The sequence below is a fragment of the Aegilops tauschii genome, chromosome 6, assembly GCF_002575655.3.
Source record: "Aegilops tauschii subsp. strangulata cultivar AL8/78 chromosome 6, Aet v6.0, whole genome shotgun sequence".
NCBI lineage: Eukaryota > Viridiplantae > Streptophyta > Magnoliopsida > Poales > Poaceae > Aegilops > Aegilops tauschii.
Window position 1 is genome coordinate 434,299,854 of NC_053040.3, and position 70,438 is coordinate 434,370,291.

Consider the following 70,438-nt stretch of genomic DNA (forward strand, 5'->3'; position numbering starts at 1 on the left):
TAAGCTAATTCAAAAACAAAGTGTTGAAGAAAATTCATTTAACTACTAATAGAACAAAATTCAGTTAACTTTAGTGCTCTATAATGATGAAAGGAAAAAAAATCAGTTAACTCCTAATTTCATTCATTTAGGTTATTCATTTAACTTCACCTAATTAACCTACTGTACCACTACTACTAGCAGCACTACTAACCTAATTAACCTAGCAAAACCCTACTGCCCTAACTAAAAAACGTCTAATTAACATCTACTAGTACCACTACTGCCCTAACCTAATTAACATCTACTAGTATCACTATATACTACAAGCAGCATCTACCCTAATTAAACCCTACTGCCCTAACTAACTTTTGCTGTAAACCAAATTTTTTGCTTCTAAACTAATTTTTGCTCTAACATCTACTACTTAATATCTTTTGCTCTAAACTAAATTTTTTGCTATAAACTAAATTTTGCTCTACTAATATTTGCTCTAAAATGCAGAGAGAGAGGAGTGGGGGGAGGGGTGGGGGACTTACAGAGAGGGGAGAGACGGTGGCGGGGAGGTGCTCAGCGACGGAGGCAGGGCGGAGAGGGCGGGCTCGGGCACGGGCAGCAGCGGTCCTGGGCGGGCTCGGGCGGCCGTGAGGTCGAGGGCGGCGACGGTGAGGTCGAGGGCGGCCTCGGGCGGCGGCGGTGAGGATGACGGCGGCCTCGGGGGGAGACGGTGAGGTTGCGGGCGCCCACGCCGGCAGGAGACGGCGGCGAAGTGGGGTGACTGCGAATCGGGGAGACGGCGGCGAGGGCGAGGGATTTGGGGGAGAAGTGGTGGCCAGGGGGAGGGAAACCGCTGTTTAAGTGAAACGTAACGGTAGTGCGTTCCCGAAAACGCGCTATAGCTAAGTTAGCTACAGCGTGTTTCCTGAAACGCTCTACTGCTATTCCTTTCTCCTTTTTTCCCTTTTTTCATTTATTTTTCTTTACATTTTAGTTTTTTCCTTTCTCCTTTTTCTATTTCTTTCGTTTTCATTTACTTTTCTACTTGTTTTTCATTTTATTTTATCGTTAGCAGTAGCGCCTTACACATAAACGCGCTGCTACAACAAAATTAGTGGCAGCGTTGTTTCTAAAAGAGCGCTACTACTATGTGTAGCCGATCGGCTTAGTGGTGGGAATTTTTGTAGTAGCGCTTTTACAACGGGACGCGCTGCTGCTATATATGTATCTGCAGCACGGTTATTTCGCGCGTGCTACTGCTGTCTAGCAGTAGCGCCCTTTTTTAACATGCGCCACTGCTAAAGTTATGTGTATAGGCTTTTCCCTAGTAGTGTATATCCATGGCTCACGCTCATGTATTGCCTGAAAGTTGAAAAGGTTTGAGAACATGAAAAGTACGAAACAATTGCTTGGCTTGTCATCGGGGTTGTGCATGATTTGGATATTTTGTGTGATGAAGATGGAGCATAGCCAGACTACATGATTTTGTAGGGATAACTTTCTTTGGCCATGTTATTTTGGGAAGACATGATAGCTTTATTAGTATGCTTGAAGTATTATTGTTTTTATGTCAATATTAAACTTTTGTTTTGAATCTTATGGATCTGAATATTCTTTCCACAATAGAGAAGATTACATTGATAAATATGTTAGGTGGCATTCCACATCAAAAATTCTGCTTTTATCATTTACCTACTCGAGGACGAGCAGGAATTAAGCTTGGGGATGCTTGATACGTCTACAATGTATCTATAATTTTTTATTGTTCCATGTTATTATATTATCCATCTTGGATGTTTTATATGCATTAATATGCTATTTTATATTATTTTTGGGACTAACCTGTTAACCTAGAGCCCAGTGCCAGTTTTGGTTTTTTCCTTGTTTTTGAGTTTTACAGAAAAGTCCAAACGAGCTGAAAATTTACGGTGATTTTTTATGGACCAGAAGAAGCCCCCGAAGCAAAAGAGTTGGGCCAGAGGAGCCACGAGGCCTCCACAAGGGTGAAGGGCGCCCCCCCTAGGGCGCGCCCCCTGTCTTGTCGTCGCCTCGTGGACCCCCCTAACTTGTTCTCGACGCCAAAAATTCCTATAAATATAGAATCCCCCAGAAATAAACCTAGATTGGGAGTTCCGCCGCCACAATCCTCTATAGCCATGAATAACCAATCGGGAGCCCGTTACGGCACCCTGCCGGAGGGGGAAACCATCACCGGTGGCCATCTTCATCATCCCGGCGGTCTCCATGACGAGGAGGGAGTAGTTCACCCTCGGGGCTGAGGGTACGTACTAGTAGCTATGTGTTTGATCTCTCTTTCTCGTGTTCTTGATTTGGCACGATCTTGATGTACCGCGAGCTTTGCTATTATAGTTGGATCATATGATGTTTCTCCCCCTCTATCTCCTTGTGATGAATTGAGTCTTTTCCTTTGAGGTATTGTTATGTCGGATTGAATCTTTGGATGTGAGAGCACCTGATGTATGTCTTGTGATGGGATATCCGTGGTGACAATGGGATGTTCTGTTGATCCACTTGATGTATATTTTGGTTATCAACTTGCAGATTCCCGTGGTGACATTGGGGTAATCTATGCATAGGGGTTGGTACGCGTTTTCATATTCCTTTCTCCGATAGAAATCTTGGGATACTCTTGAAGTTCTTTGTGTTGGATTGAATATTATGAATCTGTGATTGTTTGATGCATATCGTATAATTGACCCACGGATACTTGTGGTGACATTGGAGTACCTAGGTGACATTAGGGTTGATTGATGTGTGTCATATGGTGTTATTTTACTACAAACTCTAGGGCTGTTTGTGACACTTATAGGAATAGATCAATGGATTGATCGGAAAGAATAACTTTGAGGTGGTTTCGTACCCTACAAGCTATTTCATCTTATGCTCTCCGCGATAGGAACTTTGGAGTGATTCTTCGTTGCATGTTGAGGGATTTTTGTATGATCTAATTATGTTATCATTGTTGAGAGAACTTGCACTAGTGAAAGTATGAACCCTAGGCCTTGTTTTCAAGCATTGCAATACCATTTTTGCTCACTTTTACTATTTGCTACCTTGCTGTTTTTATATTTCAGATTACAAAAAACCTATATCTATTATCCATATTACACTTGTATCACCATCTCTTCGCTGAACTAGTGCACCCATACAATTTGCCATTGTATTGGGTGTTTTGGGGACACAAGAGACTCTTTGTTATTTGGTTGCAGGGTTGTTTGAGAGAGACCATCTTCCTCCTACGCCTCCCACAGATTGATAAACCTTAGGTCATCCACTTGAGGGAAATTTGCTACTATCCTACAAAACTCTGCGCTTGGAGGCCCAACATGAGTCTAGAAGAAGAAGGTTGCACAGTAGACATCAGTGGCACACCACAAGTGTGTGTCCCAGTAAGTCTGCCATAGAAATGGCCCTATGGGGGACACTCAACTTAATTTTCCAGCGAAGCAACTGATACATCTCCAACGTATCTATAATTTTTTATTGTTCCATGTTATTATATTATCTGTTTTGGATGTTTTATATGCATTAATATGCTATTCTATATTATTTTCGGGTCTAACCTATTAACCTAGAGCCCAGTGCCAGTTTCTGCTTTTTCCATGTTTTCGAGTTTTACAGAAAAGGAATATCAAACGGAGTCCAAACGAAATAAAACTTTCGCGATGATTTTTCTTGGACCAGAAAACACCCATGGAGCTTGGAGAATGGGCCAGAAGAGTCCCGAGGGCTCCACAAGCCCTCGGGGCGCGCCCCCTGGCTTGTGGGTCGCACGGGAGTCCTACAACCCTAATTCTTGGCTTATAAATTCCCAAATATTCCCAGACTAACAGAAACGTCCACCAAAATACTTTTCGGCCACCACAAGCCTCTGTTCCCGTGAGATCCCATCTTGGGGCCTTTTCCGACACCCTGCCGGAGGGGGATTCAATCACGGAGGGCTTCTCCATCAAACTTATTGCCCTTCCGATGAAGCGTGAGTAGTTTACCATAGACCTACGGGTCCAAAGCTAGTAGCTAGATGGCTTCTTCTCTCTTTTTGATCTTCAATACAATGTTCTCCTTGATGTTCTTGGAGTTCTATCCAATGTAATATTCTTTTGCGGTGTGTTTGTCGAGATCCGATGAATTGTGGATTTATGACCAGATTGTCTATGAATATTATTTGAGTGTTTTATGAACTCTTTTATGCATGATTAAATATCTTTGTATTTCTCTTTGAATTATCAGTTTGGTTTGGCCAACTAGATTGGTTCTTCTTGCAATGGGAGAGGTGCTTAGTTTTGGGTTCTTCTTGCGGTGTCCTCACCCAGTGACAAAGTAGGGGCAGCGAGCACGTATTGTATTGTTGCCATCAAGGGTTAAAAGATGGGGTTTTCATCATATTGCTTGAGTTTATCCCTCTACATCATGTCATCTTACTTAAAGCGTTGCTCTGTTCTTATGAACTTAATACTCTAGATGCGGGCAGGAGTCGGTCGATGTCTGGAGTAATAGTAGTAGATGCAGAATCATTTCGGTCTACTTGACATGGACGTGATGCCTATATTCATAATCATTGTCTTGGATATCGTCATAACTTTGCACTTTTCTATCAATTGCTCGACAGTAATTTGTTCACCCACCTTATGTTTTCTTTCAAGAGAGAAGCCTCTAGTGAAACCTATGGCCATGATGCCTATATTCATAATCATTGTCTTGGATATCGTCATAACTTTGCGCTTTTCTATCAATTGCTCGACAGTAATTTGTTCACCCACCTTATGTTTTCTTTCAAGAGAGAAGCCTCTAGTGAAACCTATGGCCCCCGGGTCTATTTTCCAACATATATTTTCAGATCTATAAAGCAAAAAAAAACAAAAATACCTTGCTGCATTTTATTTGTTTTTACTTTGTTTTAAGTTTTAGTAATCTTTTATATCTATCTCTATCAGATCTCATCCTTGCAAGTGACCATGAAGGGATTGACAACCCCTTTATCACGTTGGGTGCAAGTGTTTGATTGTTTGTGCAGGTGCATAGATTGGAGACTTGCTTGTACCTCCTACTGGATTGATACCTTGGTTCTCAAACTAAGGGAAATACTTATCCCTACTTTGCCGCATCACCCTTTCCTCTTCAAGGGAAAAACCAACGCAAGCTCAAGAAGTAGCAGGAAGAATTTCTGGCGCTGTTGCCGGGGAGGTTCTACATCAAGCCTACCAAGTACCCACCATAAACTTTCATCTCTTGCGTTACATTATTTGCCATTTGCCTCTCGTTTTCCTCTCTCCCACCTCTAAAACATTTTCAGAAAAACACAAAAATATTTGCCTTTTTATTCGCCCTTCTTTTCGTTTGCCTTTATGTCTTATTTGGTTTGTTTGCTCGTTCGCTTGGTATGATTGTGTGTTTAATGAAAATGAGGAAGAAAAAAGTTTATGGATCCTCATCCACTTGCTAATCTTGTTAAAGGATCCAATTATGATGAACCAATTGCTAGTGAGTTGAGTGCACTAGATTATCTTTATGGGGTTTTGCTTGAAATTCGTGAGTCTGAAAATTGTGATGAAATTTATCATCGACGACATCGGCAACATACAACTCCAGTTTCATCTTCTCTTCTTCAATTCTTTTCAGTTTTTATTTCAAATACTCGTTTTCTTTTTCAACTAAATTTAACCTCTCGACAAGAGGGTCGGTTGGAATTTCTCGCTCACATACCTCCTACATAAAAATATCTATGTCAACTTGATGGGCATAATTTTTCATAAACAGGAAATGCAACAAATAGTTATAAAAGACAATGTACCACATCTGAATAATAAACCGGGCGAGGGCCGACGGGGACGGATATCAAAACCATGCAATTATGTATAACAAACAACGTATGGGTAAGAAAATTATACAAGTAACTATATATCTAAATCACACAAACATGATTTTTTTTAATAAAAAGGATAAGAACAAGAGGCTCACCAAGGTGGTGCTGGCGACGGGACAGTGCGGGCGATCGACGGTGGTTAGAACGGGGACGGGAAGGCACTAAGTAAACCACACCTATATATGCAAACTAAGAGTTAATATGAGCTCTAATTGCATATAAATCAAATAAACTAGCACATATAATTACTCCCAAACTAAAACCCACAAATCACTATACTTATAGAGCATTGCAAGAGCTAATCTAGCAATGAGAGATACAAGGACAAAGTTGCTAACCTTTGTGATCACTTGGATGGATGGGGGGCCTTCAAATCTTGACAAATTTTGGGCAAAATGAAGGATGAGCTCGAGCTTTGGGGAAGAACAGAGAGGAGAGGAGAGGAAATAGGAAGAACAAAGAGCTCGATCGCGGGCTGGACGAAGGGTTTATATAGGAAAACCTTTAGTCCTGGTTCATGACACAAACCGGGACTAAAGGTGAGCCTCTAGAACCGGTTCGTGGCACGAACCGGGACTAAATGAGTTGGTGGGGCCCCAGCCTGTCACCACCTCTTTAGTCCCAGTTCGTGGCACGAACTGGTACTGGAGGTTCAACATGAACCGGGACTAATGATGCCCGCCCGCCTAGCCGTTGGAACCGGCACTAATGGTCACATTATTGCCGGTTGTTTACAAACCGGGACTAATGTGTCTCACGTAAAGTAGTTTTTCTACTAGTGATAGCTCCTTGAATGAAAAGCATGATTGCAATGATGTTATTATAAATTCTATTAATGTCAATTGTGCTAATAATATGCAAAACCCTAAGCTTGGGGATGCTAATTTTGATATGACCACTTCTTATTGCAATGATCATGATTGGGGTGATGATGTTTCTTATGATCTTGAAAATTTGTTTAAGCCTCATGATGATTATGATATTGATAATAATGTTTCAATAATATTGAAAGTGGATTTGGAGTGTCAACTTTAGGAAATAATGATCCCACTACTTTGGAGATTGATCAATCTTATGAAATTTTTGATAAAAGTGGGCTTGGTGAGGTCATGATTTTATTTGATGATAATCCCACTAATTTGGAAGAGTATCAACTTTGCATGCATGTGGATCATGTAGAGAATATGTTATGTGATAGCTATATTTTTGAATTTGAATATGATCCTACAATTATTATGAGAGAGAGAGAAATATGGTTGTAGAAATTTTCATGTTAATAAATTACCTCTCATTATGTTGAGATTACTATTGTTTCTTTCTTCTTCCTTGCATATGCTAGTTTTTGCTTGTCTTGATAATTTGTTTGTTTATAAAATGCCTATGCATAGGAAGTATGTTAGACTTAAACTTGTTTTCCACATGCTACATGATGATTTCTTCGTGTTTCAATTGCTATCTTTCATGTGAGCATCATTAAAACTATCAACGCCTAGCTAAAAGGCTTTAAAGAAAAGCGCTTGTTGGGAGACAACCCAATATTTTTTCCTTTCTGTTTTTATGAGAATACACATTATTACCTCTGTAGTAATTTTGTTTTGGTGTTTTCAATTAGTGTTTGAGCCAAGTAAAGCCTTTGGGATACTTTGGTATATCGTTCATTTGATCTTGCTGAAAAACAGAAACTTGTGTGCTCATTGTCAGAATTCTAAAAAATCACATAAACGTGCTTTTGATCTGAATTTTTTACACAATATTTATATATGAAATTCCTCTGTTGTCCTAATTTTTCAGAATTTTTGGAGTTACAGAAGTACACGAAATTTCCAGATTACTACAGACTGTTCTGTTTTTGACAGATTCTGTTTTCTATGTGTTGTTTGCTTATTTTGATGAATCTATGGGTAGTATCGAGGGGTATGAACCATGGAGAAGTTGTAATACAGTATATATTACACCAATATAAGTAAATAATGAATTAACAACAATACCAAAAGTGGTGATTTATTTGTTTATACTAACGGATCTGATGAGTTTTCTGGTGAGTTTTGTGTTGTGAAGTTTTCAAGTTTTGGGTAAGGATTTGATGGACTATGGAATAAGGAGTGGCAAGAGCTTAATCTTGGGGATGCCCAAGGCACCCCAAGGTAATATTCAAGGAAAACCAAGCATCTAATCTTGGGGATGCCCCGGATGGCATCCCCTCTTTCGTCTTCGATCCATTGGTAAATTTACTTGAGGCTATATTTTTATTCACCACATGATATGTGTTTTGCTTGGAACGTCCTGTATGATATGATTCTTTTCTTTTTACTTTGCCACAATCATCCTTGCTGTACACACCTTTCGAGAGGGACACGCATTAATCGTGAATTTGTTAGAATACTCTATGTGCTTCACTTATATCTTTTGAGCTAGGCAATTTGCTCTAGTGCTTCACTTATATATTTTTAGAGCATGGCGGTAGCTTTATTTTATAGAAATTGTTGAACTCTCATGCTTCACTTATATTATTTTCAGAGCCTCTAAACAACATGGTAATTTTCTTAGGTTATGAATTAAGTCCTAATATGATGGGCATCCCAGAGGGATATAATAAAAACTTTCATATAAAGAGCATTGAATACTATGAGAAGTTTGATTCCTTGCATTTGTTTTGAGATATAAAGATGGTGGTATTAGAGTCATGCTAGTGACTAACTGTGGATTGGTAGAAATACTTGTGTTAAAATTTTGTGATTCCCGTAGAGCATGCACGTATGGTGAACCGTTATGTGATGAAGTCGGAGCATGATTTATTTTTTGATTGTCTTCCTTATTAGTGGCGGTCGGGGACGAGCAATGGTCTTTTCCTACCAATCTATCCTCCTAGGAGCGTGCGTGTAGTACATTGTTTCGATATCTAATAAATGTTTGCAATAAGTATGTGAGTTCTTTATGACTAATGTTGAGTCCATGGATTGTACGCACTCTCACCCTTCCACTTTTCCTACACTCTCAAGTACCGCGCAATTCTCGTCGGTGCATTAAACCCACCATATACCTTCCTCAAAACAGCCACCATACCTACCTATTATGGCATTTCCATAGTCATTCCGAGATATATTGCCATGCAACTTCCACCGTTCCGTTTATTATGACATGCACCATCATTGTCATATTGCTTTGCAAGATCATGTAGTTGGCATAGTATTTGTGGCAAAGCCACCATTCATATCTTTTATACATGTCACTCTTGATCATTGCACATCTCGGTACACCGCCGGAGGCATTCATATAGAGTCATATTTTGTTCTAGTATCGAGTTGTAATTCTTTAGTTGTAAGTAAATAAAAGTGTGATGATCATCATTATTAGAGGATTGTACCGTGTGAGGAAAGGATGATGGAGGCTATGATTCTGTAGCGACCAGACCTCAAATGGCCTGTGCTGCTGTGCACCAATGTCATCCCTGGATCAGTAATGCTGACACGCACAGTACAAATGGAGGATTTATAACAGAGTAGCAATCACACACTTATTACATCGAATATCTCCGAAGAGATTAAGTATAAACATGGCTTAAGGCCATCTAATAATGATATCAGCGGAAGACTTGGAAGATAAGTGAGTCCATCAACTCCAGCGGCATCACTGAGTATAAGACCATGACCTAAGGCACCTTACTCGTCGTCTGAAAAGTCTGCAACATGAAACGTTGCAGCCCGAAAACGGGTCAGCACATAGAATATGCTGGCAAGGTAACACATAGAGAGCAATAAACAATAATAATGCTATACTATATGCATATATGGCTGGTGGAAAGGCTCTATGGTTACAGTTTTGCGAAAAGCCAATTTTATCCTACTGCAAAGGAATAAATTTTATTTAACTATCATGGTGGTTGAAACATTGAGAAGGTACCTCCAACTCAATCCCAATTAAGTAACATCATTAACCCAACAGTATTAATTAAAGTATCACGGTGATGAGATTCAAATGATAATCCAGATACTAGATACTCAAGTTGTCCATAACCGGGGACACGGCTAATCATGATCAGTTTGTACACTCTGCAGAGGTTTGTGCACTTTTCCCCACAAGACTCGATCGCCTCCGCTTGATTCTCGCACTGCATGATGTTTGAGAAACGGATGACCGAGACACAGTCTTTCAGAAACAATCACTCTCTACTCTGGATGGACCAGTACACCTACTTTCCCCTACATCTGCTAGTCCACCTCTTCAAGAGATCCTGTAACCTACTCAGCTATGCTAGAGCCCATAATAGCTTGTGGCTGCACACGGAAGTTTCTAGCATGAATAATCTTATGATCCCTTTGAGCCTGGGTGGCGGACCTTATACATACAGACAACACTGGGTTCTCCAGGTGCCTCAATCCACCCAGATGTGAGTTTTAGTTGCCACCTTAAGTTGAACCATTATTAAGCATCTCACATCTGTCATGAATATCTCTCAAACCCAATCCACGTCTACGAGCATAGCATGGCAATATAATAGCAACGTAGAGGTAACTCCCAAGGGTTTGATAAAATAAAACAGGTAATAGGTACTACCTCAACTACTTCCCAATACCCACAGTTTAATTAGATCCTAATCATGCAATGTGTTTGAGGAAAACAGATCTGATGCAATAAAACTGGGTATGAACGGGGTATGATCAAAGTGTTACTTGCCTTGCTGATGATCCGCAAAACCTAGCGAGTCGAAGTAACAAGCGGCACACTCCGGGTACTCTATCGCAAACAAACAAGCATACAATCAGTACTCATCTAATGCACAGGTAAAACTCGAATGAAAGATCCAACCAGAAAGTTCAACTTAAGAACTCCGGTTTGCAAAAAGAATCAACTCGAAAGAAGCAACGGAAGTCAAACGGCGAAACAAAGAAACTTCGTTTGCTAATCTGGATCTAGGTCAAATTTTACTCTAGCAAAAACTTGTTTGAGTAGGTTAAACGGAAAGAGAACTTCGAGACGAAACTCTAGGCGCTTGAATCGCCTGATTCCGATAAACGAGCGAGAAGTTAAACAGATTCGAAAATTCGATCAGAAATCGAATCTGAGAAAATAACGAGAAAATCCGACGAAAAGAAAAACGGACGAACGGTTAAATAACGGACGTTCGTTAACAGAGAAAAACCGACGAACGCGTTCGTTAAAACGAACGGTTCGGTGAACGCTCGTGAAATAAGAAAACCGAAAAAAATCGATCTACAGAAAACCGGTCAACAACGAGACGGCCGGCGGCAGTACCTCGGCGGCGGGGCTCGGCGAGGGGCTCCGGCGGGCGGGGCTCGGGCGCGAGGGGTGCGGGGCTCGGGGAGGGGCTCCGGCGGCGAGGGGGCGGCGGCTCCGGCGCTCCCGGCGGCGGCGGCGACGAGGCAATAAGGCGACGGCGGCGGCGGGCTCCTCCGGCGGCGGTGGTGAGGAAAACGGAGGGGGGGCTATTTATGGAAAGGGGGGTGCGGGCGGCTTGGGGAAGGGGCATCCGAGGCGGCGGTGGCTCCCGTGGCGAGCTCGGACTCCGGCGACGGCGGGCGTGCGGGAAGAGGAGAGGGGCGACGGGGCGGGCCGCCGGCTTGGGCTCGGCCTAGCCGGCGCGGGCGCGTTTGTTTTTTTTTTTAATAAGTTCCGCGGAAAATATTGCGTAGAAAAATAAATAAAAATCAGAAAAATATGAAATAAATTTTCCCCGTCTTGTTAGAAAATCTAGAATAGGGTGAACATTTTTAAAATCAAAAATAAATATTTTGAAAACATGCATATTTTTAAATGCAATAAAAATTGCAACTAAAATCCAATTAAATTCCAAATAATGATTTTAATATTTTTCCTCCAGTATTTCAATTGTTTTGGAGAAGTCATATTTTCTCCTCTTGTTTATTTAATATTGAAGTATTTTTTTTTTCCGGAGAGAAAAATAATTAAAATCCCAATCCTCGTTGGAAAAATCAAATAAGAAAATTCGAGAAAATCCCCAACTCTCTCCGAGGGTCCTTGAGTTGCTTAGGATTTATCGAGGATTTGTCAAAATGAAACAAAACATGATATGCAATGATGATCTATGTATAACATTCCAAATTAAAAATTTGGGATGTTACAGATTCCCCCACAAGTCGGGATGAGACTCCGGACGAAAAATAAAATAAAAAGGGGGAAAAGGAGAGGCCAAAGAGCCCAAAATAAAAAAAAAAGAGAGAAAAGAGAGAAGGGACAATGTTACTATCCAGCTCTAGTGCATCTGTTGCATGAAAATCCCTACTCACTCACATTGATATCTATTGATGGGCATCTCCATAGCCCGTTAATACGCCTAGTTGATATGAGACTTTCTCCTTCTTTTGTCTTCTCCACAACCACCATATTTTATTCCACATATAGTGCTATATCCATGGCTCACACTCATGTATTGCGTGAAAGTTGAAAAAGTTTGAGAACACCAAAAGTATGAAACAATTGCTTGGCTTGTCATCGGGGTTGTGCATGATTTGAATATTTTGTGTGATGAAGATGGAGCATAGCTAGACTATATGATTTTGTAGGGATAGCTTTCTTTGGCCATGTTATTTTGAGAAGACATGATTGCTTTATTAGTATGCTTGAAGTATTATTGTTTTGGGCCATTTGCATTTCTGTCCCTAACTCGAACCACCTACTCAGATTTACCCCTAATTTCGAAGCATGCTCAAATCTACCCCTCTGCCGTTATGTGCCATTACGGAAATTCCCTTCCGTGCCATTTCCGTCCGGTCAAAGGGCTTTGACCGTTTTCTGGACGTTAGTCGGACGATTTGCCCCTGAATCCATGTGACACTTACATGCGGGACCCGCTCTAAAAAAATAAAAGGAAAACTAGGCCAACTCAGCCCTCCCGTGGGTCAGTCACTTACCGGTGGGACCTACCCAGGAAAAAACAAAAAAACTATCTCTCATCCATCTCCTCCCGGTAGGACCCACTTTGAGGGTCAACACCCTCGTTCCACGCGTTCCCGGCCATGAGCGCCTACGCTCGTCGGCGGCTCGCCGTAGGGGAGGAGGATGACCGTGGGAGGACGGCGCTTCCTGCGTGAGGCACGCAAGCTGCGTGAGACGCGTCAAGCTCACTAGGAGCGGCAGGGTGTAGATGGGTGCGTGCACGAACCGAGGTTGGTCATGGCGGCCGGATTCTGTCAGGGGGCTCCAGGCACGGAATCGGGCGGGGGAAGATGGGAGTAGGGGCGCCTGCTTTCCTTGACGATGGAATAGGGGTCGGGTAGGTCAAGAATGGCTTAGAGCGGCCAAATTTAGGACGGGAAGAGCGACGGCCATGGCGGAGTTTGACGTCCTAGGCGTCGTCTACGGGCAGCCCCAGGCCAGATCCACTGCGCAGGGCGAAGGAGAGGCACCCGCCAAACCTCATGGACATGCTCGTGCTGCTCGATTTGGACTCCGGCCGCGGTGGCTAGCAACGGCATCGTTGGCAGAAGATCTCACGCGCTCTCAGGATGTAGTTCCAATGATAGCTCCGGCGATAGCTGCGGGCAGCGGCTCCACCCCCTCCGCCGGACAACCCCGAGCCTGCCACTATTGTCCTCACGCGCAGGCACGCTGGCCCTCACCGGCGACAGCCACCGCCCGAGCCGCCAAGCCTCGCCATGTCAGGGAGAGAGAGATTCTGAGAGAGGGAGAGAGTTTTTTTATATTGGTGGGGTCCATGTGTACGTCAGAGAGGGGATGAGAGAAAGAGAGTTTTTTTCCTGGGGTAGGTCCCACGTGTAAGTGACATGTGCATAGAGGGGCAAAAATGTCCATTAAACATGAGGAAAACGGTCAAAGCCCTTTGACCAGACGGAAACGGCACGGAAGGGCATTTCTGTAATGGCACATAACGGTAGAGGGGTAAATTTGAGCATGCTTCGAAATTAGGGGCAAATCTGAGTAGTGGGTTCGAGTTAGGGACACCAATGTAAAAGACCCTATTGTTTTTATGTCAATATTAAACTTTTTTTTGAATCTTATGGATCTGAATATTCTTGCCACAATAGAGAAGATTACATTGATAAATATGTTAGGTAGCATTCCACATAAAAATTCTGTTTTTATCATTTACCTACTCGAGGACGAGTAGGAATTAAGCTTGGGGATGCTTGATACGTCTCCAACGTATCTATAATTTTTGATTGTTCCATGCTATTATATTATATGTTTTGGATGTTTTATATGCATTAATATGCTATTTTATATTATTTTTGGGACTAACCTAGAGCACAGTGCCAGTTTATGTTTTTTCCTTGTTTTTGAGTTTTACAGAAAAGGAATATCAAACAGAGTCCAAACGAAATAAAACTTTCTTGATGATTTTTATTGGACTAGAAGACACCCACGGAGCTTGGAGAGGGGGCCAGAAGAGTCCCGAGGGCTCCACAGGCCCTCAGGATGCGCCCCCTGGCTTGTAGGTCCCACGGGAGTCCTCCAACCCTAATTCTTAGCCTATAAATTCCCAAATATTCCCAAACCAACAGAAGTGTCCACCAAAATACTTTTCGGCCACCGCAAGCCTCTGGTCCCGTGAGATCCCATCTTGGGGCCTTTTCCAGCACCCTGCTGGAGGGGGATTCGATCACGGAGGGCTTCTCCATCAACCTTATTCCCCTTCCGATGAAGCGTGAGTAGTTTACCACAGACCTACGGGGCCATAGCTAGTTACTAGATGGCTTCTTCTCTCTTTTTGATCTTCAATGCAATGTTCTCCTCAATGTGCTTGGAGTTCTATCCGATGTAATATTCTTTTTCGGTGTGTTTGTCAAGATTCGATGAATTGCGGACTTATGATCAGATTATCTATGAATATTATTTGAGTCTTTTCTAAACTCTTTTATGCATGATTAAATATCTTTGTATTTCTCTTCGAATTATCGGTTTGGTTTGGCCAACTAGATTGGTTCTTCTTGCAATGGGAGAGGTGCTTAGTTTTGGGTTCAATCTTGTGGTGTCCTCATCCAGTGACAAAGTAGGGGTAGCGAGGCACGTATTGTATTGTTGCCATCAAGGGTAAAAAGATGGGGTTTTCATCATATTGCTTGAGTTTATCCCTCTACATCATGTCATCTTACTTAAAGCGTTGCTCTGTTCTTATGAACTTAATACTCTAGATGCAGGCACGAGTCGGTCGATGTGTGGAGTAATAGTAGTAGATGTAGAATCGTTTTGGTCTACTTGACATGGACGTGATGCCTATATTCATAATCATTGCCTTGGATATCGTCATAACTTTGTGCTTTTCTATAAATTGCTTGACAGTAATTTGTTCACCCACCGTATGTTTTATTTCAAGAGAGAAGCCTCTAGTGAAACCTATGCCCCCCCCCCCCCCGGGTCTATTTTCCATCATATATTTTCAGATCTATAAACCAAAAAAACCCAAAAATACCTTGCTGCAATTTATTTGTTTTTACTTTGTTTTATGTTTTAGCAATCTTTTATATCCATCTCTATCATATATCATCCTTGCAAGTGACCGTGAAGGGATTGACAACCCCTTTATCGCGTTGGGTGCAAGTGTTTGATTTTTTGTGCAGGTGCATATATTGGAGACTTGCTTGTACCTCCTACTGGATTGATACCTTGGTTCTCAAACTGAGGGAAATACTTATCTCTACTTTGCTGCATCACCCTTTCCTCTTCAAGGGAAAAACCAACGCAAGCTCAAGAAGTAGCAGCAACCAATTCCTATCGAAACTTCTACATGCAAGAAAATAACAGGGGACATGATCAAAGGTTCCACTTGCCTCGTATTATTGAAGCTCTTTGCTCTCACAGTCTTGGCAACGTTACTCTTCGCTCTGCGAACAATGTATCGTAAGAAAAGACTTCACATAAACAAATATACCATCGAAAAACATCAAAGCAAACAACGTAACTAAGTTGGTGTATGATTTAGGTCTTGATGGGGTTGTGAGGTGTTATGGGTGAAAGAGTCAAATCAATAGAGTTAATGAGTGATGAACTATGGCTTCATAAGTTTACACTTGATCTAGCATTGAGTAGGGTCAACAGTGTTTGGGAAACGACGTACAAGTTGCTCAATGGTCTGCACAAGACATAAGGGTTCATATACAATGGAATTATTTGGGTAGGGTCACTATGGTTCATGTTATAGTGGAATGAGGTTTGTTTTGAGTTCAAACTCAAATAGGTCGGGGTTGTGAATATTGGGGTCATAGAATATGAATGACAAGTATATGATCCAAGTCTTCAATTGCAAAGGGTTCAATTTGATTGGGTGCATGGTTTCAAGGTTATGAACATTTGAAGTTCAATTTAAATTTAAATTTGATCTAGCATGGAAGGTTCACCCTTGCGAGGGGGCTCAAACAAGTCCGATGTATTTGGGTATAAGATGTCTTATGGGTAAGGTTCACCGCATGATTCAGTATGCAAAAGGAATCATTGCATTTGGGTGTGTGCTTTATGAACTAAGGTCAAACAAGTTCATATTCAAATTTAAATAAATTTAAATTTGAATGTCTTTAGTTGGACTCAAAATGTTGTGATCACCATTTTTAATAAAAAGACTCATTTTATTTGGACATGTAGTTTGAATTCTAGCTTCAAATGATGTTTGAAATCAAATTCAAATAAAATTGAATTCGGAAAGTTCAAACTTGGGTGAGAAACTTCTACTAGATTCTTGTGATCATAATGAACACAATGCAAAAATATTCAATTGGTTTGGATGAATGGTTTTGGAAGTTAAGCCAAATTAAAAGTTGAATATTGTTTGGCTCAAAAGCGTGTCACGGTAGCATTTCCGAAACCTCTACTACGGTAGCAAAAGAGTTTCCATGGCAGTAGTTTCTGATCTTCAACCAAAGTTTGATCATGTCAAACTTTAGTTATTGTATTTATGGAACTAAGGGCCCTATCTGAAATTTTACATCATAAGGATAAATCTGCAAAAATAGACCCACTCCATTTAGAATCATAATTTGCGTTTTAGGCCCTAATAGAGATTCAAAATTCAATTTTGAATGAATTCAAAATTGCAGTGTGCATACGTGAAATAATGTTTCTCGTGCATAGAGCATTCCATGAGGATCAATATACAAAAAATAATCACCTCATTTAGAGTTGTGGATAAAAAAGTTATAAGGATTTTGGTTTACATGGGATTTTCTGCAAAAGTTATAGAAACTAATTTGGTTGAAAAGAAATTGAAACAAAATATGGGACATGTCAAAGCTTCCTATTGGATGATACCAATTCGTTTAAGTGGGCTGTTGTGCATTGTTGAACCATATATCAACGAATGACATTAATAGGTACCACTTCAACCATTTTAATGACGCGACGACATGTGTTTGGAGGATATCGGTTCGGCTGCGATCTAATTGTGGGAGTTGATATCAAATAGCAGAGAGGTGAGGGGGGCTCACCGAGCGGCACCAGGTCGCCGAAGACGATGAGGGTGGCGGATATGATGCTCGGGAGTGGTTGGTCTGGTCTCTCTAGTGGTCGTCGCCGACGGTAGCATGGTCGTTAGGATTTAGCGCGACGCGGTTGGCTCGAATTTATCCTTAGCGGTGTCCTGTGAGTCCTCTGGCGATGGCGGCGAGCAATTGGAGTGGTGGTTGGCGATGTTGAGTTTCGACGTGGACCGTTTGCTTGTTTTCGTGTGGTCTTGAGTGAGACAAGGGGTGAGCGATAGAGTGAGGGTCACGACTAATCTAACTGAGGCAAAAGGGGACTGAAGGCTTACCAGTGATGTCGGAATCGCCGAGGAGGTGACTCGCGAGCTAGGATTCGAGAGAGGGGGGCCGGGGTGGGGGTTCTTACAGGGGCTCGACAGGGGCTCCATCGTGGTCAGGTGTGTGGGAATCCTAACTGGCTATTGCGGGCGACGTGGGCGTCGCGCGAGGGCAGGAGATTTACGAAGTTGAAGAGTGGGGCCCGCGGTCGGTGGGTGAGACAGAGAGTGTGTGCGGGCGGCTGTGGTCGTTGGATCTAAAGAGATCCGATGGTCGCCATTACTTCATGCGTATACCGGTTCAGTAAGGCTGTTGGGTCGTTGGTTGGGTTGTGATGCGTTAGATAGGTCTTGGCCCGGCTTGGCTTGAATAGGTTTTGTCCTCCTTTTTCTTTTATGTTTCCTTTTCCTTTTAAAGTTTAAATTTGATTTACAAACCAAATTCAATCCAAATCTTTTTTGGTAAAATTCTATAGTTGTCCAATTAATATTTGGGGCTTAGGGAACTCATTTCAAATTATTTTAACCCTAATTGTGAATATTCCCTAAAATGACTTAGGGTTCAATTTATTCCCTAAATTAATTTAGGGTTTGAAATATTGTTTGGGGCCTAGGAAAAAAAATCTAGTCAAAAATATTGAAGAAAAGGCCGCACGTATTTTGTAGGCTAAATTTTGGCATTTTAAATAATCTCTAGAAATGATTTTAGGTTTTTGAATGATTTCAAAATTATTTTGAGCTATAAATAATAAGCAATTCAATCAACTCCTAGTCAAAACTAGCTAAAAGCAAAGCAATCACGGGACAAAATGGAAAAAGTAATTAATTAACCCTAATTTAATATTTCACATTTCAAAATTTTGGGATGCAACAACTTTGGGTCAAGTCATTTTTCCCTCTAAATACAATCACAAAATCGAAGCTGCTGGAAAATCACAATCCGCACGCAAATTCTTCAGACGCAGAAGATGCACCCCAAATGATGTCAGGTATCAAGTATCAAAGTATATATGCAAAGGGGGTGATAGCAACAGACAGATTCATAGATAAGCTAATCCTCTCCGCTAATTACCAACCTGTCCTCCGAACAATCCAGATGGATAGGGCTTGCAACATGGACTCTGAAAGGAACTGTTGCCAGTTCGGCCGCCGGGCCCAGCCCCCAAAAGTTGGCGTTGTTTTCTCTCTCCATCCATCGATCGTGCGTTAACAATGCCGCTGAATCGGCCGTCCCCATCAATCATGAGCCCCGGCAAATCTCCTTTCCCTGTGAGCACTAACCTCGTCTCTCTTTCTTTAACAGCAAGCGACCACGGGTTGGTATCGATTTCTATCGGTTTCGTAGGATTTGGAGACGCAGCAGAGGGACGACGACGCACTCCAAACCAACTCCAAAGCGACTAAAATCCAACGCGCACCCGGCTCAGGTTTTTGCTGGGCCGCACGATCGCTTCCGTCGTCGTCCTCCGTGCCGCGCGTCATCACTGCGTCCTCGCTGGCCGGGCAGCGAATGTCGTGCGGGAGCGTACCATCCTGCGCTGGCTCGCCCGTTTGGCGCCTTCTCTCCCTTTCTTTTCTCAGCCTGGCGTCCCTGTCGACCAGCCCACAAGTTCGTTGCGGTACGTTACGAGCTCGCAGCTAGCGTCCGTCCGTTTAATATGTTTCTCTCTGCGTAGTTTAATCGCTGGCGAGGCCGCCGTGCTGGCGTGCGGTGCGGACACAACGGAACTACTTCACGGACGACTTTTGGCTGAACGATACATGCACGATGGTAATCCAAGCGCCTACAGCTGTTCAGAATTGCTAATCGATGGTGTGAGGAGCCATGTCGTGCTTGTATCGGCTAGCAATCGTCGTCTGTGTAGCAACGCTCCAGCCATGCGTGCGGTGGCTCCCGGCCGGAATCGAAGCCGCGCCCGGCCGTGCGTACGTATATTATGGCCGGCCGATGCCCTGCCATTGCTAGCTGCGTGTGCGTCGCCTACCTGTCATCCCTACAAGGTTTGTACGCCCGCGAAAACGAGTCTCTGCAAGATTTTGTACCGGGGCGCGAGCGGTACAGATGATTTTGCGGGCGGCCAGCGGCAAATCTGTGCAGGTCTGTAGGTATCTAGCGCTGCCATCATAGTGCCGGCTAGCCGGACAGCTGGTTGGAGCGTGGTGCGTACCAGATCGCAGGCAGCGCATCCTCCGTAGTGGATTTTGAGCCTGTTTGCCTTCTTTATAATTCGGAATATAAAATATATGTTTAACAGAATTCTAAAGGAAAAATAACTGCCTTGTGTGCATCTTCCAAATTACCATGTCTAGCTTCAAGGCACTAAAATCATCTACTCCCTCGGTGAAGAAATATAAGTGATCTAAACACTCTTCTATTTTTTTTTACACAGGGAGTACATCTGGATCCCATATCAGCGCCGCACGCCACTGCCTGGTCATTGTCCGGATGAAAAAATGCCGCCCAACCGAACGCCCCATATCCGGCCCAAACGCCCGGACTGACCAACACTCCTCGTATTCAGCCTGGGGCGGATATCGAGACGCTCAAACGCGTCCGACACATCGGATCCGACCCACTCTGATCCACCCAACACCGCATAAATTGGACCCTAACCGCACTTCGAACGAAACCCTAACCGCATTCCACTCCACTCCTCTGCCCACAAGCTCCCATCCGACGATCTCCCGCATTCTTCGGCATGGCGGGCAGCGGATCCGAATCCTACACCTCCCGATCTGTTGACCCTGAGCTCGTTTCATGCGGCCCCGAGGAGAAGATGGCCGTCCGCCTTACATTTTGCCGCGCTCGGGAGGAGTCGGACTCCATCTAGTGGAAATCCATTGCGTCCTTCCAAATGACGCATGGATCCGGCACTAGGCGTGTCTCCGCTGACTCACCGGAGGCAGTGCTACCCGTCTGGCATCTGAACGTCGTGGCGGATGCGCGACCGCTTCGTTGGTGCGCCGACGTGGAGGTGAATAATTGGTGCGCCGACGTGTAGTATTATTTATGGACTAACTCAAACTCACTGTTTCGTTTAAGTTTTGCTTGGATTTTAACTTCCTTAGGGGTGCTACCACAATCAAGTTCTGTCCAATGCTTCCTCGGTGACCTCTGGTGCCTGATGGCATATATATACCCCAAGAACACCCCTTATTTTTTGACTGATTTTTTGTGCCGGCGTCACTCCATGTTCCAAGGTGATCTTTATTTTTAGACTTTATCTGACACTCTACTTAAGGGGGGAGGTTCTCTGTCTTCGGTCTACATCAACCCTTGTTGCTCCGATGCGGGAGTAGTCCCCCTTCAAGACTGAGGGTTTGTAGTAGTACCTATGTGTCATGTATCTCGCTTTCTTGATCATATCGGTTGCCACTATGATTAGGATCTAGGACATTGCTGATTAGTTGAATTTTATGATATACCTCTTGTGATGAGTATGGACCAAATCTTGTTCATGTTATGTTTTTTACTTTGGAAGTTAATAAGATTACATGATGCATATCTAATACTAATTATGATGGCATATTGTAATAGTTCTTTCATGTATACTGCCTACTGCCTAAATCATGGTGTTGATATCATTAAAAAATAATCTAAAAAATGGTCTTACATTTTGGGACGGAGGGAGTAATAATTATGGTGTAGTGTAACATTCGTTTCGAAATTTGATGCAAGCAGGTCAGGATTCTTGATGGAACTAGTGAACTTCGAATACCTCCAGGCACCCAACCTGGTGATGTATTGGTCCTAGCGAAGCAAGGAGTTCCATCGTTGAATAGGCCATCTATACGTGGTGATCATCTATTCGCTGTGAAGGTTTCTATACCCAATCGTATAAGGTGAAAACACACTTTCCCTCTTGAGCCTTTTTCAGTATACACTAGTACTCTACAGCCACATAAGCACTCGGCCCTTATCTCTGAATTTCTACTATACAGTGGGCGTGAAAAAGAGTTACTTGAGGAACTTGCATCGTTGAAAAATGGTGGTTTTGCCAGTGCACCTGTGAAGCCAAAACGTAAGCATGAAATATACATGCATAGATTTGATCCTTGCTTTGTCTCTCCCTCTTGTTAGCGAAAAGTTCATTTCCATTTTGGATCGTTACCGGAGGAAGTGAGGAACATTGCTGTGTCCTATCGTTGCTGCTTGATAAGGGAATAAGCAACTTTTGTAGGAGAAACTAAATTCACATGTCTGTGTTGTAGCTGTACATAAAGAGAATGGAAGCCGTGCTGCTCCAGAAGTATCAGATCAACCTGATGATGGGGAGGGTGACTGGTTGAAGAAACTTTCTGATTTTGCTGGGTAAAAATGCTGAACTTGATTTCGTTATACTGCAATTGCTGATGGGTGTTTGGTCTTGTTTACATGTCATCAATGCCAGAGGGCCTTATATCCTTCGGTATATTCTCATTGATTATATGTTGTTACATGTCTGAAAAGATTTGTCGACGTAGAAATTCATGTTCAGTTCCTTTTTATTGTACTGAACCTATTAATGATTATACTGGTTTTTTATTGACTTGGTTCTGCAATCAATTGCATTTACGTTATTATGTCCTCATGTTGACCAAGTTCTCTGTCGAATTCTTTCAGATCCATTGTCAACGGGGCATCCAAGTGGCTGAAGGACAACCTGTAGCCCCTGTAAATATTCACCGCGCAATGCATTCTCTTCAACGCCAGTTATGGTGTTATCTTATCTGCAATTCTTCAATCCATCAGGATTCGACGAGCTGTTGCATGCATGTGTTCTGTTGGAGAGGCTCATCTTTTACGGCAGTGAAGTGGCAACGGAGAGGTTTAGTGTCAACTAATTTTATTGACGCCATATTTATTTTGTTTTGAGATACCCTTGTAAAGCATGAATTTTGCTGTAGACGCACTCATATTTCCTAGAGCATGTAACAGTCGTCTGATTCACGGCCGCTGATATCAAGCTCGATGAAGCTTACATTCTTTGTAAATACATATCTTTTTCCAGTAGAGCATCCCGGTACATGAGGCTACGCAAGTGAATATCCTTCTCGTCGCTCCAAATTCAGAATAAACAGGCATCCGCATCTTCAAGTGCAATTTTTTGCGATAGAACACAAGATTTCCGGACAGAATACTACTTTTTTGCATTCTGTTCTTGTTCTTGAGTTGCAAAATGAAAGTGAATTAAGACACATGATATTATCTGAACTTGAAGGTGGTACAAGCCCTAGTCCCGTGTGGAAGTGGAAGTGGAGCTGAGCTTGAGCAAGATGAGGACGGCGGCTGCCATGGGCAGGGACGCCATGAGCAGCGCCTCCACGATGTTGGGCCGCGTGATGTCTGGGAGCAGCACGCTGCCGTACTTTACAGCCGCCGCGCGGCTGACGGACCCGAGCCCCAGCGTCAGGAGGTAGCCGGAGTCATCCTGGTTGAACGACACACGTGAACCAAAATGGAAATCGATTCAGAGACCAAGCAAAATTCGGTTAGAGCTTAACGGTGAACCTATATTGATTTGCCAATTTGCTACGCAGTACAGTGTAAATATATTGCGGCAGCAAGCCAAGGAAACTGGCAAGAGATTGTGCGAATGTAGTGCTACCAGCATTCCAGGGCGGAATGGCTGCCGAACCTGATGCTTGCCTCGGCTTGTGCCATGGGAAATTTCAGAAGAGTTATATGATTTTCCAGAGTACTAAAGTTGACATTAGTTGGATCTATACCACGAAAACAAAGGTCTGGGGCTCTGGGCAACTGAACGACAGCGATCTTTGTTGTGCAAGAATTTTATTACAGACTCTTACTGTCCTGTTCGACAACTGAGACATAGTAATTGATAAAAAATAAATCAAATGCTACCATGAGTTATTAGATAAACCAACAGAAAATCCAAAGCCTAAAAATCAGACAAAGTCACACACACACACACGAGCAGATCGCTTCATGTATTGTACAAAGAACAATGCCCTAAGAAAGCGTATCTACAACCCATCGAGTTTGCTACAAAGGAAATCCCAAGGACAACCTGTATGCACTCATACGCAAGCGTCAATTCCGGTGTTTCCAATTTTAATGATAGGCTAATCAAAATGAGAGGCCAAGCAGTGCTGGATAATTACAGTGAGAAGTCTAATTAAAAAATGTTAAGTGCAAGAGAGGCAAGGTGACTAATTAAACAGTGGCCCATATCTAATATAAATAGAGAGCCCAGTTGGCATTAACTTCGATAGGAGTAGTACCCAGAGACAGACCATTAGCCACAAATCGTTAAGACGATTTGCAGAATGAAACATGTTATCTGCACACAAACCAAAGCCCTTGCTTCATATACTTTCTCATCTTCTTTTTCAGAGCCTTGATTGTCATGTCCCTATCTTCAACATTAACTGATAGAAGCTTTATCTCAGCCTGCATCTTCTTTACCATCGGGCAATCAAACTCAATCCATCTTGTCGTGAATATATTTCAAACATTCAGTAGCAGCATTCTACACAACCTCATCAATATACCCAGATGGACTGTCATGGATCTTCATGGGTTCTGACATCGGACCAGTGCATACTACTGACAACAATAGAACTGCAGCTACTACTGACAACCAAGCAGCATTTTTATACACGGCCAAAAGTCCAAAGAACAGTAAGATCCACTCACATGAACCCTAGATCGACACTACAGAAGTAAGGAATTTATAAGCGACCGATAGCTCGTGTTTACCTTGTTCATTGGTGGCACCGTGGTGGATTTTCCCTGTTCCTGTCCTAGGCGTGGCGGAGAAGAGCTCCCTCTGTGCGCTCTTGGTCCAGTGCACCAAATACAAATAATAGAGTATGCAGCCAGATGCTCAAAGTAGCGGACAGTTTGATACCGAAAGCAATGGATCAAGTAACTGAACCCATGAGCATTTGGCCAAATAAGCATTGTCTAGTACAACTGAGATATCAAGTTCAGAAAGGCAGTTCTATAGATCAGGATTAGGAATACATTCCACAGGTCAAAAGACCATTCATAATACACATTAGAGAAGAAGGACCATACATAATGATAGCAAGGCCTTTATACAAAAGACCAACGATAATCAGGTAGCAGTATACATAGGTAAGTGTGCAATGCCCCATTGCTCCTCACGGCGAACAAATACAGAAAGCTTACTGGCATGACTCATTAACAATAAAATAATATCAAATCCTCCTTGAACTTCTCATGAAGAACCAATAGCATCGCCAAACCATCATTTATCCCAGAATATATACTGGACGAATCCTACATACAAATCAATTGTTATAACCAATGAATAGGAAATGCTGGATACAGCTGAGTTGTTATTGTCGGTTAGTATTGAGAAGGTTGAGCATAGCCATCATTTTTTTAAAGCCTGGAGACATAGACCATCACCAGTAACCAAAACCAAACAGAATATTACACTTTATGCAGAGTAACTGAAAGATAAATGAGCTTCTCCAGATGCATTTTGCTACACAAGCATCTTAAAAGTTTTGGCTTAGCTACTGACATGGCACCGGGCTAGCTATGTAGGAGAGATAGACGATGGCCAGGAGAGAATTTGGAGAAGCACAGAACAAAAACTGCAACAGTGCAAGTTTAGCAATGGAATTAAATTAAGGTTATCAGTATTCTTATTTTGATACAAGTTCTGTCTAATGAGTACAGACAGATGTGAGCTACAGAAACATGGTGGTGGCATCTCACCTTTAGAATAACACTATCATCATATAGTCCCCATCCAGAAGCAGAGCATGTTGAAATACATCAAGGATTCGTATGGTTACCTGCATTAGGCCCGCGCGGGCAGTTTTGGCCTGTTTGGTTGCTCGGGTCGCATCTAAAAGTTGGCCCGCACGAAACTTAAAGCACCTCTGGGCTGCATCCAGAGGAACACTCAAATCGGCCGTTTTTGTGGAGCCAGGCGCGAGCGGTGCAACCCTAGGCACGTGGGCATGGGCGGTTGCACGCGTGGATGTGGTCTCGAGACGTTGCGTTGTTTCCTGAAGCCGCGTCATAAATTACCCACACCTCCCTTCCTCACCGCTCTCTCCCCTCTTCCCCACTCACACCGGCGGCGGCGACCACCGGAGCGGCTGCAGGACGATCCAAGACGGCGGCGACCACCGGAGCGACTGCAGAACTCCACCGGAGCGCATCAGCCATGGTGGTAAGTCCTTGCCCTGTCTCTAGATTACTGTTTTTGACTCGGGCTAGATTTGATTTGAGCACACGATTGGAGAGTTAGGGAGGGGATTGAACACATCGGAGGTGGGGGATTGGATTAGGGGAAACACTGGCGATGAACACTTGAATCCATCGATTCTGCACCGACGGCTTCTAGGGTTCATACGGTGATTTTTCGATTACATCGGGGGTGGCGATTGGGGTACAAACTCAATGTGTGTTTGTGATTTTACGTATGGTGTTGGATATACTACATCTTCGAGCACCATTAGCTACCACATCTCTGATGTGGTGCACTTGGAAGATAATTAAATGTCAAGTGAAGTGATTAAAATTACTAGCAAACAGGAAAAAAAGTAATAGTGGGGCCAATCTAGAATGGATTAAATGTTAAAAATTTGCTACTTCATCATACTAACTCTAACAAACTCAATGTTTTTGGTAGCTTATCATTTTTTAGGCAACTTTTTCATGTATAATTTTCATGAAGGTTACTATTGTATGAGAAATAAAAATGCAACCAAGGACTTCAACCTTGGTGAATATGACTCTCCTTTCTCCTTACAAATTCAGAAATGTGGCTATTCTTTTTTGTGTTAATCCTACGACTCATCTTACTTGAAGCTAGCTCACAATAATTCATTTTCATTCATAAATTCCTAAACGTAAATTATCCTTTCTTGCTGACATGCTTAGTCATGGCCGACCCTACCCATTGAGGCCAAGTCCATGTAATATCTGCCTGCAAGATCCAATTCTGAAATATTTGAGTTCAGATAGGCCCTTCTCACCACTTCAGTTCTTGCCCATCAGCATCTATGTAGGATCCAGATCAACTACTGCATCAATATTTTTTGGTCTATCCTATCCAAAATGCTCTAGTAACAAAACTCAGTCGTGTGTTGTTTCTTCAAACTGTGTTGGATTGTACAATTTAGTTCGTTAGGAAAATCTCTAATAGTTGTAGTGATATTTTTGGGTCAAACCTCGAATTCGAAAGGCTATCACAATGCAAAACAGATCCTAAAAAGGCTAGAGAGTTTTGGTGACACGCTACATCATATATCTATGCAATTGCATACACAGTAAGTAAGCCGCCTTCAAACTACGGAACACATTCAGAAGAACAGAAAAGTATTGGTGACCCAAATCGTATCATCAGAGAAATGCATCACCCAGGACAGATAGATATGATCACAGGCGAAGTGAAACTCAATGGTCGAAGTACCTGCTTTTGGAGTGGCATATGCAATTGTCACAAAATACAAAAATATATCTTTTGATTCACGAGAGCTACTCCTGGGCAGTAGATTTTTTCTTGCTCAAAAGGCCTCCTAGCTTGAGTTCATTGATCTTTGCAGCAAGGATGAAATCATTATCTGTTAAACCACCTGTTACCACAATAAACAAACATGCCTGTGAGTCCTTATTGTGCTTTTATGTTTTTTTAGCACCAGTTGACGATGAATGAACTGTTATACTTACTATTTTCACTCCGTATTGTATGGCTCGTTCTTGTTCATTTAAGTTGATTGGATTTCCCTAAACGAAAATAAGTTTTATCATGACAATGGCCAACTGCTGATAGGCATCAAGCGCCTACCTACCAATTTTGCATGATCAAAAGACCTCTAATTAGTTCACATCATATCATTGTCAGCCCGTCAGAGTTCATAAAACAGCAAATGAATAACTAGTAAACCATTGCTGTTCAGAATAGAATACAACAAAACAATTGGTTTTCCAGGTCCAAGGGATTTAATAATCTACTATAACAATGCTGCTCCGTTATTCTCGGAAATCAACGGAGGTGACTATTATTACAATTTCAAAAAATAGTGAAATAAGTACTCCAGTTTTAAAAAAGAGATTTTAACTAAAGATAATGCGTGAAATCCTAGAGTGAAATCTCAAGTCAAATAACCATATGGAACACTTACTGACTGAGTGAGTCCACACATCAATTTTCACATTATTCCAACCAACAAGATGAAGATCTGGGTGGTGACCTGGAAAAGCATATCCATTTAAAGTTTTAAACATAATTTGCCAAGATTGTTACTGAAACAAAAAAAAAGTGCCAAGAAATTTGTTGGATTCTGGGTGAAATACAAAATCTCTTGGCCAATTTCAGGGGTATTTTCGTTTAGAAATGTAGAAATACGGCCTCTCATCATGCTAAATATAACTGCAATACCAAATGCAACACATAAGGTAGCAAAGTTTGAACAAAAGTAGTTTGATTATGACACCATGGATATATGAGGGGAAATATATCTTCTGAAAGCTTGGAGTCGTCCGTTGATAACATAACAGTTTAGGAGGTGCCAGGTTTGGTGAGGGCTGGGTAGCTATGCTGTCTATTATGTGGAGTCCAGTTAACAACACAAACAATTAATATCACTGTGAAGAAGTGAAGATACTGGCATACTGAACATATATAATAGTTAGCAGCATTTACTTGTTGCGGCCTGTATGTGCCAAATGATATTGTTAAATATTACAGTGGGGATTTAGGACTGTAGGACAGGAAGTGAATAACTCCTCTTTGATAATACTCCATCCGTATCAAAATATAAGACGTTTTTTGATACTTCCTTTGTATCAAAAAGCGTCTTGTGTTTTGATAGATAGGGAGTAGTAAGCAGTGCATCGACTTGCTGTGGTCCGTATGTGCCAATGATATTGTTAAATTCCAATGCGGTGAGAACAGGGGACATTTAAAAAACTGAATTCTGAACAACGAGACAACGTGAATCCGAAGAACAGAGCAAAAGAAAGGAGACCCTTCTTCCTCCGCAACAGCAGCAACAAGCTGAAAGAACTCAAGCCCTTTCGCAAAGCTCTTCACCTTCCATGCCCTGTGCAACTTCAGAATGTCACCCTCATTTTTCACCTCCCAGCCAGTCACCTGTTTTCAAGGGAGGTCAGTCAACATAACCGGTCTTAATCAAGTTTTTTTTTTTACTATAGCAAAGCATGGGAAGAAAAGAAAACCTGCTCTAGCAACGTTTTAGCAGAATCTTCTGACATGGCCTGTAAATCCTTTGAATTGCATGAGACACAGCTCCTTTTTGATAATTCTGCAAAGAAAAAAAACGCATGCTTTTTTTACAGGACTGCATGGTGATCAGTGGCCTCAAGCTCAGAAGCACGCATCAGGGGATGGCCTAGTGATGATACGACAACAGAGAGACACGGATTCGTAAGCAGGAACGGAGAAAAACGAACGGGGGTGCAGTTCAGGAGCCAGCCAGGAGGCCTAGATCGAGAGAGATTTAGAAAACGAACGGGGCTGCGGCGGCGGCGCGCGCTCACCGACTTCAGCCGCGGCCTCGTCCCCCGTCGCCTGCGAGGCGGAGCGGCCAGTGGGGGCGGACGCGCTGGGTGCCGCCTGGTCGCGGAGTAGGGTACGCCCCTCCATCCCTAAGCTTCGGCCTTCGGGGAGACAGCGGCGCAGTGCCGTGGGGAGTCCAGGTGAAGCTTCTATGTTCAGACTCTTTTTTTGTTTGAGACACGTGTTCAGAGATGAGGGAACGGATGCGTCTACTAGGCACGGAAACGGGGAGAGGTGAAGTACTCTTTCATGCATGTTTTACGGAAACACATTCCACAGGGCCAGACACCTCTTCCCTCCCGTCCCGACTCTCCCTTCGCCCCGCACAGTTCTGGCCCTAAACCAACCCCTGAACCCTCCCAATTCCCAAATCTAGTCGCCGAGGGAAGCTCGCCGCATCCCTCCCCGGAGACCCCAATGGAGGAAGGCAACGGGGCGCAGCCGCCGCCCTTGCCTCCGCCCGACGCGCCCGAAGCCGAGGGGCATCTAGCTCTCGTCCCCATGGACCAGGACGCCGCCGCGGAGCCCATGGAGGACGGCGCGGCCGGGGGAGACGCCGCGGAGCCCATGGAGGAGGACGCGCCCACGTCCTCCCCGACCCCGTCCGCCCCCTCCGCCACCGCGGCCGTCGACGACTCCACCGTCGCGCGGAAGCGCCGCCGCCGCAAGAAGCAGTTCCCCGGCATGATCCCCACGGCCGGCGTCCGCGTCCTCCGCGCATCCTCCTCGTCGGGGGCCACCGCGGCGCACCTCGCCGGCATCCCGCGCCGCCGCGGCCGCCCGCCGACCAACTCCTCCCTCCGCCTGGCGCGGGAGCTGGATTCCGAGGCCACCATCGCGCTCGCCGCGGGGTTCCCCGCGGATACCCTCTCCGAGGACGAGGTCGCCGCCGCCGTCATCCCGCTCATAGGTGGCGCCGACCAGGCCAACTACCTCGTCGTGCGCAACCATATTCTCGCGCTGTGGCGCTCTAATCCCCTCTCCCCCGTCGCGGCCAACGCCGCGCTCGCATCCATCCGCGCCGAGCATGCGCCCCTCGTCGCCGCCGCACACTCCTTCCTATCGGACCATGCCTACATCAATTTCGGCCTCGCCCCCTCCATTGTCTCCCTACCACCAATCCCCCCTCCCTCCCATCCTCCCCCTTCTGTCCTCATCGTGGGTGCTGGCTTTGCTGGCCTCGCCGCCGCACGCCACCTTATGTCCCTTGGCTTCAAGGTTGCCATCGTCGAAGGCCGACTCCGCCCAGGTGGCCGTGTGTTTACTAAGACAATGCGGTCCTCTGCAGCAGACTATCCTGACATTGCTGCTTCTGCTGATCTGGGAGGCAGTGTGCTCACTGGTATTAATGGGAACCCCCTTGGTGTCATAGCACGGCAGCTTGGGTTCCCACTTCACAAGGTGCGGGACAAGTGCCCGCTGTATCTTCCGGATGGCCGCCCAGTTGACCCTGACATGGATGGTCGTGTTGAAGCTGCCTTTAACCAGCTTCTTGACAAGGTTTGCCAGCTGAGGCAGGTTATCGCAGATAGTGTCCCACACGGTGTGGATGTGTCACTTGGCATGGCACTCGAGGCATTCCGGGCAGCGCATGGTGTTGCCGCTGAGCCAGAGGAACGGATGCTTCTTGATTGGCATCTGGCCAACCTGGAGTATGCCAATGCCGCTCCTCTTGCTGATCTCTCCATGGCCTTCTGGGACCAGGATGATCCATACGAAATGGGTGGCGACCACTGCTTTATACCTGGTGGCAATTCCCAATTTGTCCGAGCACTTGCTGATGGCGTCCCGATATTCTATGGACAGAATGTGCGAAGGATACAGTATGGGTGTGATGGTGTGTTGGTCTACACTGATAAGCAGACATTCCGTGGTGATATGGCGCTCTGCACTGTTCCCCTTGGTGTGCTTAAGAAGGGGGACATTGATTTTGTGCCGGAGCTGCCAGTTCAGAAACGAGAGGCCATTCAGAGATTGGGTTTTGGGCTTCTTAATAAGGTTGTGATGTTATTCCCTTTTGACTTCTGGGATGGTAGGATTGATACATTTGGGCATTTGACTGAGGACTCTAGTCAACGAGGTGAATTCTTCCTGTTCTATAGCTATTCTTCAGTCTCAGGAGGTCCACTGCTCGTTGCCCTTGTTGCTGGGGAATCTGCTATCAGTTTTGAGAAGAAGTCACCAATGGAAAATGTCGAGAGGGTGTTAGACACACTTAAAAATATATTTTCACCCATGGGGATCGAGGTACCAAACCCACTGCAGGCAATATGTACTCGATGGGGCACTGACAAGTTTTCATATGGATCATATTCCCATGTGGCTATTGGGTCTTCCGGTGATGATTATGATATTTTGGCTGAGAGTGTTGGTGATAGAATCTTCTTCGCCGGGGAGGCAACAAATAGGCGGTACCCTGCAACGATGCATGGAGCTCTGCTTAGTGGGTACAGAGAGGCTGCCAATATTGTAAGAGCCGCTAGAAAGAGAGCAAAAAAGGTTGACTTATCTGAGAAAACAGTTGTCAGTTATGAAGTCAAAGATATTGTTAAAGATGATAACATTGATTTGGATGATCTCTTCCGTACCCCTGATGTTGCTTTCGGTGGCTTCTCAGTTCTGCATGACCCATCTATATCTGAACCTGATTCAGCATCATTGCTGCGTGTTGGAATTGGTGCCAGAAAGTTAGGCTCTGGTTCACTTTTCCTGTACGGCCTAATAATGCGGGAGAATGTAACTGAGCTAGCTGCAATGGAAGGCGACGAGCAGCGGTTGAGTACACTGTACCGAGATTTTGGGACAAAACTGGTGGGATTGGATGGCTTGGGTGATGCTGGGGAAAGCCTTATATCACGGATAAAGGCTTCTTCTAAGAAGTAGCATCCAGTCAAGATGTTGGAATGGTTGACTCAGCTGTAACAGTTGTCAGCTCTGAGCATTTAGTTTGCAAGTCCAACATAGCTGCTGACCCTTCAAGTAATTCATTCATTTCATTGATTGCTATATACCTCTCAATTCTCATCAAGGTGTAAGCTGTGCCATGTAATACTGGTTAAACCATGGGTAGTCATTGAAGATCATATCACCATGGGTAGTCATTGCAGATCATATCACCATGGGAAATAATGGAATTCTTATCAGTACTTTCTGTTCAGACTTGATACACCTCTCTGACACTTCTGTGATGACATTGTGATGCATTTCTTTTTTTGTGATGTAGCACTTGCTAGCATTTTCCCATTTGGGTGTGGTTATATGGTATTCCCTCTGCACCAAAATGTAAGACATTTTTTAGTTTTGCATAGGGCATAAAAACGTCTTACATTTTGTTACGGAGGGAGTTGTTATGACTCTCGATATTGTTTGGAATATTTCTCCAAGTTGCCATTTCTTGTTTTGTTGGTGCTTTGTTTTTGTTTCAGGATTCAGTCTCATTGATTAATTGTGCGGTGTTGCTTATTCTGGAAGGTGGTTTTATATGAACTGCAAAGCATGTTAGTGTTTATTATTCATTGTCTTCAGCAAGCTGTAGGGTAGAGGCTCTTGTAGGTGACAGCTCAAGAATTTGTTTGATCAGATGGTCAGTGTGATACCATTCTTTCACCTTACAACCTATTAGTTTGACTATGTGTGCAGTAAATAATTTTTGAAGGAAATGCTGGAAACCTATAACTTCTCCAAGAAGCAGGTAACCAATCTTTTACTTTTCCGAACTTGATTCTAGTGAAATGCAGTACTCCTATTGGCTTATCCAACTGAACATTATTTATTGTAATTTTGTCAAATAGATACGACATAACTTAAATTTACTGAGCTCCCTAAAATAGAGCCTTTTGATTATCTAACTGTATCTTGATAAAATTACTCCAATTCAGGACCTTTACGATGGTAGTTAAGACAAATAATTTTCTTGACGGTAGTTTTGACTTGTTTGAATAATGTCCTGATTTTAAGGTTAACGTTGTCACTCATAGCACACACATTATATAACTGTGCTGGTTGGAGGCATGCTTAAGGTTCACAAGCTTGCAGTGCCACTATTAAATTTGCATCAAATTTAAAATGGCGAGCCTGTCCTGAAGCAAATTCGCAATTGGTTGTTCAATTCGTAGCTAGCCGTTTCTGGTATAAGCCCATGCTTATGTTAGGATGTTTGAAACTCAGTACGTTCTTCGCTGTTGATTGCATGTTTCTGTTTGATTCACCAAGATGGTATATACGTTATCGGTCAGTAATTTTTAGCTCTGTTGTGTCATGCTAAAAGTTGCATGCTGGCTAACATGAGAAATGGCTTGTTCTTGATCTGTGCTCAGCGGTTTGTTGTGATAAAGTTACTCCAATTCAGGGCCTTTACAATGGTAGTTAAGACAAATAGTTTTCTTGACAGTAGTTCTGATTTCAAGGTTTTGACTTGTTTGAATAATGTCCTGATTTTAAGGTTAACGTCGTCACTTTGTCAGCATAGCACACACATTATATAACTGTGTTGGTTGGAGGCATGCTTAAGGTTGACAAGCTTGCAGTGCCACGATTAAATTCACATCAAATTAAAAATAGTGAGCCTGTCTTGATGCAAATTCACATCTGGTTGTTTATTTTGTAGCTAGTCGTTTCTAATATAAGCACATGCTTATGTTTGGATGTTTGAAACTCGGTACATTCTTTCTGTAGATTGGATGTTTCCGCTTGATTCACCAATATGGTATTACATCGTCGGTCCGTAATTTTTAGCTGTCAGGTCATGCTACAAAATTGTGTGGTATGTTGCTTTAGCTAGAAATTGTGTGGTATGTTGCTTTAGCTCCAGACTTTGTTTCGGTGCTGGTCGCCAGCGATTGCGCTGCGCGGGTTTAGTAATGGAATGAGTATTCCGGTTCAAAAAGAAAAAAGAAATTGGTCCGGTTTCAGAGTGGAAGCTTGAGCCGAAAATACTTGCCAGGTTTGGGGTTTTCCTGCTGAAAACCTCATATTTTGGTCTGTTCTTATCGTTATTATGTCTTGGAAATTAAAGAGTGGTTGTCCGTAGTAGTTGTAAGGAGACGACGCTCTCTTTCTTGGTAGCACCTGATTTTTTTTAGGTCAAGTTGGAAATGTGGGACAGGCACGTGATGCAGCCAGGAATCCGTGCATATATGCTGCTTCAATTTCCCATAATCGCTTTCTGGTAATGACAAAGGCATGTTTACGTGCAGTACTGTTTTATCCCTGCAGATGTACTACAGCATGAGTGATCATTCTAAAAAAAGGTACCAGCGCCGTGTTCTTTCATTTGAATTGACCAGCCGCTCGATGGGATGTTTTCTAGCAGTATCTGGGAGTACATGTTTGTCAGCAAGCACGGCTGCTTTTCTGTTATTCATTTGCACAGTGCCGCGCCTCGTGTTTTCCCTTGTATAATCTGCTACCCACATCTTTTCTTTTCCATTAAAAAGTTTGAGTTGGGGGCTGGCTCCGGTACGGCGCATTTTTGTAACATATTGATGTCCCAGAACTGCGTAGGAAACTGGGTACCCAGCAATGATTTCGCGATTCTTTTGACGGATGCTTAATGGCTGAGGACTGCACTGAGCCAGTTGTGCTTCTTGGCCTGTCTGTTAGCTATTCGGCAAAAAAAATTGTCGCGCTGACGTTGTACTACCCTGCGACCGTGTCCCATTCTGAAGTCTCAGTCCATGTATGCTAATAACCGAGTCACCGAGATGGCTGTTTGTGCAATCAGAAAAGAAAAGGACTGATGTAGAATGTTCGTCGTTGTTCATTGTTCACTGCCGTCGCTGATTTTGTCCACTGGCAAGCGACCAACCGAAGGTACTTTCTCGCGATCTGCCTGCAAGTGGAGAAGCCTCTCCAGTGTTAGGCCCAAAACCAACCGCGTTTAGGTTTCAGCTGCTGCCGTGCCAGGCGTGATCATCATGCAACATCGCACGCGTTGGTGCAATCTTGGCCGCATCCCACATGCATGCGCCCAACCGCAACGGATAATAAAGTGGCCATCCACCAGCCTACTGTTTGACATTGACGCCCGTGTTCGAAAAATCCTAGCTGTTCTCTTTTGTCCATCTTCCATCTACTAGTGCTTGCTCGACACTCCGCCCTCAGATAATCCGACCCGTGATCTAGTATATGGCATCCAACGCGGCGGCAGATGGATTTGGGCGCCGTGCGTTCTTGGCCGCATCTACCGTGCCGTGCTGGCTGCTGCTGCGCTCGTGTAGATTCGCGGCAAAATTCGACCCGGCATTTCCCAGAAGGGACAAGGGACGACGCGCCGTGCACTGCTCCTGATTCAACCGGTCGAGAGAGATCAAAGAAGGGAAGAAATCGTTTTGCAGCTTGGAAGAAGGGCAAATTTGACAAATTTAACCTATAGACGAAATCAAATCACAGAATGAACTATCCGTAAAACTATTTCACGCGGCTGACCCGTGGCGCCTAACTCTCAGGCGCTGCACTAGTGCAACGCCTGGGAGCTAGGCGCTACACTGTATAGTGTGGCGCCTAGCTCTCAGGCGCTGCACACTGACTTAGTAATTTTCTGATCACACGGGTGCGACGCTGGCCGTGTAGCGCCTATCTGTGAGGCGTTGCACAGTGTAGTGTGGCGCCTTCGTGTCGGGCGTCACACAAAAAGGTCAGCCGCGTGAAATAATTTCACGGATAGTTCATTCTGTGATTTGATTTCGTCTATAGGTCAAATTTGTCAAATTTGTTAAATTTGTCAAATTTGCCCTGAAGAAGCAGGGATGGGACGAGTCCGGAGGCCTGATTGCGTTCAGCTACTACTACTCTACCTGGAGTAACAAGTAGGAATACGTACGTACGAGCAGCGATGGACAGGCAGACGGATGTTTGTGTCGGTGCGGCGTGCTACGTCGTCGTCCTAGTAGTAGTACTGTCCGGCCAGCGGGAGGACCAGTGTCGGGCAGAATTATTTGGGATGTAGTAATACGAATGTAGTCTCACCGACATGGATGGCATGGATGGTCCAACCATGGTAGGGTTCGTGTCGCACGCTTTACAATTAATGCCACACGATGCATGTTCCATCTGTTTGTTGCAAACTTTTTTTTTCGATTTTTTTTTCTTGCAAAGTTTCAGTTTAAATTTCTGCATTCGTGTGAATCTGTCGCAGCGCATGCGTGTCCGATGCTAGATGGCGATGACCGTGAATTTGTGATAGAGAGATGGGCTCACACTATCATCTAATACTAGCTCCTCCCCCCTCTGCACATGTGTTCTTTCAGCTACTTGCCGCAGTCGATCCCGGTTGACCGACCCACTCGCATAGACTCCGAGCACTAAACTACAGGCTTTCCACGCTGAAAAGGCAGAGACAGAGGTCGGCCAGATCGGCCGGAGGACAGCGCCGTACGTAGCCTAGCTTTTATTTATGGAAGCATCACTGCCCCACTGACCACTGACCTTGGGCTATGCCACTCACGGCTCGTTTTCAGTTAATCAACCGCCTTCCTCGACAAAAGATGGCATACTCTCAAACGAAAATGGCAGCAACTCTTATCAAACCTAGTGTGTTAGCGACGAGCCCACTACACCCATGACCGGAGACGGGCGTGCGTCACGGTGATGGTCGGTCCGGCACACTGTCACTGAGCTGGGGAAGGTTGGTTGGGTCGGGTGCGGGCGCATAGCACGATTGAGACGGTGATCACGGCTCCTAAGCACTCGATCAGCGGGGGGTGCCCAGCCCACCACCGTGGTGGCCGGAAGGTGAAGGTTCGGCCGATCGATCGTGCCCGTACCACCACCGCAGGCGCCCACTTTTACGTATGCATGCACGGGAATGATTTTGCCGCCGCTGTAGCCTGCTCGTGTCTCCGACAGCGGGCGCCGCCGCCCACCTCTTTTCCAGCGGCGCCCCAAGCGTCCAAAGCTATGCCGGGCCAGCGAGCTAGTACGCGCTTTCTGCCCGGGTTCAAAAAGCGAGGATCGATCGAATCCTGACTTGTGCCCAACCGCAGAATATATACTGTTGGTTCGGTTCCAGATTTTCAGCATCCGGATTCGCAAGAGAATGGCTGGGTAAGAGTGTGTCGAGAAAGAAGATTCATAATGTGAAAAAACGTCTTATATTTTGAGACAGGGGAGCATATATAAAGAAACGAGATGATTTTGGCAGTGCATTTCATATTTGAGAAATTTCGCTACTGCAAGAGAAGAATGACGTCCTAGTCATCGATTACTAAACGGAAAATCCTACTAGTATGTAAATGTGGTAATGATGACATGATTATTAAAAAAGACATGATTGCAAAACAATACTTTTTTATATATGTATGTAATATTCACCACTTTCAGATAAAGGTATTTCTACCCGCAAAAGAGATAGATGTATTTCTCCTCTTCCTTCCACTCGACCTACGCTGGCGAGTCCGTGGATTCACCTTCCCTCTGCCTGCCGCTCCGATAGTCGACGGCGGGGAGGGAAATCGGATGCTTCGGCTCCGGCTAGTAGATAGGTTAGACTTCTAGTCCTCGCAGGAGCGGCGCTTGGACGAATGATGCTGCTTCTTCTTCAAGTCGGTCTTCCGGGCTCCGATCCTCATCAAGTTTGTCCATCGTGACGGAATAGAAGGAACTCTGCCGTAGATTTCTGCCACCTATTGGGGGCAGCGAGTTAGGGTTTCTCCTTGTGCGTACACGACAACAAGATTTGATGTTAGGTTCTTTAGATCGATTTAAGGGTTCAAGGGCGCTGGTCCTTAGAGGCATGTGCACGAAGACTTTCCATATGTCATCGACATGGCCAAAAAGACTGGTATGGATGCGGCGACAAGGGCGTGCCGATGTCTCGTTTTGGCAGTTGTAGTGGGCACTCAGTGGCTCGGGGATCTTAATGTAATTTTTATCATGTTTGAGGTGCTTTGAACTTCTGGTGAACTCTTATATATGTATAGTATAATTGTTTTTGGGTGACACATGTATGATATCATAATTTCATGCTCCCTTCGTCCGAAAAAGCTTACATCCATTCGAGGACAAGCTTTTTCGGAAGGAGGGGGTACTTGATATGTGTATATTTGATATGTCTTACTCTTTCTCGGAAAACACAAATAAAAGATACTCTAAAAAAGCCACATTCCTAATTACAATCAATTGATGTTCGCAATGAAACATAAAATCGATAAAACAATTAACAAGCACTTAAAAAGGAAGCAACATTAATATTTAGACATTGAATCATCCATGACTAACGGATCTCACGTTTAGTGTCGTCAGAGAGCATGTGGAGGTGTGTGTTTGATATGACTAACGTATCTCACAAGAATTGCTTGGTGTTTGTCTTTGATTGATCTGCTAGGATTAGGTCTTTGTTTCTCTGTGTTCGTGTGTCTACATGTTGGATTCTTCCGATCTACGACTCCTTTCCTCCACGACAGTTGTTGTTTGTAGTGCGCTGGTTTTGCATGGCGATTTGCCAACTGTATACTACAATAAAGTTTGCCCCGTTCCGATGAGGGAGAGGCGCTGACGACGGCGGCCTTCGGCACACTCCATCGCTTGTGATTGTCGCTAGGTGGTTCTATGAACCTGAATGTAGTTTCTGTTAATTCTGATGTTCTTTGTACTGCCTCGAGAGGCGATGAATATACCAATTTTTTTGAAAGCAAAATCATCCATGACTAACAACGGTTGGGCTTATATTGATTAGGATCATCTTACAGCTCTTCATATTCACATTTCTCCAAGCAAGAACAATACGTTAGAACAATGCAGAGTAGCTGCAACATGTTTCCCTCGGGCCTGCCTCTCACTTCCCTCCGGTGTCATCTTTCTAAAATATAAACCCCAGGCCCCGGGATTACACACGGCATGTGGCGACAACAGTACCTGATTTGGGATCTAATGACCAGCACGATCATCGCTAACTTATTCGACCCAGAGTACTACTGCAAATCTTATAATAAACCCCAGCAAATCCAGCAGAAAAATAGAAGAAAACTCACATTCTGTAGCATCACGAGACTGTCGACCGGACGGACACACGTCAAGCAAAAACTCATCATCCGGTACATCTCCTCTCCTCCTCTCCTCCGCGGGGCCCGCGCCGCATTGATTTTTCAGTTCCATCCCCACCGGCCTCGCCACCCCGCGTCCCCGCTCTCCCACCGACGGCGGGCCCGACCCCGCCCGTCACCGTCACGCACAAGCGGCGTGGACCGCGCCTTTATTTATACCGGTGCCGTCGACGGAGCAGCCGGCTGTTACACACGTAGTAGTAACAGAAGATACGGATTGGGAGCGCGCAGTCCCGTCCCGCTCCGTGGCGGCCGAGAGGGGAGGGGAGATCCGGCGCGGAACGGCCAAGGACGCGCTGCTCTGGTGGCGTGGTACGCTCGCTGGTACAGTAGTAGTACCACCGCCACTGCTGCGCCTTCTCTCGCCCCATTTACTCGCCGTGCGACCGCCATTGATTGGCTCACTGATTGATTGAAGGGGTGACAGGCGGTGGAGTGAGACTGGGAGTGGTCGAGTGCGGCGCCATTGCGGAATTGGGAGCGGGAGCCGGTGGTGGTCCCATGCGGCGCGGGCTCGGGCAGTGAGATCCGCAGCAGCAGCCATGTCGCGGCCGCTGTACCGGGGGTTCTCGGGGGGCGGAGGCGGCAAGGACCGCTGCGCCGACGAGGGCCGCCACTACGACCCCAAGGAGCCCAGCGAGAACGGCATTGGCGCAGGCGGGTGCGGCACCCCCGCGCGGGGGAGGAAGCGGCACCTGGCGGCCGCGGCGGCGAGGATCGGGGTCCTCGTGCTCGCGGCGGCGGCGCTCGTGGGGTCGGTGGCGTGGGCCGGGTCGCTCTACGCGGGGCGCGGGGCCGCCGCGGCGATGGCCGCGGCCTCGGCGCACCGCGGCTACCGGCGGCTGCAGGAGCAGCTGGTCACCGACCTGCTCGACATCGGCGCGCTCGCCGGCGGCGGGCTCCGCTCGCGGGAGGCGGAGGCGTGCGCGGCCGAGTACGAGAACCACGTGCCCTGCTACTACAACGGCTCGGACGCCGTCGACGTCTCGGATCTGGGCGGCGGCGTCGTCATCAGCTACGAGCGCCAGTGCTCGCGGGAGGGCAGGGCCACCTGCCTCGTCGCGCCGCCGCGGGCCTACCGCACCCCCGTTCGCTGGCCCAGCAGCAAGGAGTTCATCTGGAAGGACAACGTGCGGATTAGCGGCCATGAATTCTCTTCGGGGAGCCTCTTCAAGAGGTACATGACCCGCAATTTGTTACTACTGTATTTGGGAAATGTTGAGTTGGTGGCTTCGTTTGTGAATTCGCTTATCTCCGATTGTTCGTAGGATGATGGTGGAGGAGGACCAGATCTCTTTCCCGTCGGACGCACATATGTCTGACGGTGTGGAGGATTACGCGCATCAGATTGCGGAGATGATTGGCCTGCGGAACGAGTTCAATTTCAATGAGGCTGGGGTGAGCTGTTACCAAGTTCCTCTTTGTCTTTAATAATGGTTTGTAGTGTCACAGGTGGTGACTGGAGCAGGAGCTAGCTAGTAGAAATAAACCAGTGACTTTCTGGTTTAGTAGAACTAAACCAGCGACATTTTTGTCTTTGCAAATGACTGAATTTACTTTGTTAAAAAGACACAATTGCTACTGTTGTCTGTCAACTTGCTTAATTATTCTGACAAGTCCTGCCAAAATTTCCATCTGATTTTATTGAACCTAGGTATCAGTAGAGGTTGCATAAGATAACTTTCACCGTAATCTTTTTAATCTGGAATCATGGAGAAATCTCAAGTACAGAAATGTCTCTTCAGTTTTTTTAGATAATTGCACTAACCGCTTTTTTTTTATTCTGGGATTTGTGTCCAGCAGCACTGGTCCATTGTGGTCTTTCCATTAAACATACCTTTACAGATTTTGCATGGTCAGTGGTCTGGAAAGTGCTGGTCAGGTTCCACTTAATATGGCCTTTGAAAACCATGTATAGTCAATGCGTTCGAAAGTGTATATCAGGGTTTCCTGTACTGTGCTGCGAATGTTTTGTTGGTATGACAGCCACTACGATCCATAATGTCAAACATAGTGGAGATATATTGGGTTGTACTTTTCTTGGCAAGTTCATATGATGTTTCCGCTGTTGCTATTTGCTACCTCAGCTCATAGTTCATCTGCTAGTCCGATATCATAGTTCAAGATATTGTTGAGTTTATGCCAGTTCTGATTTCTCAGTGGCATGTAATTTTCAGGTGAGGACAGTCCTTGATATAGAATGCGGATTTGGTACCATGGGGGCACATCTATTTGAGAGAGACCTCTTGACTATGTGCATTGCTAACTATGAGGCATCAGGCAGTCAAGTGCAAATCACACTAGAGAGAGGAATTCCTGCACTGATTGGTTCATTTGCATCAAAGCAGCTTCCATATCCCTATCTTTCATTTGATATGGTGCATTGTGCAAGATGCAATATTGAATGGGACAAAAACGGTATGCACGGAGTATTCCCTTGGTTCTTTTCGGTGTTTAACTCTCATTGATCGAAATTATGTTAGCTAGTCACCAGTTCAAGCTAACCCATCAACAGCCATTAGTGATGTGCATGTTTACCACCTTTTAAGATGTGTACGCAGAGATGACGCAAATATGTTGCTGAGTACTAATGTTAAAGGACATATTATCATCTACCAAAAGTGAAAAAACATACTGTCCTTGTGAATGAATTCTGCCCTATCTTATTTCAGGATTGTTTGCCACTACCAACAGACATACACAGAATTAAGTTAACAAAAATCCATCCGTAGATTTACATAAATATGTACTAAAAATCTTTTTTTACTTCCCATGAAAATTTAACAGTATTGTTACTTTACTCTGATGTTGCAGATGGTATTTTCTTGGTTGAAGTGGACAGGCTCTTGAGGCCTGGTGGATACTTTGTTTGGACATCAAGTCTGCATACACACAGGGCCTTACGCGACAAAGAAAATCAAAAGAAATGGGCAACCATCCGCGACTTAGCTAATAACCTCTGTTGGGAGATTTTGTCACAACAAGAGGAGACAATTGTGTGGAAAAAGACAAATAAAAGGGATTGTTACAGTTCAAGGTATTGAATTTCACATTTCCGTCTTGCCCATCTATTGAATTTAACTGCACACTAATATTTGTAAGTTCTACAATGCTCTCATGGAGATAAAGGTTTGGAGGAATGATGATTTTGCACTCCCGTGTTACAGGAAATCCGAGCCTGTGCTTTGTGCTAGAAGTCATGATCCGGAATTGCCATACTACAAACCACTAAATCCCTGCATAGCAGGAACAAGAAGTAAGCGTTGGATCCCCATTGAACATCGCACAACATGGCCTTCTCAGGCTAGATTGAACTCAACCGAGCTTGATATACATGGTAAGTATCTGCATACACAATGCAAGTAGAAAATCACAAACAGATGGATGATTGCCAGGTGTGAAAATCACAAACAGTAGAAAATCACAAACTTTAGATGTGAGCATTTTTATGGTAAAATGTTGTCCGTCTTCCAATAAAAACCTTCGAAATTGCCAGGTGTGAATTCGGAAGTCTTTGGTGAGGATACTTCAACCTGGGACTCCATGGTGCGAAACTACTGGTCTTTATTGTCTCCACTTATATTTTCTGATCATCCAAAGAGACCTGGTGATGAGGAGCCACATCCACCATTTAACATGCTTAGGAATGTTCTGGATATGAATGCTCACTTTGGTGGATTTAATGCTGCTTTACTCAAGTCTGGAAAATCTGTATGGGTGATGAATGTTGTTCCTACAAATGCCCCGAACTATCTGCCGCTTATTTTTGACCGTGGATTTATTGGGGTTCAACATGACTGGTAAGTAATTGCCCCCGAGTTTTTCCTCTCTGCCCCCCCCCCCCCCCCTCCCCTGTTTCAGGTGTATATTGATTATTCTACTGATTCATATCCCCAACTGTCTATCGTACTAAAAATTCATATTGCATTTGCACCCCACATGTGCATGCCTATACAATGCACAGCCGCGACTCATAACTTTTATCTACAACAACAACAACAAAGCCTTTAGTTCCAAACAAGTTGGGGTAGGCTAGAGCTGAAACCCAAAAGATCTCGCAACCAACTTATGGTTCTCGCACATGGATAGCTAGCTTCCATGCACCCCTGTCCATAGCTAGTTCTTTTGTGATATTCCAGTCCTTCAGATCTCTCTTTACGGACTCATAACTTTTACCAAACGGCATTTTTTAGCATGCTTATGCATATCACATTTTTGTACAAGAATGATTCTTGATCAGATGGGGATCACCACAATGTAAAATGTTACCTTTTAGATAGTTTTATCCTTGTGGATCTTCTGATCACTATCACTCTAACTGATAGAATGTCAAACATCTGTTCAGGTGTGAAGCATTTCCAACTTACCCAAGAACGTATGATATGGTACATGCTGATGGATTTCTATCACTTGAAAAGCGCCAAAAACGTAGATGTTCTACTCTTGACATATTCTTGGAAGTTGATCGCATCCTACGACCAGAGGTAACAAGTTTTGCTAATATTACATTTATACTAATATAGGAACTGGATCGTTCAGTCATGAAACTCATATGTAGGTTCCTATGGATTCTGATCAGTGAGCAATAACGGTGTCATGTTGTGTGTTGGTGGTTCTAAAAGTAAAATAAAAAATGATTCATATGGCTCCATTCTAATTATCGTCGCTTCTGAACTATGCCATATGCAAGAAAGTTTAGTTTGGGATATCCACAAGATAAGCATTAATTTTGGTTTAATTCCAAAAACTCCATCCTTCATTGTTTGACCAAATTGCAAGCGTTAGGTTTTTTTCTATCCAGAAGCAATGTGAACTCTACTATTGAAGATGCGGCATTCAGTATCTCGTAAACTTAGGTCTGATGCACAAACATTCTCACTTACCTGATTTAAGAAATTGTCCTTGTAAAGTACTCTGCGTGTAGTTTTGAATCAGGCTGTCTCTTGGACAAGTCCTTCACTCACATATATCTACAGCCTATGTAAAACAGTGCTTGCATTGACCATTACTCCCCCCGTTCCTAAATATAAGTCTTTGTAGAGATTCCACTATGGACCACATACGGATGTATATAGATGCGTTTTAGAGTGTGGATTCATTCGTTTTGCTCCGTCTGTTGTCCATAGTGAAATCTCTACAAGACTTATAGGAGTATTTAGGAACGGAGGGAGTAGATGATGGGTGTTCAATGTGTTGTCTAAAATTATGTATTTATTTTATGCCTGTGCAGGGCTGGATTATAATACGTGACACCGCCCCTCTTATTGAAGCTGCAAGATCTGTTGCTGCTCAGCTCAGATGGGATGCCCGTATATTGGATCTTGACATAGCCAGCGATGAAAAACTGTTGGTCTGTCAGAAGCCCTTTCTGAAAAAATAATGAGCATACCAGACACTGACACACGATTCAGAAATTGGAATTATTCTTTACCCCCTAAATACTGTTACAACGTGTTACCCGAGAACAACTGGGAACAAATTTCAGTTGAAACACTGGAGGAATGGGTCAGCTAACTCGTCATGAATCGTCATGGGCCGCAAGGCGCCATGAGACTGATCGGGCAAGTGCATGCTGCAGACATGATTGGCGGCTAAGCTTTCCAGGCCAAGGTTTTACTGCCAGGACACGGTGATGAAGGCGGCAAATTATTTTTGTAGCAAAACCATATATTTAATAAAGGGATGATGCTGCGGCGTACATAATCGCAGCCAATGTGTCATATGGGTATAATTCCATTTTTCTCCCTCTCCCTCATTACATTCTCCTCCTCTGTAATGGTGCTCATTCATTCTTGTATCTTGTATGTAAAATTTGTTGAAATTTATACTGGTCATCCCCAGATTACAGTGCTGTGAAATCAAGGTCAATATTTCAGATGAATGATAGGAAAGAGCAAAACAAAATTCTTCATATTAGATGTTTCCACCTGCATTTCTCTTTGTGTCGATTTTGTGCATGTCCCACAGCATGGTATCTGTATTATTCAGGAACTTCCTGCTTTGGACAACTATATATGGAACTTCCAGATTTTCTTACAGATTCTAGTGCAAAATTCTCTCCAGAACTTACAGTTTTTCTTGCAGATTCTAGTGCAAAATTCTCTCCAGCTATTTTGCACGCCGTTTGTGTGTGATTGGTTGCCCATAGACCATAGCCGAACCTGCTTATCTTTAGCTGCATGGGTGTTGCTGTATTATTTGAACCCTCCCATGATTATACTACTTAGTACGCAGGGTGGAACGTCACTCATATCATAGTGTTCTCCAGCTGCCACATGCACATCATCAGCAAAGACAAACTGATGGCGATACGCCACCATAAATCCAAAGGAATTGACACTGCCGATGCCATTGGCCCTTGATTCCATCCAACGTTTCTTTCATTCCTTGGCATCACAGGGTCAACCCAACCCTGCGGAGGACAGACAAATGATCTCCTCGCAAGTCGTACTCCTGGGCTGGCAGAGCAACTTCCAAAGCAAATTCGGTTGCCGCTGTTTGTCCTGTGGCTGAAAGTCGAAACCGCTGGTGTTAACAAAAGAAAGACTCGTCGCTTCCAGCTCTTGAACGCACATCTGGGCCAGGCGATCCACGCTTGTTTTTATCGGCCATCTGGCTGGCACAATCTTGTTCGCGAGTGTGGTGACAGTGACGGCCCATCTGAGGCCGGAGATGATTGGTCCGTCCGCTCACTCACGCACTCAGTCGCAGCCTCACAGGGTTCGGCTCCACCCGCAGGCGCAACGAACCATTCCATCCACCATCTGGCACTGGCAGTACGAAATCTTAATAAGCAAGTCGAATCCGGTCCATTGCAGTTTATAGACCCAACGATAAGATTCTTTTGTGCACCAACAAAAAAGGTAATATTCCTTTTGGGGCCGACGCCGGAGCAAATCAAATTTTGTTCTCCACAAGTTTTGCCATAAGACGAGAGTAGCGGCAGCAAGTTGCGCACACATATATTCTACTACGCCCAAATTATCCGTGACACTGACCCAAAGCAGACCATCTGCGTCAAAGACCTCTTTTTTTTATGGAAACACTAACACCCACATGTGTGGGCGTTTACATCTAGCCCACACGCGTGGATCCGCGTCCATTTGTGGGTGCATGAATCTTGGCATGTTTATGGTGCCACGTAGGACTGGGCTGGTGTGTGGGCATTCATCCGGTCGCTCACACGTCCATTTCACCACACGGAGGGGCCGGTGTGTGGGCGTTTAGCAGTTCGCCCACACGCCACTTTTCACTCACGCACAAGAGCTGGTGTGTGGGCATTTGCCATCTTGCCCACACGCCCGTCTCCTTCCCCACACCCAAGCTGCCAGTTGCCATGCGTTTTGCAGTGTACATGGCAACTGCCCTAGTGTGCTTGTAAGCAGATGTCAACTTTCTCTTTTTTTTACCCGAACATGTCAGTTGCCATATGTTTTGCAGCGTACACGACAACTGCCCTAGTGTGCTTGTAAACAGATGGCAACTCTTTTTTTACCCGAACATGTTGTTTTGCCATGTCTCTTTGTAGCTGTCGTGGAATTGTCACGACAGATGTCCTCGAGCTAGGACTTAGTCGTGGAGCCATCGCAGCTAGGAAGCTTAAAGGGGTTAAGCGGGACAAGGAATACGAGGGTTTATACTGGTTCGGCCCCTTACGGTGAAGGTAAAAGCCTACGTCCAGTTTGAGGTGGTATTGATTAGGGTTTCGATAACCAGGGAGCTAAACCGCTATGCCCGGCTCTCGATGAGATTGTTCTTCTCCCTAAACCGCTGCCGGGTCGTCCCTTTATATAGGGAGGCTGACGCCCAGCAGCTCTCAGAGTCCCGGCCGGCTCATAAGAGTGTCCGGCTCGGACTCTCAGCTATCCTTGCCTTGCATTACAAGTTCTACCATGATAATGATTGCAACTACGGGCCTTAAGCCATATCCGGGTCTTAAGCCCATCTTTGGCCCACCATCTTCAAGCTTGACACCGGGCTTCTGGCATTGACCATATGAGTAACCCGGCCCCTCCTGGCGGGTGACTCTAAGGTCTATATCCTCAACATTAGGCCCCAGATTGATTTGAGCCGGCTCATGTCAATCTTCCATTCCTTCGACAGAAAACCTCCGGCTTACAATTGTGTGAAGGCCATAACCCGGCGTGACGTCATCCTCTGGACTCCGGATAATCCGCCGTGACATCATCTTCCATTAAGCCCGTTTTTTACTCCGCCAGATCCGCAACGGATCTTTTTCTTTACTGTCATCCCGAAAATCGAGGCATTTCGTGGGGAGATAACCACGCCGTGGTCTCCTTGATTCTCGCGCCTACTTATGAACTCGCCTTATAAATAGGCCGGCCCGACGGGCTTTCAGCCACTTCTCTCTCCTTCATCTTCTTCCTCGCGCTACTGCTTCCCTGCCCGAGCTCTGCTACTGCCACCGCCGTCGCGCCCCCGGACTTCGTCAACCTTGGCCGCTGCATCACCCTGACTCGGTCCAGACAAACGGCGGCAACCTCCGCTCCTCTTCGGCTCCGGTGATTCCTCGCCACTCCATGGGGCAGACCCGCACTAGGGCTTCATAGTTCTTCCTCTGTTCTTCGTAGTTCATCGCGGCTCTCAGTAGATTTGAATTTTACTGCCCCTTTTTGATCTTAGCTCTGTATAGACTTACTGCGGTAGACGTTGAAGACCCATTTCACATGCAAATAGCCCTCTTTTTACTGCATAAGAGCCTTGTTCAAGCTCAAGAACCTCCTCGCGTCTGTTTCTAGGTCTAGAAACTTTTCTTTTGCCCGACCATTTTGATCCAAAAATTTTACTGCGATGCGTGAAACCTGTTTTACCACACTTAGTAAAAAACTGCCATCATTGAGTCTCGGCGGTTTACATTTCCGGTTTAAAGAAACCACGCGCCGTAGAACCTTCCGGCTTAAAGGAGACCATGCACCATAGAATTTTCCGGCTTATCTGTGATAAGGCCGTAAACAATCGAATTACTCTCAATACTTCAGGCGGCTTAAATAGCCCGATGCACTTAAGTGTATACCATTAGTCCCCTTCATAAGCCGCCGGCTCTCATTGAACTGTAGATTTCTTCCGGCTCATAATTAACCCAGACGTTTTTCCTTTTGTCATAGACTGCCGACTTTCACCATGCCTCCCAAAGCTCCCAAAGCCTCCATTACTTGCAACTGGATGAGGTCCAATGTCACCAATGAGACCCTAGCGGATTTTGTTAAGTCTGGATATCTGCCCAAGAAGGACATCATGTCCTACCGTGCCCCTGACCCATCAGAAGAGAGACCACAACCAAAGGACGGGGAGGTAGTGATTTTTGCGGATCATATGAGCCGGGGCTTCGCACCGCCCGGTTCAAAGTTTTTCAGAGACGTTCTGAATTTCTTTGATCTGCGGCCGCAGGACATAGGACCCAACTCAGTGTCCAATATCTGCAACTTCCAAGTGTTCTGCGAGGTTTACCTTGGAGAAGAACCTAGTCTACTGCTCTTCAGAGAGCTTTTTTAATTGAACCGTCAGAATGAGTGCGCCAATGGGCCAAGTCTAGAGCTAGGTGGCATCTCCATTCAGCGGCGAAGGGACTGCCTTTTCCCTTACGCAGAGCCGCCCAGCCACCCCAAGGACTGGAATCTGACGTGGTTTTACTGCCAAGACACGTCGCCGGCTGATGAAAGTCCGTTGCCCGGCTTTCGCCCCTCACGCCTGGAGCCGACTCACCCACTGTCAGACAAGCTGACTCAAGCGGAGCGCCAACCTCTGCTCCCCACTATCAACAAGATCAAGGCTCTCCTGGGCAATGGTCTGAATGGAATCGATCTGGTCCGGGTCTGGATCTCGTGGCGGGTGATCTCATTGAGCCGCCGCCCCGGCTTAATGTGTGAGTACACGGGCCGAAAGGACGACCCTCAGAGACACAGCCGCAATGATCTTCCTGAAGACGTTGCAGAGGAGATGACCAAGGCTCTCTTGAACGAAAGCCTGGCAGACTGCGGAAGGACCGGGTTAGCCCCCTTCTGCAAGACCAACCCAGCCCCAGCGGTAAGCCGCTGATCTGAGCATCTTATCTGTACATAACTTTCATCTGAATCATTTTTAAGAAAACCTCATTGTATTCTTTCAGGCTGATGACAAGTTCTGGCGGGTCAAATATGACCACGAAGCGGCCAAGAAGGCCAGAAAGGCGAAGAAAGCCGCTCCCCGTAAAAAGGGGAGTAGGCCAACTGCTTCGGAGCTGATGCAATTAAGCGACAGCTCCGAGTCAGAGGTAACCCCTGAACTTGTAAGCTCTTTGTTGTGTTTATTGTTTATTTCTTGTCCGCCTTACCAACACTTGTTCATCAACAGGATGACACCGGAGCCAGTAACCCGGTGGTTGAAGAGGTAATGTCACTTTCCTCCGACTCGGAGCCCTTGCCAAGGCTGAAAGTCCGAAGGGTAACCCGGAAAGTAAGCTTTTCACATCCTTTAGCTTATCAAGATCCTCAATTTATTTTGAAGCGACAGGTTCATGAGAGCTGGCGTCACACCCGGACCAACAAGGACACCGACCTCTCTTCCGGGCTACCTGACGCATCGAGGAAGCGCCGAACTGAGGTTATTTCCCACTTGTACCCTTTTCATCCGTTGGCGGGTGTTATCCGTCAGCCACTCAACTCTTCTGACTCAAATTATCAGAAGACCTCCCCCTCTTCGGCCGACTCTATGCAGTCGAGTCTTCCGGCTTTCAAGACCGCGCCCGGGTAATGACAACCATCTCATATTATACTTGTCTTTACTTACCCTTTTTGTGCTTAACGTTTCTGCCCTTTCAGTGCCCAGGCAAAGCTCACCAAGAGAGCGAAGAAGACCAAGTCAGCCGGAGAGCCGGATTTGCCTGAACCGGAGGTGACGGCTCAAGAACCGCCAGCTGCCTCCGCCCCCGAAGCCACCATTCCAACCGACAAGGCACCTGTAGAAACTTCTGCTAATCCGGAGGCCTCCGGCTCGGCTGAGCCAGTAGATGACCCGGAGGTGGTAATCACCCGGACGGAATTCGTTGAGCCGGGGAGACCTACTCCACTGGCCAAGTGTTCTGCCAAGGGGGAGTTGCTACAGCCCCGACGGGTTGATCGGGAGCTCACCAACTACTCCAACCTGAGCATCGGAGAGCTCATCTCTGGCTACGTCAGCCAAGTGCACAAGAGCCGGGACGCAGAAATTGCCGTGGTGAACCAGATCCAGCAGAAATCTGAGGTATTATTCTTCTGTCCTCTTTACCATGCTAGCCCCCAAGTCGACGACTTATGATTAAGTATGTTGTAGACTTAGGTTCCAGCTTACTCAGTTGAACCGGCAATTTGTAGATAGAAACGTTCAATATGCATTAGCCCCAAGTGCCAAGTGTCTTTGCTTGGAAAATGCTTGGGACTTTAAAAATTATATGATAACTGTTCATCCTCTAACCCGGAAATTATGCAGGCTACTTGCAAAAAATTTGAAGCTGACATCTCCGATCTGAAGACCCGGCTGAAGACACAAGAAGTAGAGACCCGGAAGGCCAATGCCAAATTCGTGTCCAGCATTGCCGCTCAAGAAAAGCTGAAGACGGAATTTGATGCTGAGCGAAAAAACTGGGCCGAAGAGAAGGCCGCTCTAGTGAACCGGGCCGAGCAGGCGGAGAAGGCCTTGTCAGAGAAGACAGCCGAGCTTGCCGGCTTAAAGCGCCAAGTGTCCCAGATGGTTGCTGCGATCTTCGGTAAATCATCCACCAGCTTTCATCCAGCTTAAAATTTTACTGTCTCATAATCCATCATTGCCGGCAGCTCAGCTTAATCTGTTATGCAGGTCCCAGAAGCGCCAACCTCAATCAAAGCGTGGTAACCAAACTGAAGGCCGTGTACACCCTGGTGGAGCAACTCTACACCGGGTCACAGCGCGCCTTGGCTGTGGTAGCCCTATCCAATGAGGTGCCGACTCACCTGGCGGAAGTCCTTCGCCGGCTCGCCGTTCTGCCTCAACGTATCCAAGAGCTGCGACGGGCCTCTGCGAGATCCGGAGCCATATCAGCGTCAAGCCGGGCTAAGGCATTCCTTCCAGAGCTAGACCCGGCGGACATCGCTCTGGGCTATCCTAGTCTGAAGGAAGATGGCACCGCTTTTGACCAGAAGGACTTCGCGGCGTGCGTGAAGGCCGTACGCCCAGTAGCCACCCTTATTGGTGACGACACAGATCTAACCAAGTATCAGCCGGGTTACAACGCAGAAAATCAGAGGATCCCGACCCCGCGCTATGAAGCCCTCGGCTTAATCCCGCCGGCTCGTCAGCACACCTTCGCCCCGGAGATTGACCCGGCGGGGTTAATTGACGAGGAGGCTCAATTCGAAGCTCTGAGCGGCATCGACTGGAAGTCGTCGACTTTCCAAGCCTTGGGAACAGCCGGAGGAGAGGAGAGAAATGAACCGGAGACTTCAACCCGGCAGGCGTCGTAACTTTGTAGGCGGCTTACCAAACAATGCTCCACCCTTTTGGACTCGATGAGTCTTGTAATAGAGTAGGTCCAACACTTTATCTTTGCTGTGCCATCGTGCACGTATTGAATGCTGAAGTCTATTGAAGTTGTCTCTTTGATATTTCTCCGGGTCATTCATTCTCCTTGGTCTCAAATAGTTGCCTTGAACTATCCTGCATAAAGGACAACTCACAAGTCTTTAGGCGGCTTACCGCGCTGAGACTCATAGGTTTGAGATACATAACCCGGACATGAATCAAAAAAGATTGACCCTCAGTCATATCCTTAATATAGTCGTGATAACACACTTAGCGGCCTGCAAGCACATTTTCGGTTTAGATAACCCGGGTAATAAGGTTGGTACCTCAACCCCGGTGTACCTGTCTTAATGATACCCATTGTGTTCAACTAACACTGCTAACAAAGTTTTAAACCGGCAAAGTGAGACCCGGCTGTACACACTTTGACATAACCAGAAAAAACTTACTATAAAGCAGAAGAACTTCGGGGCTTCCGGTTCGAATACGACCAGAGACCCGGCCCAAAGGGGTTATGCTAGGATTCGAATGCGATCATATAGCCCCCAGTGGGTGTGGCGATGCCAATCAATAGGGTACCGACAGCTATGTTCTCTTTGGTTCGAATACGACCCATGTTTGAACAGGAAGCCCCCAAGTGATTTTAAGAATTGTTTTACGACGCTGATTCGAATACGATCCACGTCGGTTCTCAAAGGGGTTAAACTAAGATTCAAATATGATCAAAGAAAAACCTCCCAATGAGCTCGGCACTTTGCCAATCAAATGGGTATCGACAGCTATGCTCTCTTTGGTTCGAATACGACCCATGTTTGAACAGGAAGCCCCCAAGTGACCTTATTGCTTACAGCTAGATTCGAATACGATCATAAGCTGGATCCTCCTTCAAGTTATCATGTAATCTTGCAATGAAAACAACACGTGCATATTTGGAGGAGAAAAAGAGGTCCTGCTTTATTGCTTATCATAATATATACATGGCTTAGAGGAATATGTACATCATGAGAGCCGGTGGCTCAAGTGTAGTACGGCCGAAGCTGAGCTATGTTCCACGGCCGACGGGTCTCTTCCTCCGACTTACGTGAATCTTTATGCTCCCGAATGTCAATGAGGTAATATGACCCATTGTGCAAATTCTTGCTGACCACAAAGGGCCCTTCCCAAGGCGGGGATAGCTTGTGTGCATCTGTTTGATCCTGGATGAGCCGGAGCACGAGATCGCCTTCCTGGAAGACCCGGGATTTAACCCGGCGGCTATGATAATGGCGCAGGTCTTGTTGTTAAATCGCTGAACGGGCTGTTGCTACATCACGCTGTTCGTCCAACAAGTCAAGAGCATCTTGGCGCGCCTGTTCATTATCCGCCTCAACGTAAGCCGCCACTCGAGGTGAGTCATGACGGATGTCACTGGGGAGGACTGCTTCTGCCCCATAAACCATGAAGAAAGGCGTAAAACCCGTAGACCTGTTAGGAGTAGTGTTGATGCTCCATAACACGGAGGGCAACTCCTCCACCCAACAACCCGGCGTCCGTTGCAAAGGGACCAAAAGCCGGGGCTTGATGCCCTTCAGAATCTCCTGATTAGCTCTCTCAGCTTGACCATTGGATTGAGGATGAGCCACTGAGGAAACATTAAGTCGGATATGCTCTCGTTGACAAAACTCTTCCATGGCGCCTTTGGAGAGATTGGTGCCATTGTCAGTGATAATGTTGTGCGGAAAACCAAAGCGAAAGATCACCTTTTTCATAAATTGAACCGCCGTGGCTGCATCACACTTGCTAACTGGCTCCGCTTCAACCCACTTGGTAAACTTGTCAACTGCCACCAAAAGGTGGGTCTTCTTATCCTTGGACCTTTTGAAAGGCCCAACCATATCAAGCCCCCAGACCGCAAAGGGCCAAGTAATTGGGATCATCCTCAGCTCTTGAGCCGGTACATGAGCCCGTCGCGAGAACCTTTGGCAACCATCACACTTACTGACCAAGTCCTCTGCATCAGCATGAGCCGTCAACCAATAAAAACCATGACGAAAAGCCTTGGCCACAAGAGACTTTGAGCCGGCGTGATGACCACAATCCCCTTCATGGATCTCATGCAAGATCTCTTGACCTTCCTCAGGGGAAACACAACGCTGAAACGCCCCCGTAACACTGCGGTGATGCAACTCCCCATTGATAACAATCATTGACTTAGCCCGCCGGGTTATTTGCCTGGCCAAAGTTTCATCCTCAGGCAACTCGCCCCGGGTCATGTAAGCCAGATATGGCATTGTCCAGTCTGGTATGATATGGAGAGCCGCCACCAGTCGTGCCTCCGGGTCAGGGACAGCCAAGTCTTCCTCTGTAGGCAACTTAACAGAAGGGCTATACAGGACGTCCAGGAAAGTGTTAGGCGGCACCGGTTTTCGCTGAGAGCCCAGCCGGCTTAAAGCATCTGCCGCCTCGTTCTTCCTGCGATCGATGTGTTCCACTTGGTAACCCTAAAAGTGCCCAGCAATGGCATCAACCTCGCGGCGATAAGCCACCATGAGAGGGTCCTTGGAATCCCACTTTCCTGATACTTGTTGAGCCACCAAGTCTGAGTCGCCGAAGCACCTTACCCGGCTTAAGCTCATCTCTTTAGCCATCCGAAGACCATGGAGCAAGGCCTCGTACTCAGCCACGTTGTTAGTGCAAGGAAACAGCAACTGTAGCACATAATGGAACTTGTCACCTTTAGGGGAAGCCAACACGACTCCAGCCCCCGAGCCCTCCAACTGCCTGGACCCATCAAAGTGAATAGTCCAATATGTGTTATCCGGCTTCTGCTCGGGCACTTGTGACTCTGTCCAGTCATTGATGAAATCCACCAAGGCCTGAGATTTAACAGCAGTGCATGGCACGTACTTGAGACCATGAGGTCCAAGCTCTATAGCCCACTTGGCTACTCTCCCTGTGGCCTCTCTGTTTTGAATGATATCACCAAGAGGGGCAGAACTGACCACAGTGATGGGATGACCCTGAAAATAATGCTTAAGTTTCCGGCTCGCCATGAACACACCATAAACAAGCTTCTGCCAATGCGGATACCGCTGCTTGGACTCAATGAGCACTTCACTGACATAATAAACCGGCCGTTGAACCGGATGCTCCTTACCCTCCTCCTTGCGCTCCACCACCATAGCCACACTGACGGCTCGTGTGTTCGCCGCCACATATAATAATAAGGGCTCCTTATCAACCGGAGCAGCAAGGACTGAAGGCTCTGCCAGCTGCTTCTTCAAATCCTCAAAGGCAGTATTAGCTGCATCATTCCAGACAAAGTTATCAGTTTTCTTCATCAACTGATATAATGGCATGGCCTTCTCACCCAAACGGCTTATAAACCGGCTTAAAGCAGCGATGCGACCCGCCAAGCGCTGAACGTCATTTAGACACGCCGGCTTAGCCAGGGAGGTGATGGCCTTGATCTTCTCCGGGTTAGCTTCAATGCCTCTGTCAGAAACCAAAAACCCCAAGAGTTTGCCTGCAGGAACACCAAAGACACACTTGGCCGGGTTAAGCATCATCTTGTAGACCCGGAGATTATCAAAGGTTTCTCTTAAATCATCTATCAGAGTTTCCTCCTTTATGGATTTAACCACAATGTCGTCCACATAAGCATGAACATTGCGCCCAATCTGTTTATGAAGACAGTTCTGCACGCAACGCTGATAAGTCGCCTGTGCACACTTGAGTCCAAAGGGCATGGAGACATAGCAGAAGGCTCCAAAGGGAGTGATGAATGCTGTCTTCTCCTGGTCCTTAACTGCCATTTTAATCTGATGATATCCGGAATATGCGTCTAGGAAACTTAAGCGCGTACAACCTGCCGTAGCATCAATAATTTGATCAATACGAGGAAGGGCAAAAGGATCAGCCGGACACGCCTTGTTCAAGTCCGTGTAGTCCACGCACATCCGCCAGGTGCCGTTCTTCTTGAGTACGAGCACCGGGTTAGCTAACCACTCTGGGTGGAAGACTTCAACAATAAACCCGGCCACCAAAAGCCGGGCCACCTCTTCGCCAATAGCTTTCCGCCTCTCTTCATTAAACCGCCGAAGGAACTGCCTGACCGGCTTAAATTTCGAATCAACATTGAGAGTGTGCTCAGCGAGTTCTCTAGGTACACCTGGCATGTCAGAAGGTTTCCATGCGAAGATGTCCCTATTCTCACGGATGAACTCGATGAGCGCGCCTTCCTATTTTGGATCCAGATTGGCACTGATGCTAAATTGCTGAGATGAGTCTCCTGGAACGAAATCAACAAGTTTAGTCTCATCAGCCGACTTAAATTTCATTGCCGGCTCATGCTCCGTAGTCGGCTTTTTCAGAGAGGTCATATCAGTTGGGTCAACATTGTCCTTGTAAAACTTCAACTCCTCTGTTGCACAAACAGATTCTGCATAAGCTGCATCGCCTTCCTCACACTCCAGGGCCACTTTCCGGCTGCCGTGAACCGTAATGGTCCCATTGTGACCCGGCATCTTGAGCTGTAAGTACACATAACACGGCCGAGCCATGAACTTGGCGTAAGCCGGCCACCCAAATATAGCATGGTACGGACTTCTTATCTTAACCACCTCAAAGGTCAATTTCTCCACCCTGTAGTTGTTCTCATCTCCAAAGGCCACTTCCAACTCGATCTTGCCGACTGGATAAGCCGACTTACCAGGTACGACACCGTGGAAAATAGTGTTGGACTGGCTGAGGTTCTTATCAATCAACCCCATATGACGGAACGTCTCATAATAGAGGATGTTGATGCTGCTGCCTCCATCCATGAGCACCTTAGTGAACTTATATCCTCCCACTTGAGGAGCCACCACTAAGGCCAAGTGGCCCGGGTTATCCACCCGGGGAGGGTGATCCTCCCTACTCCACACTATAGGCTGCTCAGACCACCGCAAGTAGCGTGGAACCGCCGGCTCAACAGCATTCACAGCCCTCTTATGAAGCTTCTGATCTCGCTTACACAGGCTGGTGGTAAACACATGATACTGTCCACCGCTAAGCTGCTTTGGATTGGTCTGATAACCCCCCTGCTGCTGTTGATGACCCTGGCCAGACTGTTGATTAAAGCCACCTTGACCGTTCTGAGGATTAGAATTTGAGCCGCCGCCCGGGCCATGAAAACCGCCGGCGCCTGAGCCGCCGCCCGGGCCATTGTAATTCTTAAAGGCCTTCATGATTGCACAGTCCTTCCATAGATGAGTCGCTGGCTTCTCTCTAGAGCCATGCCTTGGACAAGGCTCATTCAACAGTTGCTCCAGCGTCGGGCCTGACCCGCCGCCTCGGGGAGGGGGCCTCCCTTTGCGTCGCTGGTTATTACCTTGTGAGCTGGTGTTGGCCACGAACTCTAGGCTGCCATCCGCCTTACGCTTGCCACCACCTTGGTTCCCCGGGTTAGGTTGATGACTCTTGGCATTGCCGTTCTTCTTTCCCTTCCCTGTCCTTTCATCATCTGAAGCAGGGTCCTTGGTACCATCAGAATCGGCGTATTTGACGAGAGCCGCCATCAGTGTACCCATATCATTGCAGTCGCGCTTAAGCCGCCCGAGTTTCATCTTCAGGGGCACGAAGCGACAATTCTGCTCCAACATTAAGACTGCAGAGCCGGCATCCATTTTATCAGATGAATGTATTATTTCTTTAACCCGGCGAACCCAATGTGTCGTAGACTCACCCTCCTGCTGTTTACAGTTGGTCAAATCCACAATTGACATAGACTGCCTACAGGTATCTTTGAAGTTTTGGATGAACCGGGCTTTCAGCTCGGCCCAAGACCCGATGGAATTCGGTGGTAGCCCTTTCAACCAAGTACGGGCAGTCCCGTCTAACATCATGGTGAAGTACTTGGCCATTGCCGCCTCACTGACCTCCAGCAGTTCCATGGCCATCTCGTAACTCTCGATCCAGGCTGCGGGTTGTAAGTCGGCCTTGTAATTTGGCACCTTCCTAGGGCCTTTGAAGTCCTTGGGTAGACGTTCATTACGGATAGCTGACACTAAACAAGGGACACCCCCAGTCCTGGTAGGGATACCCACGTCGACGGAAGTCGTCGGATAAGCCGGGGGGGTCTGGTAAGCCGTCAATTGAGGCACTTGCTCCACCTCTTGCCGCGCTCTGTCCTGGTCTGCTGCGTGAAAGGCTCCATTATGAGCCGGGCCATGGCCAGGGGGCGGGTCATGGCGTCGGACGTTACTTGAGCCGGTCGCTGAAACCATGTGTCTGCTGTAACTCGGGCTCCGGCCTGGACGAGGGGTCGAGTGGACCCTGTCCCGGCTGTAGGAGTACGCCTCTTGCTGCGCCAGTGCTGTCTGAAGGAGTTCCCTGACCCGACGGGTTTCAATAGCCGTCGGAGAGTCGCCGTCAACTGGGAGAGCCGCCAGCCGTGCTGCCGCAGCGACCATGTTCTCCAGCGGGTTATTATAATGACCCGGGGGTATTGGCACGTACCGAGGCGGGGCAGGGGGCACCTGGGGAGGCCCCATCACTCGTGGCTAAATAGGGGTCCTAGACCCGGGCACTATGACCCCTGGCGGGTTACTAGACCCTGCACCTGGCGTGTCGAAGAGGTTGCGTGGATCGTAAACCGGAGGGAGTCGAGATTGGGTCTTTTGATGCCTCCTTCTCATGACCTCATTGGACGCGTTCTGATCCATCGTGAGTTGGAAGGACTGCGCCTGGATCAACTGAGTTTGGGCATCGAGAGCCGCCCTCTCTGCAGCCATCCTGATCCCTTCCGCTGCAAGATCCTCCTTAGCTTTCACTAGATCCAATTTTAACTGTGCCACCTCCGCATCGTGCTGAGCTTGATCTGCCGGGTCAACCGTGGCGGTTAACAGGGCCGTCATCTTGTCCGTGAGATCCATCAGTACCTGAGCCGGAGAAGGCACCGGGTTTCCCGCTCCAGCAGCGGGGTTCTGAACAGGCTGCGCACCGGCCATAAAGATTCCAACCCGGCTTGGCGGCTCAAATAGGTCCGGGATACTGTCCCCATCGGAACAACCCATGAGCCTGCTATCTTGAAGTTGATACAACGAGTTTGACTCATCGGTGGCCGACTCGCCGTCAGAGCCGGCGGCCGTCTCATCACCAGATCCAGATCGATCAGAGAGTCCTCCATGGATACACCCCACAAAAGCATGCCTTAAGGCAGGCCGGGCCCGGGCGGGTCGTGCACGCTGGGCCGTCTCGATGAGATCGGCGCAGAGATCCGGCTCAGGGCCCGGCTCACCAATCTTGCCAATGAAAACATGAATTCTGCCGAAGGGGACCCGGTACCCGTACTCAATTGAGCCGGCGTCGGGGCCCCAGTTTGCATCGTCGATGTAGAGCTTGCCGCGACGACTCTTGGTCATCCGGCCCACAGCGTATCCCTTGAGCCCTTCGAAGCTGCCCTTCAAGAACTCAAATCCACCGTGCGCTGGCCCCACGGTGGGCGCCAACTGTCGTGGAATTGTCACGGCAGATGTCCTCGAGCTAGGACTTAGTCGTGGAGCCATCGCAGCTAGGAAGCTTAAAGGGGTTAAGCGGGACAAGGAATACGAGGGTTTATACTGGTTCGGCCCCTTACGGTGAAGGTAAAAGCCTACGTCCAGTTTGAGGTGGTATTGATTAGGGTTTCGATAACCAGGGAGCTAAACCGCTATGCCCGGCTCTCGATGAGATTGTTCTTCTCCCTAAACCGCTGCCGGGTCGTCCCTTTATATAGGGAGGCTGACGCCCAGCAGCTCTCAGAGTCCCGGCCGGCTCATAAGAGTGTCCAGCTCGGACTCTCAGCTATCCTTGCCTTGCATTACAAGTTCTACCATGATAATGATTGCAACTACGGGCCTTAAGCCATATCCGGGTCTTAAGCCCATCTTTGGCCCACCGTCTTCAAGCTTGACACCGGGCTTCTGGCATTGACCATATGAGTAACCCGGCCCCTCCTGGCGGGTGACTCTAAGGTCTATATCCTCAACAGTAGCGCTACACGGCAACTGTCTAGTGTTAGTAGGTGGCAACTCGTAAGGTTTTCAAATCATGACAACTGTAGTAAACCAGACCATACATGGCAACTGCTTAGTGTTAGTAGGTGGCAACCTCTAAAGTTTTCAAATCATGACAACTATAGTAAACCAGACCATACATGGCAACAGCTGCAGTTGTCCAAAATGGCATCTGGCACTTGACCTGAGATGACAACTGCAGTTGAGCAACCATGGCAACTGTAGTTGTCCGACATGGCAACTGTAGTTCAGCGACATGGCAACTGCAGGTAAACGGACATTGAAGAGGGTCCGGACCATGGCAATTGCGGGGACGCGTGGTGACTGTCACGCTGGGCGTGCGGGACCGTGAGGTAGGTGGCTGAGAGAGGTCGTGTGGGCATTATGCATTTTGCCCACACGTAGGGCGTGTGAGAGGGACCGCAAGGGAAAAAAGAGGCGTGTGGGCTGATCCTCTTAGACAGCACACAAAACGTGTGGGCAGACCCCTTAACGCCCACACGTGTGGCAGTTATCGTCGTCCTTCTTTTAAGGCTAGTCATAGTGGAAGTAATTTAGGTAGTAACATAACACATCCAAAAAGAGTAGGGCATTTTGGAGACCGAGCTCCATGGAGCCCTTTATTTTGAATAATTCAAAATTCATTAATTTCAGTTTTAAAAAATCTGAAAAAATACACATGTATGCAAGGATGTAGAGCGTATGGGTGAAAAATTTCAGAATGAAATACCTTGAATTACGAGCCGTACAAAAAAATCATGAACTTTATAAATGAACAGTACATATGCTAAAAGGCCCTAGATTTATCTTTTTTGTGTAGCTCACATTTTAATGTATTTCAACCTAAAAATTTGCACACATGTACATTATGTATTTAGGTATATGTGTATTTATTTTCACAATTTTTTGAAATTGAAAAGTTTGAATTTTAAAATTTTCAAATAAAGGCCTCCATAGAGCTCGGTCTCCGTTTGGCATTTTCGATCCAAAAACAAATTTACTACTTGTGGCATAGAGTTAATGAAGAGAAAGATGCTTGTGGTAACATAATATGTTACTAATTTAACATAACACACCTCGAGGTAATATGAGTCTCAGTATCAGTATATCTCAATTAATGAAGGCATGTTATCATCCATATCTTACTACCCATTACGAGGTGGTAACATATAGACTAATAACATATGTATGTTACTGGTCGACGCTACTCCCCACTATAACCAGCCTAAAAAGACGACAATATCTCACTGGCAGGGTCGTCCCATGGCGACGTGTCGTTGCGGGCCCACAGCGGCCTTCTTCATAGGTCCAAGTGTGTCGTGATCTCTTCTGTGGGTGTAGGCGCGTATTCATAAATATCGCGTCACCATACCGCGGGGCTGCGGAGACCAACCCCGTCACCGCGTGGTGGGCCCCGCACGTCATCCTCCGGATCCCGCGTCCCGGGGGCCGGCTCGCCCGGGCATCTCGTCCGTCCGATCGCGATCGGACTGCGGCCCGGCGCCCGCACCCGATAAAGCGACCCGCCTCGGCCTCACAACGCAAAGGCGCAATCCCGCACGCCCAAACCAACCCTCCGCCCGCACCCGTCGGCGCAGCGCAACCGAAAATCCCCGCGGCCGCCGCGCTCCCCCGGCGCCGAGCGCCAGCCGGCCAGCGCATGCGAGGAGCCCCGGGAGCCCAGATCTAGGGCGGGGGGACGCGTCCGTGCCAGGGCCCCATGGGCCGGGGGTCGCCGCGGTGGGCGGCGCTGCTGCTGCTCCTCCTCCTCCTCGCCGCCGCGGGGCGCTCCTCCGCGCATCCCGGGGCGTGCCCGGTGCCCGCCGCGGCGGAGGCCGTGCTCGGGCCTCCCCGCACCTGCTCCCCGCTGGATCGCCGCCCCGGCGACCCGGTCGGCGTCATCGAGGTGAGCTATCCCGACGCTTTTGATAAAATATACCGCGGCGAATAGATTATTGACGGGGCGAAAGTTGGGGGTCGTGAAATTAGGGATTTTCTAGGTCCATACATGGTGTCAAGGGTGTGAATAGGTTCTTCTATCCTATCAATTGGTTTATGCATTTTGGCAACCTGCACTGATAAGCTGTATATGCATTAAGCTATGAGAAATTTCTCCTTAGGACTAAGGCAGCTTTGGGGCTGTTCTTGTAATACCCATTTCTAATCAATGGATTGGCAGCTCCCCTGCCAACATTAAAAAAAGAGGACCAAACCAGCTTTGTGTTTGGTTTGAAATTCCCTGCTCTTGCCCCCCTGCTCCTATAATAACACGTTGTACTGAAGTGTTACTATGTTGTATCAATTGGTTTTGTGCCATGTCCCTAAAAAGCCACTTGCATATTTGTTTGGAATTCCCTGCTCCTCCTGCTCCTATAGTAACATATACTGTGCTGAAGTGTTATGCAGCTTATGCTATGTGTGCTGCATTAATTGTTTTTCGTGACATGTACATGTCACTTGTGCAGATAATCAGGGATACTATTGTGTGCTTCTTCCAATTTGGTCGCATCTTGCAACTTGGGGTTCGTCTGACTTAGAGAAAAATAATATAAGAAAAACTTGGACCTAGTTTTCCATCCTGGTCTTTTGTTTTTTCTCTTAAAACGTAGAGCTCAAAATGAGAAGATAAACCATATTCTCCATAACATGGCACCACGTTGCATTTAAGCGAGTTAAAAATAGTCTGACAACTAGTACTATGTACTCCCTCCGTTCCAAAATAGATGACCCAACTTTGTACTAACTTTGTACTAAAGTTAGTATAAAGTTGAGCCATCTATTTTGGAAGGGAGGGAGTAACTAATTCTGTTATTTTTTTTCTTTTATTATTGTGCTGGAGTGCCTGTTTGTCCCTCCATTCCTTCATGAGCACAAGGATATTCCATCTGTTGTACTTGTAGAATTGAAGCTGTCTCTTAAATTTCTTTACCATTATATAGGGAGATGAGGCTACATTGGCGAGGGCAGTCAATCTTCTTTACTTGAACAAAGATGAGTACATTGCTGTGCTTTTCTATGCCTCATGGTGCCCGTTTTCACAAGAGTGCAAACCTAATTTCGAGAAGTTGGCTCACCTATTCCCAACTATTCGGCATTTTGCATTCGAGGAATCTGCAATTAGGCCAAGGTATGCCCGCCTTTAGACTGAAGAAAAATGTGTTCCTTAGTGTAATACACTACTATTTGTTGCATGATGGAGTGTAAGCTTTGCATTTGAAACTGCAGCATAATATCAAGATATGGGATTCATGGTTTTCCAACACTTTTTCTCTTGAATTCAACAATGCGAGTGAGGTACCATGGACCTCGAACTGTTAAGCCACTAGCTGCTTTCTACAGTGATGTTTCAGGTGTGTAAATTGTTGCATACTGACTCTTTCTTCTTTTCCATTCTTTTTTGTATTCTATTCTTTTTGGAGTGTCTTGTAGTTTTGCTTGCATGCTTACCAGAGTTCTTCATTGTATTGAGCAACTGAGCTACATGTTCATATCTTCCCACCTATCTTGTGGTATGAGACATCTTTGTTCCAAACTAGTGTCCCCGAGTCTCCTTGTGGTTGGAGTTTGGACTTGGAATTTGTTGTGTTTATGATATCTTTTGTGGTTGCATCTGTTTTTCTAATTGATTTGCTGACGGTCAATTTATGTGATGAAGGCATCAGTGCATCAGTGGAGTCAACCACAGGGGAGGCCATGCCACACCCGTTAGATGAAATTGAGCCAAAAAAGGATGTTGAACCGGAGAATTGTCCATTCTGGTGGGCGCGTTCGCCCGAAAATATACTCCAGCAGGATACGTATCTAGCACTGGCAGCTTCTTTTGTAATCCTGCGGTTGCTGTATCTTCTATTCCCAAGGATAGTTTCTGCAGCAAAATGGGCATGGAGGAGGCACACTCTGTTTGCGAACTTGATGGGCGTGCATGAATATTTCTTCACCTACCTCGAGCAAGCAAGACAGAAATTGAGTAGGTTATACCCTTCGAAGCGAGGTAATTTACAGGAGGGGGCAAGGAATGCCACTGCCTGGGCCTCCAAATCATTAGCATCTGTGTCAATCGGAGAACCAAGCACTATCGGAAGGACGAACTCCACGAATGAACTGAGGTGAAGTGTAAACTTTTTTGCCCGCAGGGATATTATGTACAGTAGAGTGATCAGGATATGAGCACCAAGAATCTGTTGTAACCAGCTTTGTTAGCTATTGTAACATCATCATTAGAATAAGCACCTCCCCCGGTATTGTTGCCATTATAACCTTGTCCTGAATAGCTGTTGCCCAAACATATTCTTGGAGGAAAAAGGTTTGACGTGTTCCATGATATGTTAGAACTGTGTGCATGGCCTCTGTTCGAAAGTTGAGGATGCTAGAACTAGGGTTTTGGGCTTTGACTGCCCTCGTTCGTTTCCTTTGTATGTTTGCAGCATGATGATTCAGTGAATGAGCAAAAGGCCTCGTTCGTTTCCTTTGTATGTTTGCAGAGTGATGATTCAGTAACTGAGATGCATGTTTGAACTTGTTTGGAATCGGGGTGTGATTTCTCCAGTCCGTTTGGCCCATCTTTGCGGTTTGCTTGGGTTACTAATCGCACAGAAAGAGTGTCTCCAGGAAGTTGGATAGTTCATCATAAACTCGGTACATGAGTTTGTTATAAACTAATGAGCTGTTTGGCCCATTTTGTGGTTTGCTTGCGCTACCAACTCCATGGAAAGAGACATATTTTCAGGAAGTTGGATAGTTCATCATAAACTCGGCACATGAGTTTGCTGTAAGTCAGTGAGCTGTTTGGCCCATCTTGTGGTTCACTTAGGTTACCTCTATGGTAACATCTTGGTCTGTAACTTAATTGCACTTGGCAGCTTTGTCCTGGCATTTTTGTACCACCCAAACGATGCCCTTTCATCATCTAACCACTTGGAAAAATGTTACTCCCTCCGTTTTTATTTACTCGGCATATTAGGTTTGTTTAACGTCAAACTTTATATACTTTCAACAAGCTTGTCGAAAAATATATTAACACACATCACCAAATATATATCATTGGATTCATCATTGCATATATTTTCACATCATATGAATATGTTACTGTAAATGTTCATATTGTTTTCTACAAACTTGATCAAACTTTATAAAGTTTGACTTCAGTCAAAGCTAATATGCGGAGTAAATAAAAACGGAGAGAGTACTTCAAGATTAATTGTAGCCCCTCCGAAACCTATGAAATAGCCAGGTTAGCAAAATTTTCAGCCACTAGGGATTGGTTTGAGGAGCCGATGAAGGATATTGTACCTCTTCTTATGGACGATGTAACAATTATTTCTAATTAATAAAGTTGAAGTTTTATTTAAAAAAAAATTGTAGCCCCTCCGAAACCTCAAAGAATTCCAATGCCCTTCTACCTCAAGGTACATGCTGGCTCAACCATTGGCAAGGCTTGCAATATGATGAGAAAGTTTGATTTCCTCTACAAATGTGTATTGACATCACTTGTTCCCAAGAGTGGACATAGAGCCATGCTGACTTGCTGAGGAACTACATTATTAACCTTATGGTGAGGATGCAATACCCAGATGAGAAGATAGATGTGATAGGCTTTGTGTAGAACGAGATCCATCTTGCTTCCATTGAACAAGGCCCGAGTTTTCCCTATGCTCCATTCATTAAACTCCTCATTGATTCTAAAGTGTCAAATCCTCTCTACAAGGACATCCGCCACTAAAAATGGACTCATAGGCTTGATAATTTTGATAAGGAGAAGGTTCCTAACAGCGCATATAGGAGGAAAGGCAAGGCTTCTTTGGTCAAGCAAGCTCATGGTTAAAGCTCAAAAGGCCATCTCTGGCTTATGCTCCCACAACGCCATTGAGATTGCAAATGTGAAGAAGGATGCCTTAAGTCAAAGGGGTACAACGATCACCTTCATGATCTTGGAGACCATGTGGACAAGCTCATGCGAGAGATTGGTAAGCTTCCTGAAAGAACATCTATACGCTAAGTGGATTTTGGTGATAATGACAACTGATTAGGTGCTAACGAATGCATTGAACATATGAAAAGCTTTAGTCCCATTGAGATGAAGCAAAGGTGCTTGGAGACCGTCCATAAAAAACGATAAAAGAGATGGCGCTATTGTGATCCTACCATCGGAGCTCCAATCCAATTCAAAGTCACTATTCGGACTACCTTAGCCATCAGAGAACCAAACTGTAACCCTAATAGATCTAACTACAGAGCTACAATGTAGATCCAGGATCTCCACCCTCTCCCGCCGTCGGAGCGACATGCGGAGTAGGGGACGTGTGGCTGGTGGGGAGTGGGTGTAGCTATGGCGGCCGTCTAGGGTTTCTGAGACGGGGCAGCTGGGTCATTGGTTAGAGCACTCTGATACAACTCGATGTTTACCCAAGTCAGAGCCGGACGTACCACACGTCGTGGTTAATTCCAACAAGCATGGTGATGATATTGGTCCACAAGCTTAGAATAGTAAGTGAGATTGTAAATAAATTTGGAGCAGCTTACAAATATACACAAACGTACGTGTTGACCTCTTGGTCCAGGTTAAAGAAAAGAACATGTTGATCTTCATATATAATGGCAATTAAAAGCATGCCTCATACATCAAGAATTCAACTACCAATACTATGCAAACCTAGACTTTTGCCCAGGTTTACATTGACCTCACAACTCCCAGGAGAAAATGAAAAAAAAAGGAACGAAAATTAAAACTAGATCGATCCCTTTTATGGCGGCGTTTCTTCCATCCAAAGAAAAAAACTTGGAGAAAGGAACATAAAATAAAATAAAATAAAAATGAACCCGGCAGAGGCAGTTGTCGACTCGACGTCGATGAAGGTGTCCAGGACCAGCTACACCGTGCATGGCGCCGGGACCTTGGTGGCGGCCGCCCTGACGAGGGAGAAGGTGGGCAGGGGCAGGCTGCTGGGCGGCGGTGCGAGCGCGTGCAGCAGGTCCTCCACGAAGCCCCGTGTCACCTCGCGCTCCAGGTCGTCCAGCGCCTCCGTGACCGCCGACGTCGCCGGCAGCGGCGCCGCCCTCTGCAGCGGCTTCCTCCGCTGCGCCCTTGGAGGCTCCTCTGCGGACCTCGGTGTCCTCGGCTTCTTGCTCTTGCCCTCCAGCATCTTCCTCGGCGCCGACACCGTCATCCCGGTCGCCGTTGTCTGTTTGACCTTGGTGACGGCGGCCGGACGAGGCGGCAGAGTCGACGGCTGGTATGGGAACGTGGCGTGTTTGGCCCTGGTGGCCGGAGGGCGGGGTGGGAGACCGGGGTGGTTGAACGGCAGGGGAGGGAGAGAGCCACACGAGTAGAAGTTATACGGCGGGTATAGAAATGGACCCGGAGGAGCCGAGGAATAAGGGAAGAAACCGTAGGCGCTCGGAGGCAACGGTGGCAAGCTCATGGGGGCGACCCTCCGGCCGCCTCCGCCGGCAGACCTCCGGCGGAAGTTGTGGCCGCCTGCTGATCGGTGGACGAGAACATCATCCATATCCAATCTAGGAGAGAGAGAGAGAGTACGCACGGCCAAACAATATTAGGCAAGAAGGAAATTCTACTAAAACAACATGCAGAAGTTTTCCAGCAAGTTGATCATAAAAAGATTGATCGTGCAAGGATGTTCAACGGAGGAAATGAAGAAGATGATCAAGGGATCTAACAGAAAGAAAAGAAACCAAGATGTAAAATAGAGATAGACAGTCGGGGATCGAGAAGGGAAACCGGCCGAGGCCACAGCCGCTCTCTAGAGCAGAGAGACGTACAGTCCGATCACCTCCGGGCGATGGCTCGGAGGCATCGCCGTGCCGCCTTTTATAGGGAGATGGACGGTTGACTTGCAAGATGCAACCTGCAAGTCGTTCCTCTTGATCTGTACCCGATATTTGTTAATGGCAAGTGCCATGCACATGTTATTCTTTAATCCCACGGCTGATCTTTGGCTCTTTGCTTATTGCCTACCGCAAGCATAGTGGCGAAGTGGGGTGTGTAAACTACGATAGATCCAAGCAACTTGCGTGATATTGTGGAATAAAGCCACCGACCAGTACGGCCTGGCTGCTTCCGACCAGACCGCCCGTCACGCCTGCCCATGTGGACAATAATGGGAAATCATGTAACGAATGCTCGCTGACTCTGGGCCAGCGTTTTCCCGTGGCCCCACATGGAAATGAGCTGGGTTGGCCAGCACCACACGATCGATTTGGTGCGTGGGTCGGGTTTCCAGCGGTGGCGGGAATCTGGCGTGCAAGGAGCATGTGCGGGTGAGCCGACCAAACCGCCAATTCCGTTTCCGCCGTCGGATGGGCATCGTGGCTACGCTGAGCTCCATCCCGCCGTCCAGTGTACCGCGCTCGCTCTTCTGCATTCTTGCGTTGCAGTTTCGTAACCATGGAGGTAGATTACGGAAACTCACTTTGGCTCCTGAGCACCAGCGTTCCTGCCTTCCTGGTGTCCCAACCTTTCACTTCACCCTAATCATCAACGCCTTGTACTATGTCGTGGTATTTCCCTGAAGTATTTAGTGGCGGAGCCAGCGCCCGGCGACCCTGGGCACTTGCCCGGGCTCTCTCGCTACACGCTAGGTACGATGGCCCCGTTATACTATGAAAAATCGTCAACGCCTCGTGCTTTACCCGGGCAGATGGGCTGGTTGTGGTAGGGTAATCAGGTAATGGGCTTTCTTTTCCTTCAGTAAATGGGTTAGAGCATGGTTAATAGTATAGCCAGCGTGCTGGCTATATAGACATGACATGTCATCAAGAGTTAGTATTATTAATTACTCATACAATAGAGCTGGCTATAAGGTTGGCTATAAATTCATAACCTTTTTTCACTTTCTTTCTATCTCTTTTCTCTCATTAAATGCCTTTACCTAGGAGCAGGCATAGAGGTTGGCTCTTGCATGAGAGCCCACTCCATGACTTTTTCCTTGTCTCTCTCCTCCACATAGGCAAAAGTGTTATGTAAGCGGGCTTATAGCCCACTATTATACTTGCTCTTAGGTGGACATGATTGACGTGGGATTATAGGCCTATTCGGCTACTGGTCTAGCAAGCCGTCTATCGGCTGTTGTTTACTCCACACGAAAAAGACCACAATATTTTTCTAGAAAAAGAGGACCACGATCAGTTGATCAATCCACCTCCCCGCGACCTGGCCTGCTCGGCTGTTGCAGATGGCGGTACTCTGGGGTCGATTGGAGACGGAACGGTGGCGAGTGGAGGCTGGCCTCCGCTGTGCGCGTGGCTGGCCGCGGGCTCCGAAGCAGATCCATCCGAGGAACGGCTTGCATCCTCGGTCGGCGGCTTCTTATCCCCTCTTTTGTGATAGGTGAGATTGCTAACTTTCGAAGATTGATAGATTTATTAGGGTTTAAATTTAGAGGTTAAAGCATGCCCAGTTGGTCATTCAGGCTATATATTACTTCTTCACTGTTAAAATAGATTTGTGGTTATATGTTGTGTATTAGAATCAAAGGTATTTTTACTGGTCAACAAAATTTTGGAAACCGTTCGGTTACTGGATATTTTGTTGGACCCCGAATATTTTTGCTAGACGTTTGGGTAGTGTCAAATAGAACACGTATACATATTTTAAAACAACACCCCCCTAGACTCCGGAAGTGCTTTCGAGGTTAAATACTAGTATATATTCTGCTGATAAATGAATATAAATTCAAAATTCATTTAAATACTTGGGGGAAGGCAAAACTAATTATATTTTTGAAAACCGGTTCTATCGGTCTCTATAGGAAAGAGACCGGTATCAAGAAAAAAAACATGGCCCAAACTCCCAATATTAATTTTTAGAATATATAGTTGGGCTTAAACTTGTCCTTCACAAAATTTCTGGCACCGCCACTGGAAGTATTCAATATGGGGTGGCACAATTGTGCCATTGATCTGGATGGTGCACACAAGGAGAGATTTATCCAGCTTAGAGCATCTCCAGCCGTTCGGCCCCCCAGGACGCCGAAAAAGAGCCGTCTAGGGGCGAACCGGCGTTTGCTTGGCGCGTGGGGGCGATTGCGTGCCCAGTCGACGCCCCCAGGTCGCCGCCAAAATCGCGCGAACTCATTTCATACAAAATTGTACAAACCTCGGCGATCTGGCACAAACTCGGCAAAACTTCATTGAAATTTGTACAAAAAATAGATAAAATCATGCAAACTACGCCTAGCCCTGCTACGCTGCGGCCACCGCACTCCATCTACATGCCGAGAAGCCTATAGAAACGGGTGTAGTCGCCGCCGCCGCCGTCGTCGTCCCTGCTGCACCCCTGGCCAGGGTCGCCGACGCGCGGAGGGGCGCTGGACGGCCCGACCTCGTCCTCCTCGTCGCTGTCGAGGACGATGACGCCACCCTCCTCGCGCCCGCGGCGCCGAGCCTGGAGCTCAGCGTATGCCCGGCGCTGGCGGCGCACCTGCTCGCGGACGTAGTCCTCCCTCGCCCACTTGAGGGCGGCCTCGTCGTCGGGGGCCACCATGTCCGCGAGCTCCGGCTTCACGGGGAGCAGCCCCGGCTCGAGCTTCGGCCGGACCAGTTGGAAGGAGCGCGGGAAGGGGCGGGCACCCTCGTTGATGACAAGGGCACCGCTGCGGGTGCGGCGCCGGAGCGGCGTCTACTCCGGCTCTGGCTTGACGGGGCGGAGCGCCAGCGAGCCGGAGCCCGACGACGAGGAAGTCCCCGGCTCCATTCGCCGCGGCGTCCAGGAGCTGCCACGGCGGCAAGAGAAGGACGGC

The 70,438-nt window shown here is 46.4% G+C and overlaps 5 protein-coding genes across 7 annotated transcripts; 3 read left to right on the forward strand and 2 right to left on the reverse strand.

The window, feature by feature from the left end:
- Nucleotides 1-24,448: 24,448 nt before the first annotated feature.
- LOC109757420 (pterin-4-alpha-carbinolamine dehydratase 2, mitochondrial) lies at nucleotides 24,449-29,315 on the reverse strand. The gene is made up of 7 exons (XM_073502373.1): nucleotides 29,080-29,315; nucleotides 28,759-28,844; nucleotides 28,613-28,672; nucleotides 27,702-27,770; nucleotides 27,247-27,364; nucleotides 26,990-27,152; nucleotides 24,449-24,834 (listed from the first exon to the last, which is right to left on the reverse strand). Exons 1-4 carry the CDS (start codon nucleotides 29,183-29,185, stop codon nucleotides 27,729-27,731), a joined length of 294 nt encoding a protein of 97 aa, XP_073358474.1. The 5' UTR covers nucleotides 29,186-29,315; the 3' UTR covers nucleotides 24,449-24,834; nucleotides 26,990-27,152; nucleotides 27,247-27,364; nucleotides 27,702-27,728.
- Nucleotides 29,316-29,368: 53 nt separating this feature from the next.
- Nucleotides 29,369-32,262, forward strand: LOC109757419 (lysine-specific histone demethylase 1 homolog 1). Its single transcript, XM_020316242.4, has one exon. It carries the CDS (start codon nucleotides 29,516-29,518, stop codon nucleotides 31,979-31,981), a length of 2,466 nt encoding a protein of 821 aa, XP_020171831.1. The 5' UTR covers nucleotides 29,369-29,515; the 3' UTR covers nucleotides 31,982-32,262.
- Nucleotides 32,263-39,310: 7,048 nt separating this feature from the next.
- On the forward strand, nucleotides 39,311-45,049 carry LOC109757415 (probable pectin methyltransferase QUA2). 3 transcript variants are annotated; one of them, XM_045230063.2, is made up of 9 exons: nucleotides 39,311-39,450; nucleotides 39,557-40,315; nucleotides 40,407-40,536; nucleotides 41,316-41,556; nucleotides 41,953-42,175; nucleotides 42,306-42,475; nucleotides 42,635-42,938; nucleotides 43,484-43,622; nucleotides 44,369-45,049. In XM_045230063.2, exons 2-9 carry the CDS (start codon nucleotides 39,681-39,683, stop codon nucleotides 44,516-44,518), a joined length of 1,992 nt encoding a protein of 663 aa, XP_045085998.1. In that variant the 5' UTR covers nucleotides 39,311-39,450; nucleotides 39,557-39,680; the 3' UTR covers nucleotides 44,519-45,049. The 3 variants fall into 3 exon arrangements, with proteins under 3 accessions (XP_045085998.1, XP_045085999.1, XP_073358475.1); XM_045230064.2 differs by having other exon boundaries at nucleotides 39,566-40,315; XM_073502374.1 differs by having other exon boundaries at nucleotides 39,408-40,315.
- A 15,966-nt stretch (nucleotides 45,050-61,015) lies between these two features.
- On the forward strand, nucleotides 61,016-64,007 carry LOC109757416 (5'-adenylylsulfate reductase-like 3). Its single transcript, XM_020316240.4, has 4 exons — nucleotides 61,016-61,590; nucleotides 62,624-62,811; nucleotides 62,910-63,034; nucleotides 63,340-64,007. Exons 1-4 carry the CDS (start codon nucleotides 61,405-61,407, stop codon nucleotides 63,792-63,794), a joined length of 954 nt encoding a protein of 317 aa, XP_020171829.1. The 5' UTR covers nucleotides 61,016-61,404; the 3' UTR covers nucleotides 63,795-64,007.
- Nucleotides 64,008-66,242: 2,235 nt separating this feature from the next.
- LOC109757426 (uncharacterized) lies at nucleotides 66,243-67,653 on the reverse strand. Its single transcript, XM_020316251.4, has one exon. It carries the CDS (start codon nucleotides 67,187-67,189, stop codon nucleotides 66,551-66,553), a length of 639 nt encoding a protein of 212 aa, XP_020171840.1. The 5' UTR covers nucleotides 67,190-67,653; the 3' UTR covers nucleotides 66,243-66,550.
- Between the last annotated feature and the right edge of the window lie 2,785 nt (nucleotides 67,654-70,438).

What these genes read in the sequence shown, in the direction of transcription:
- LOC109757420 (XM_073502373.1), bottom strand. Translation starts at nt 29,185, where the DNA reads ATGGAGGGGCGTACCCTACTCCGCGACCAGGCGGCACCCAGCGCGTCC. An exon ending in CGAGGCCGCGGCTGAAGTCG is followed by an intron (nt 28,845 to 29,079) that starts GTGAGCGCGCGC and finishes TTTTCTTTGCAG; the next exon opens with AATTATCAAAAAGGAGCTGT. An exon ending in CTAAAACGTTGCTAGAGCAG is followed by an intron (nt 28,673 to 28,758) that starts GTTTTCTTTTCT and finishes CCTTGAAAACAG; the next exon opens with GTGACTGGCTGGGAGGTGAA.
- LOC109757419 (XM_020316242.4), top strand. Translation starts at nt 29,516, where the DNA reads ATGGAGGAAGGCAACGGGGCGCAGCCGCCGCCCTTGCCTCCGCCCGAC.
- LOC109757415 (XM_045230063.2), top strand. Translation starts at nt 39,681, where the DNA reads ATGTCGCGGCCGCTGTACCGGGGGTTCTCGGGGGGCGGAGGCGGCAAG. An exon ending in TCGGGGAGCCTCTTCAAGAG is followed by an intron (nt 40,316 to 40,406) that starts GTACATGACCCG and finishes GATTGTTCGTAG; the next exon opens with GATGATGGTGGAGGAGGACC. An exon ending in TATTGAATGGGACAAAAACG is followed by an intron (nt 41,557 to 41,952) that starts GTATGCACGGAG and finishes CTGATGTTGCAG; the next exon opens with ATGGTATTTTCTTGGTTGAA.
- LOC109757416 (XM_020316240.4), top strand. Translation starts at nt 61,405, where the DNA reads ATGGGCCGGGGGTCGCCGCGGTGGGCGGCGCTGCTGCTGCTCCTCCTC. An exon ending in GAATCTGCAATTAGGCCAAG is followed by an intron (nt 62,812 to 62,909) that starts GTATGCCCGCCT and finishes TTGAAACTGCAG; the next exon opens with CATAATATCAAGATATGGGA. An exon ending in TTTCTACAGTGATGTTTCAG is followed by an intron (nt 63,035 to 63,339) that starts GTGTGTAAATTG and finishes TATGTGATGAAG; the next exon opens with GCATCAGTGCATCAGTGGAG.
- LOC109757426 (XM_020316251.4), bottom strand. Translation starts at nt 67,189, where the DNA reads ATGGATGATGTTCTCGTCCACCGATCAGCAGGCGGCCACAACTTCCGC.